Source organism: Notolepis coatsorum (genome assembly GCF_963971535.1).
Source record: "Notolepis coatsorum genome assembly, chromosome: 15".
NCBI lineage: Eukaryota > Metazoa > Chordata > Actinopteri > Aulopiformes > Paralepididae > Notolepis > Notolepis coatsorum.
Window position 1 is genome coordinate 58,668,086 of NC_140179.1, and position 72,089 is coordinate 58,740,174.

The window sequence follows — 72,089 nt, forward strand, 5'->3', positions numbered from 1 at the left end:
CAGGGAGAGGCAGTTCTCCTGACACCACTGTGACAGATTCTCTACCTCTTCCAGGTAGGCCCTCTCATCGTTGGCAGAGATCAGGCCCACCACTACTGTGTCATCAGCAAATTTGATGATTGTGTTGTTGTTCCGCTGTGCCACTAGCATTCTACTGTGAAAAGTCTTCAACTCATAAGAAATGCAGCTGCTAGAATCATTATCAAAACCACACAGTCCATAACACACACACACACGCACACACACACACACACACAGTGTGTGAGAGGGCATGCCCAGTTTTGAGGCATACTCGCAATTACCTGTATTTCGAAGAAAGCTGATTATTGTCTGCAGTACAGGCTCTGACACCGATTCAGCGTCAGGTGGTGATGGCGGCGGTACACCCCCCTATTTGGGTATGTACTAACTGCATTCATGTATGTAAATGTATTACTATTGTGTTTTATGAGACTGACTGACTGACTGACTGACTGACTGACTGACTGACTGACTGACTGACTGACTGACTGACTGACTGACTGACTGAATGAATTCAATTCAGATTCTGGAGCAGAGAGTGATGATGGCCCACACGACAGAGCGTCACCTACTCCTGCAGGTGAGTGTACATAATATAACACATAATGCTATATATATATATCATGTAAATAAAAGGACAATACATTGCAATATTGTAATGTATTACATCATGTGATTCTAGAACCGGATGATAGTCAGCACATTCTGGAACCCGTTGCAGGGCGGAAGCGCACATCTAAGAGTGGTAAGTTGGCCTCACTCTGCACACCACTTCCAGCTCTGACCTCTGACCCCCACACCACGTCCAGCTCTGACATCTGAACCCCACACACACTCACTCATTCACAGTTTGTAACTACGTGGTATATGAATGTTTGTCTACAGTAGGGGTGTTATGATAATTGTATATTTGTATAATTGACAGGTCACGGGGTGCGACGAGGAGCGAAGAGCAGGTCGGCGGCGAGCCATCAGGACCAGGAGAATGCCTGGTCTATGAGGGCTGGGTGTCTCGTAGGCTCCCCTTCACATCCCAACCGGGGCTGCGCCAGGACGCCGCGGCACTGAATTCTCCCCGGCCTGCAGCATGGCTAGATCTGTTCCTCACAGACGACTTTCTCAACGCCATTGTTGCCCAGACCAACTTGTACGCTGATCAATCCATTGCCCGGCTGGATCCCACGCTAACCAGTAGCAGGGCACTGGTTTGGAAGGCCCTCACATTGAAGGAGCTCAAGCAGTTCCTTGGCCTGATCTTCCTAAGCAGTGTCCTTTGGAAGCCTCGCTTGGACATGTTTTGGACCACGGATACGACGATCCTCACACCGTTCTTCTCAGCCACCATGCCACGCAACCGTTACAAGTTGATCTGGTGCTTCCTCCACTTCGCAGACAACACATCCCTAGATGTGAGAGACAAACTCTGTAAGGTGCGCACTGTGGTTGATCACGTGAATGTTCGGTGCAAGGAACTGTACCAGCCCGGCCGTGAGATCGCCATTGATGAGGGGATGATGGCATGGCGAGGCCGCCTGGCTTTCAGGGTCTACAACCCCAACAAGCCAACCCGGTATGGCATCAAGTCATACTTCCTGTGCGAATCACGCACAGGATATTGCTTCGCCTTCAAGCCATATTGCCGGGATGGCGCGATGCTGGGGGACACGTCGTCGCTCTGCTTGGACAATTTCTACAATTCCGTTAGTATGTCCGCCAGGCTCCGACAGTTGAGGACCGACGTCTGTGGTACCCTCAGGAAGCACTGGGGTGAGCCAGCCATCATCAAGAACCTGACCAATGCTGACATCGGTGTGGGGGAGCGCATTGCTGTCAACAACAAGCAGGTCATGATCGTGGCATGGCGGGATAAGAGGATCGTGAAGACGATCACCAGCTTCCATGAGGACACCATGGAAATGGCAAAAGTGTGGCAGAAACAGAAGAAGGGCAAAGCAGTGAGGGTGGAGATGCTCAAGCCGTCATCCATCATGTGTTATAATAAATATATGAAAGGAGTTGACCAGATGGATCAGAATGTATCGTACTATCCGTGTACACGTAAGACTGGAAAGTGGACTAAAAGGTTTGTGCTGTATCTGATCCAAATATGTATGTTCAACTCTTTTGTCTTGTACAGAACCAGGCACCCCCGAGGGTATTATCACAACCTCCTCCGGTACACCATGGCTGTGGGGCGGACCTACACAGGGGCTGAGGAGTTGAAAATTCCTGGGGTGGCAGAGGAGGAGGAGGAGGAGGGCGGCGGTGGGGGTGAGGAGGAGGCAGGGGCTGAGCAGGTGGGGCGTGGTAGGCAGCGCGACCCTAGGGCCCCACCGGGGGACCCGCAGAGAAGATTAGTGGGTGGCTTTGGGAAACATGTCATGGTGGCGTACAAAGCCACCCCCAAGCAAAAGCTACCGTGTAGGAAATGTCGGGTCTGCAGTAGGCGTGGCCTCAGAAGTGAGACCAGAGATTTTTGCACATCGTGCAAAGTCCCCCTGCATCGTGAAAAATGCTTCACTCTGTATCACACAAAGAAGGATTTTTCTAAATAGTTTCTTTATTAGTTGTCATACAGAAGTACAGACTACTTCTAAATAATCCGGCATACAGAAGTACAGAGTACTTCTAAATAATCCATCATTGTGTGATACAGACAGAACCATGTGTACCACTCCGGTAGATAGTATAGCTAGCTGAGAGTAGTATAGTATAGTATAGTATATGGGTAGTTGCACTGTTTTCTGTACAAGACAAATGCATTGAACACATGTATTTGGGCCACTGTTGTACATATTGCATAGGCATGTTTGGACCACTTGCAGATGAGACGTTATGTTAGTAATCTAGCTTTGTCAACTCCATTCATCATTTGCATTGTGTGTGTATATAGTTTCTTTTTTTTATTTATCTTTTTCCCCCCTCATTTTTACCGTTTGCACAGAACCAATGGTTGCTGACAGTCACCCAGTTTATAAAAGTATATACTGTAGGTAACGTACCACGCTTTTCTAATGCAGTCCATTGGCCTCTTATTTATATACTTTGGAAGCCTGTATTGGATATTTTTTGGTCCACAGATCATCTGGCGCTTCATCCATTTATCAATGGACAATGCAGTCATCGATGCGAGAGACCAACTGTAAGATACGCCCTGTAGTTGATCATGTGACGTGCCTGTACTGTGAATGTTACCAGCATACTTCTAAATGCACAGAAACAATGGTTGGTTCTCACCCAGTGTACACTTTTTATAAAGTATTGTGTTGGTAAATTACCATAATCCTATACTGTGAATGTTACCAGCATACTTCTAAATGCACAGAAACAATGGTTGGTTCTCACCCAGTGTACACTTTTTATAAAGTATTGTGTTGGTAAATTACCATAATTCTATACTGTGAATGTTACCAGCATACTTCTAAATGCACAGAAACAATGGTTGGTTTTCACCCAGTGTACACTTTTTATAAAGTATTGTGTTGGTAAATTACCATAATTGTATACTGTGAATGTTACCAGCATATGTGTCTAATGCACAGCAACAATGGTTGGTACTGATGACAGTCACCCAGTTTATTGAACATATTCTGAAATAAAAATGTGTTTCACTTCATCAAAGTTTCAAGTTTTCTGCATTGTAAAGTATTCTGTATTTTATAATAATGTTTTCTGGACCTACATCAGTAGTTATAACTTACTTGTTCGTTAGCGCCAGGCATGGTGGTTGATAAGGTAGTAGTATTTCCAGGTGAAACTAATTGATATATTATCAATACAAGATATTATTACTTTATGAATGTGTTTATCATGTATGGACGAATAAATTGGAAAACAGGTAGGTACAGAGCAACACAGTGTCTACAACACGGGAGCAGATTATACACAGTACATGAATGAGAAACAGTCGAAATGTATTTTTTTTAGTTTATTTCATGCACATGATCTGTAATACCTGATCGGTACAATATCTACTAACCTGATCAATACAATATATTCCCACCTGATCGATATAATAGTATTACTGCATTTCAAGTTTGTCAGTCAGTCAGTCAGTCAATCAATCAATCAATCAATCAATCAATCAATCAATCAATCAATCAATCAATCAATCAATCAATCAATCCATCCACCCATCCATCCATCCATCCATCCATCCATCCATCCCAGTCTAAATTGCTTTATAACACGTTCGGTAACTATTATCACCCCCCCCCCATGTTGGTTTTCATAAAGGCAGTATTGTCTCGTCTGTTTCAGGCAGCAGCAACGAGGAATTGCGCAGCTCGCATAAAAAGGCTTGTAACTTTTTTTCTAGAGAATCCGCCTGGATTTTCCCCTCTATTTACCTTTTTTAACTTGTAATTGTGAACGAACGAAGACATGCAGAAACAAACGGTTTCTTTCATAGTGTACATCAACTCGTCGTCGTCAAATGAGCCAAACCATTTCCCCATAGTTATAATATAAAATATAGAAATAGCTCCGCTAAGATCATGAGATATCGCCAAAATTGCCCAAAAATCCTGGCCAGGGGCTGTCATTTCTGAATTTCTGGCTGGCAGTGAAAGTGTTAAATAGTTATTAGTGAAATATCAGTTTAGGAAATGCATTCATAAACAAGCGAATATCGACGGAAATAAATGCGAGCCGCCATTTTGTTTATAGTCATTATGATGAAGGACAGACAGGGCTTTCAATGAGTGTTGGAATTTCGAAAAACGACACTACCCAGCTCAAGCCAGCTCCTGTCAATCCAATTAGACTTGTGGATGAACTTTTTTTATTTATCTTATTTTTCGGGATTATCTACCACAAAACTGAACGTTATTGGCAAAAATTCAGTTAGTATATACCTTTCTGTGAACGTTTTTTTTTTATCAATTTTTTTTATTATTATTACTTACATGAAAACAAGACAACACAATAACCACAATAACAATACACAGAACTTCACAGGGAGATAACAGAAACAATAATAATACAGAAATAACAAATTATATAAAAAAAAAAAAAAAAAAAACAGAGTACAACATTTTAAATTTAAAGGGGTACTATCTCATAAATGGCCTTTCCCAGTATTCAGCACCGTTTCCCGGCCGTGTGGCCCTATATTAATAAAACTTATGTCTCTAATTCTCAAAAAGGCGTATTCTTCCAATTCACCTCACAACATTCACCCTCACCGAACTGAGTCATCTCAAAATGTGCATATCAGTGATGTCAGAGATTTCCCAGCTGCATAACAATGTGGCAGTTGCCACCGGGCCACACAGTGGTTGGAGCCCAGCCTCAAAACGGCCTAAGGTCCTGAGGTAGAAAAACGCTGCTTTTGAGTACCCGAATAGAAATACAAAACAATGAACCTTCTTGAAAAACAAAAACCTACAGAGGTGTTCCATAGACTCACAGGAACCGTGTAAAAGTGCCCAAATAGTGAAGAAATAGCAAAATAGCTCCCCCCCAATACCTTTCTGTGAACGTTTAGCAAAAATCCGTGTTGCAATCCGATAAAAAATGGCGGACCAGTTTCCATAATAAAAAAGTAACTGTATTTACAGTAGATTTCATTCACGGTTCTTGCTGCATGCCTGGTAAAAGAGCTACATCCAAATTGAACTCTGCCATTGGAAAGAGAAGATTTTGCCCGATCCATAGATATGTGAGTTGGCTATAATAAAGGTAATTTATAGACCTGATATTCTATATTCTCTAATAATATTTCAAATTGCATGTGTCCGGATGGCAGAATTCAGTACTGTATCTACAAAACATTCTGTTTAATCATCTTCCCTTTATTTTTTCTAAATAATGGCTTGGGCTTAAGAGGTTAAGAACATTGTCCAATTATCTAGCAGTCACCGTCAATGTGTCAACTAGACCTCCCCATTGGAAGGGTGCAGGCGATCAACTGTTTTATACCGGACCAAAGGAAACAATTCAGACTCTTGCTTGAACGTTATTTATTTAGGATATCCGATCCAAACGCTCGAATACTCCACTGTCATTGACAAACAGCCAACAGATGGTCAATTTAGACAGCTAGTAGCTGGTAGCATTAGTCATTAGTTAGCAGCATACAGTCAGTAGCATTTAGCAGCTGTCAGTAGTAGTGGCACTTAGCCAGTTGTAGTAGCACTTAGCCGGCAGTAGTAGCATTTAACCAGTAGTAGTAGCACTTAGCCAGTTGTAGTAGCACTTAGCCAGCAGTAGTAGCATTTAGCCAGTAGTAGTAGCACTTAGCCAGCAGTCAGTAGCAACAGTTAGTAGAGTCGATACAGATAACAGTGTGTTGATAGTCAGGTTACAGTTAGTAACTGTCAGCATTTAGCATCGGTCAGTAGATTATTTACCTATACAAAACAGGAAACAAAATGGCATCCATTAGCCACATGTGCTATGCATACATAAATGATAGTGTGGTAACATTGACTGGAAATTGTGCATTTAATAACAAATATGTCTGTGTATAGGAACTATATGCAAAAGCCTTGTGTAGAAGCAGAGTGGTTTTCAGCTGCTGAAAAGGTTCATTTTGGGAGACAGTTGGTGACACAGGGGCAGGTCATAAAAGCCCCCATTATGCTAAACTGTTTGTGACACATTCAAGGAGAGTCTTGAAGACAGTTGGGTAACCACAGGAAACCTACCCCCCACGAGACAACTGTAACACCACATTCAAGGGGTGTGAGCATTGAACCAAGGAGCAATAAGCTAAATGGAACTAATATGCCTCTGTGGAACAGGATATTAATGTGTTTAAATCCATACAATTACAGAATAAGAGACAACCAGACTGTTAGATCATCACTGAAACTGCAAATATCTGTTATAATAGTTAATTCAAATAATGCCTTAAGTACATATAACAGGGGTGGCCAACCAGTCAGAGACTAAGAGCCACACAAATTACTGTGGTACCACAAAGAGCCACACCATATACCAGCGTTTCTCAACCTCAAGGTTTTTTTTTCAAAAAAGAAATTCATTGTTTTGGATTTCTAATCAAGTACTCAAAAACTGCATTTTTCTACCTCAAGATCTTAAGCCGTTTTGAGGCTGGGCTCCAACCACTGTGTGGCCTGGTGCCAACTGCCACATCAACTGCCACATTATTATGCAGCTGAGAAATCTCTGACATCACAGATATGCACATTTTCAGATGACTCAGTTCAGTGAGGGTGAATATTGTGAGAGGAGAATTGGAAGAATGCGCCAATATGAGAATTAGAGACATAGATCCTATTAATATAAGTCCACATAGCTAAGAAACAATGGTAAACACTGAAAAAGGTCATTTATAAGATAGTTCCCCTTTAAGCACATGTATAGTCAATTGGTCCTGTTGTTCAGCCTCACAATGCTATTTGATAGTAAATGTGTTTATATGTCCCACCCTCTTATCAGTGAGCTGGATACAATCCTACCTGGAGGGGAGAGAACAGATGGTGGAGGTAAACGGTACCCTACCCCCCCCCCCCTCACAGTGAACTGTGGTGTTCCACAAGGAAGTATACTAGGACCGCTACTGTTCCTAATTTATGCAAATTACATGTCGTCAGCTTGTGACTGCAACTTGTTCCTGTTTGCGGACGACTCAGCCCTGCTGGTCTCTGACAAGAACAAGTTACAGGTTGAAAAAACCCTCAGCTCGGAACTAGGCAAAATCTGCATATGGCTCGCCGACAACAAACTATCATTACACATGGGCAAAACAGAGTCCATTCTCTTCGGTTCAAATAACAAACTCAGCAAGACCAACGGCTTCTCAGTTACAGTGGGTGACAATATTGTCACAAGGAAAGATGAAATTACCTACCTGGGTTCCATCCTAGAGGCTAATCTTTCCTGTGACAAAATGGCATCCAATGTAATAAAAAAAGTCAACCAACAAACTCTATTCTTGTACCGGATCTCCTCTCTGGTAAACAAGAATACCCTGAAGACTCTGGCAGGAGCACTCATTCAAGGGTACTACGACTATGCTTACACCTCATGGTACCAAAGCACCTCAAAGGCACTAAAAACCAAATTACAAACATCTCAAGACAAACTAGTCAGACTACTGCTTGACCTGACTCCTAGAACCCACCTCACCCCTGCCCACTTTGACAACCTAGGATGGCTTAGAGTAGACGACAGAGTACAGCAACTTGCAATGGGCCTGGTCTACAAGATACACTACACGACCAAGGTACCCATGTACATGTCAAAATACTTCCCAAAGGTCAGTGTATACCACGATCACAACACCAGAGGGAGCTCCACAAATCATGTGAAACCCAGATTCGGCTCAAACAAGGGACTAAACACGTTTCGCAATTATGCCACATCAATGTGGAACGCCCTACCCAAAGCTGTAAATTAATGTGAATCACTACCCACTTTCAAAAACACTCTCAAAGAACACCTACGGGAGACTGCAATTCGAAACTGGCCCCTACAAATGTCCTAACCCAGTTGTACAGTAAAGACCAAGTATGGCTTTGTCAGTATTCCAAATTTCCAATGTACAGTGTGTCCCCCCTCCCTACCCAACCCCCCCCCCCCCCCCCCCAATGTACAGCCCCACCCAACCCCACCCAACCTACCCAACCTCCTCCAATGTACAGTTGCTATGTCAAATGTATGTCAGTATTCCAATGTACAGTGTATAGTGTGTCCCCCCTACCCAACCCCCCCCCCACCTCCAATGTACAGCCCCAGCCAACCCCACCCCACCTACCCAACCTCCTCCAATGTACAGTTTCTATGTCAAATGTATATACACTCTTTTTCTGGATTATTTTGTATCACAAACAGTACTGTATTTGCAAATCTGGTATGTCATAAATGTATAGATGTAGCAGTACTGTCTATCTGTATGTCGTGTGTGTCATGATGAATTGAAAATTGGGGACCCTGATGTAAACAAGACGAAAGTGTTTCTCTGGTCTGCAACCCCTTAACAATTGTATGTATTGAGCTGTACTGTACTGTACCAATTCTGTAATCTGTTAATAAACTTTTCAATCAATCAATCAAAAACGCTGGCCTCTGAAGTTGCTAATGTCTTTTTAATTTGGGCCTCACAGTAACCTCTTAAGTCCGAGATATACAGTAAAAGTGTATATTTTCAGCATTACGTTTGTTTACCAATTATTTTAACTGTTATTAGTGAAATATAAGATTATAGAAATCTCAGGGCATTGAGGCGGAAACCGGCGCATATTGACAGGAGGAAGTGGCACATCAAAAGTGAGTGTAGTCTTTTGAAGGAAGAGACTCAGGGCTTTCAAATTTCGAAAAACTTCCCTACCCAGCTCACACCAGCCCCTGTCAATCATCTGACTTCTGGATTTACTTTTTTATTTCTCTTATTTTTTGGGATTATCTCCCACAAACCTGAATGTTATTGCCATAAAACAGAACGCAGTTAGTTTCTCTACCTTTCTGTGAACGTCTTGCAAAAAACGGTGTTGCAATATGATGAAGAATGGTGGAGAAATTTACATTATAAAAAAGATGGCAGAATTCAGTACTGTATCTACAAAACCTTCTGTTTAATCATCTTCCCTTTATTCATTTGCTTAGATTTTTCAGGCCTGGTCAATTTTAGCATGGTGTTATTCACAGTCAAAGATCATTTTTAAATAGAATTGATATTCTCCTTTGGTTCATTACAATTTACTCAAGCCTAGTATGACTGGTATGACTGTGTATGACTGTGTAACCTAGTATAACCTAGTATGACCGGTATGACTGTGTATGAATGAATAATGGACTCTGTAAGCGCTCTGGGGTCACTGGGGTGTCATGAAGAGCACTATATAAATCCAATCCATTATTATTATTATTATTTCTGACACTGATCCATATATGTCCCTAGATTCAGATACCAAGAACATGCAAATGGACCATTTAAAAAGAATTGTAAATGTTTATTCTACGTCCTTATGGAATGATATAATAATTATATATATAATATATATAATTTTTATTTAATTTTTTATGGATGGAAGAGCCGCACATTGACGGGCAAAGAGCCGCATGCGGCTCGTGAGCCGCGGGTTGGCCACCCCTGACATATAGGATACTTGAATGATTAGATCTTTCCACGCTCAGTGTGGGGACCTCTGTTTGACTGTAAATTCTCAGGATAACAGGACAATGATGTTAATGTGGTCACAGCAGGCCACACCTGACTGTGAACAGATTACAGCAGAGAACAGTTGGTCTGACCAAAGACCCCTGACTTGCCTTTGAGAATAGCTCAAGTTTCATGGAAATTGTCACACAACAATATCACAGTAATCTATCTGACTTATTAGATAAAAGGATATTTGAATGTCATTAGAATGTAAACTGTTTATAAAAGATAATAGAATATGTAATTTCACTCCTTTTGTAAATCTATATAGAATGTAAGTCTCAGTAACAATAAGGTGAATACAGGTATCATGTTATCCTTAACCACTGTCTGGTATCAAAATATAGACAAAAAGTACACTGTGATAATGCTGGAAATATATAATTAATTTACACTGAAGATAAATCTTAGAAATGTTTAAAGATTCAACTGCCCATACAAGAAAGGACTTTTGAGGAATTAGCTCTCTGCCACAGCACACCAGGGGCCACAGACCCCCCCTGGGCTGCAGGAACCAGCCCACATAAGGACAGGGGAGATATTTGGGGCAGACAGCCCCAACAGCAAGCCTCCTGTTTTTAGAATCAAGAAACCTGATTGGACCAACTCCATATTTGAATGTAACTATGATTGGTTGATGCCATAGTATAAAAACCAGAACCCATTGTTAGACAGATAGGCCAGAACTCACCCCAGGGTCTGGTCTCCACCGCGCCCACCAGAGAAATGTGCCTGGCAAATATACGTGAGTAAATCATGGAAACCACTGTTGTTTGGTATTTTATAGTGTAAAATGTAAAGATCCCTATCTTAGACCAGGTTTAACTATGTGTATTGCTCAGTACATTCTCTTTTCATTGACATAACATGACTACTATTTTGTGTACAGACTTGTTTGATGTGTAAGCATCAATAACCATGTATTCATGTTTAATGTAATATGATAATAATCCCTGTATGTAAATAACCTGCTTTATTCACCTTTTGGGCCCGCGGCAATAAATCATCTGAATTTGAATTAGAACCTTGTTGTCTGACTGCACGTTTATTCCTTGCTGGCTAAGCCAGAGGGTGGGACTATTCTATCCTTCTATCTATCTTTCTTTCATCCAGTTAGCAAACCTGTATACTGTAACTAACCCAATGTATTGACTTAAGTTACGACAATAGTTATGAACAGAGTCAGTGCATACAAGAGATAATACAATGCAACGTACCGTTAGCCAGTTAGATCGCCCACAGGGCTTTTCTCATTACATGGCTACGTGTGTCTCTTAAATAGTGTGTCACACAGACGCTGAATCAGCCTCACCTGTCCACATCTCAGTCTCCTGGCGTCCCACAGTCTGCAGTAAACTCCCACTAGGTGGCACCAGATGATAAATAATACTTGTATAATAAGTGCCGATAATAATGATAAAATAATAATATCTCTGTAGGAAGGGCGCTGGATAATTCTCCAAACATATTTACTGTAACAAGGAGGGCAGTTACCAACAAAAGACTGTAGATGTACCGGGTAGCTCACCTGGTGCGAATGTGTGGAACTAAACTCACTGAGCAAAATATGTCCCAAAGTAAATAAAGGTTGTTGTTTTGTTTTGTCTATAATTGGGTGGCATTTCCCTTTATGGTAGAAGGAGAGATGCAGAACAGAGCAGAAACCACAGCAGCAACTTTGTGCTAAATCTATATTCTGACAGAATGTCATTATCCTCTTCTCTAAGGTGCAAAAAAAGATCTCTCCACAAGCCATTAACTATGACAGGGCAGGGCAATGGATGGATTTGAAAATGTAATGGCCGCTTATCTGTGCATCTGCTGGCAGCACACACCAGGCCACGTGAGCGGATCGGCGCAGGCGAGAAATCCGCTCTTCGCTCTTAAAGCTTGGTCCGCTCCGCTAATCGCTCATGTTGACCCCGCCCCCAAGTCGTTCTCCGCTCGCTCACCGCTCACTTTGAATAGAGCGCTCCCCGCTCCCCGCGCCACATCGCTCGGCAGATTTTTTTTTTTGGAGCATGGTGTAAATTAGCTCAAACTACAACAGTCTACACCCCCTGGGCCCCTTAACAATTGTTTGTATTGAGCCGCATTGTAATTGTACCCATTCTGCAATGTTAAATAACGTTGTTTATCCATTCACTAGCTCTATTAAGCGATGATAGCTAGCCTAGCCACAATGCTATTGTCGCTGCCATTAACGTTAGCATGTAAGCTAACGACAACAACAATGGCGTCAAAACTTTTTCTAACAGGATGTGAGTGACAAAGCCTGAACAGGATATCACAGGTTCACCCTTCTCATTGGTTGAAAATGGCCTTCATGTTTGTACATCGCCATCTGTTGCTTTGGCATTGTACTACATACTGTATATTACATCAGTGTTAAACCACTGTGAGCGGCCTGGAGTGGATTGGAGCGGAGGAGAACTCTCGCTCCGGACGTCGCACCGACCCATTTTAAAACCCACTCCTCGCTCACGTCAAAACCGCCCGCTCCGCTCCCCGCGCCGCTCACGCGCTGCGCCGCTCACGTGCACTGGCACACACACAGTAAGGTTATCTCTCTCACCAACTCCCTCTCTGCCTCTCTCTATCTCTCCCCGGTCTGTATCCCCCTCTTTCTCCCTCTCTGCCTCTCTCTATCTCTCCCCTGTCTGTATCACCCTCTTTCTCTCTCTCTGCCTCTCTCTATCTCTCCCCTGTCTGTATCCCCCTCTTTCTCTCTCTCTGCCTCTCTCTATCTCTCCCCTGTCTGTATCCCCCTCTTTCTCTCTCTCTGCCTCTCTCTATCTCTCCCCTGTATGTATCCCCCTCTTTCTCTCTATCTGCTTCTCTCTATCTCTCTCCTGTCTGTATCCCCCTCTTTCTCTCTCTCTCCCCAACTCCCTCTGCCTCTCTGTATCTCTCTCCCTCTCTGTGTGTATCTCTATCTCTCTTTAACTCCCTCTGCCTCTCTCTCTGTGTATCTCTCTGTGTATCTCTCTCTCTCTCTCTCTCTCTCGCTCTCTCTCTCTCTCTCTCTCTCTCTCTCTCTCTCTCTCTCTCTCTCTCTCTCTCTCTCTCTCTCTCTCTCTCTCTCTCTCCCTCTTTCTGTGTATCTCTATCTATCTGCCTCTCCCTCTCTCTGTATCTCTATATCTCTGTATCTCTCTATGTATCTCTTCCTCCCTCTGTGTATCTCTCTCTCACTCTGACTCCCTCTCCCCATCTGTCTTCTATTATACACATGCGCTGACAGGCACGATGGATAGACCTATGAAAACAAGATTAATGAAAAATGTAAGTAGAATAAAAAAAATAAAAAAAACAATGTCACAAATTGCCTGTAAATGGACCCAACGTCAACCCCCACCCCCCACAGAGAAGCTGTCAAATTCTCTGTTGGTCACAATCCCCACAAGTGGACTGCAAACTGTTTGGCCTTGTCACAATCTATTTTCACAAGGTAAACTGACAGATCTGTTGAAGAGGACTGAATGTATGTAGTCTAAAGAAATCCTTAGTTAATAATAATGATAATAATACATTAGATCAGATACAATACGCGTATCTGATGTTGAAATGACTGAGGACTTTGTCGACTAACCTATTCGTTGTTTTAATAATCAACAAAGCTGTAAATATCTCCCGATCTACCAAAGTCAGCCCATCAGGGGCGACAATGGCTTGTCTGGCAATCCGGAGGTTCGTGCCCGGTTCGATTCCCGCTCCTCCCAGGCAGCGTGTCGATGTGTCCTTGAGCAAGACACTTAACCCCTAATTGCTCCCGATGAGCAGGTTGGCACCTTGCATGGTTGCCTCCGCCGTTGGTGTGTGAATGTGTGAGTGAATGGGTAAAATGTGAGGAACAAATTGTAAAGCGCTTTGGATAAAAGCGCTATATAAAAAAGCAGCCATTTACCATTTACCATCGTCACCCCACTTCTCAGAGAGCAAATCCACTTCAAGATCCTTGACCTGACATTCCGTTGCAACAAGGGGAACGGCTCCCTCCTACCTCCAGTCAAGGGTTTTTTTTAGACTATTTGATAACTATGAAGTGGAAATGATACCCAATGCATCAGATCACTGTTATTTACTCCTAAAAGGAACATTTGGTATACTATCTTCCCGAGCCCCAAGATGGCGATTTAACTCGATGCTGCTTAATAACAAGGAATTCATTACACAACTCAAAGAAGCTCTTATAGTATTCCTACGGGAGAATGCAAACTCGGTGCAAGACCCCAGAATAATATGGATGTCGGTAAAGGGAATGATCAAAGATTTCACTGATAGCTTTTCCTCCAAAATGCGCAAGAATCGATGCATAAAACTGGCTGAGCTGGAAACGCTTTACTCAACGTTATTTAATTCTTTAAAATACAACAACTCAACTCGACTAGAAAATCAAGTTAAGGTACTAAAAAAAGAGATCAATGCCATATACAGACAACAATCGGAAATACAAATACGTAGCACAAGACAACAGCAGTACTCCCAAGGTTCTAAACCCAGTCACCTATTAGCCATGCGATTAAGAATTAATGCAAAATTTGCAGATATAACTACCATTAGAGCACAACAAGTACTTGAAACAGACCCTGTAAAAATAAATGATACATTCAAAGAATTCTACTCCGACTTATATAAATCAGAAACGACCTTCGATCAAAACAAAATGGACACATATCTTAATCAAATTATTCTCCCTAAACTTTCAGAGGATGACGCTAAACAGTTAGAAACACCGATCACACCATATCTGAAATGCAAAGTGGTAGGGCTCCTGGAAGAGACGGTATCCCACCAGAAATGTACCTCTCTTGTTGGGACATAATTGGACCCTTATTACTAAATATGATTTTATACTCAGTTAAGGAGGGGAACTTCCATAAGAATGACAATATTGCACTCATAACAGTCCTCCTTAAAAAAGACAAAGACCCCACCGAGTGCGGTAGTTATAGACCTTTAAGCCTCCTCGGAACCGATATCAAACTGTACTCTAAGGTATTAGCCATCAGACTACAAAAGCATATGACATCTTTAATTCACCCGGACCAAACTGGCTTCATAAGAGGTCGCTTGATCACCGATAACATAAGACGATTACTACACGTACTAGATGCCAACAAGGAAGACAACACACCTAAGGCGATACTGTCCCTGGATGCAATGAAAGCTTTTGACAGGTTGGAATGGTCGTATCTATGGGCAGTATTAGAAAGGATGGGGTTAGGAAAAGGATTCATTGATATGATTAAAGTATTATACAAAGACCCATCGGCCATGATTACAACAGGTACAATCATCTCCAAAATCTTTCCGGTATCACGCTCAGCCAGACAGGGTTGCCCTCTTAGTCCCGGACTATTCGATCTATCATTAGAGCCTTTAGCACAATATATAAGACAATCCCAATCCATAGAACCAATCAAAATCAAGGGCACACAACACAAAATTAGTTTATATGCGGACGACGTAATACTGTTCATGCAAAACCCCAACACAGCATTGCCTCATCTTCTAAAGCTGATTGAGGACTTTGGAGATCTATCGGGATTTAGGATAAATTGGCCGAAGTCGGCCTTCCTCCCACTTAACGCCCCTGCAAAAAGAAATATAACCCTCCCAAAAGAGATACAGATGGTAAAACAATTTAGATGTTTGGGAGTTGAGATATTCCCCACCATAAGCCAAACGGTGAAGCACAATTACATAATAATCCAAAACAAAATCAAATACGACCTTGTCAGGTGGTCGAAACTTAAAAACTCAGTACAGGCACGTATATCAATAATCAAGATGGACGTCCTACCTAGAATCAACTTCTTCAGCTCAATGCTACCATTACCCCCTCCAAAGGGTTACTGGAAAGAATTACACTCCTCCACATACAAATTTATTTGGAATAACAAACCACCACGTATAAAAAGATCCACCGCATTAGTATCCTGGAGAAATTTAGAAGAAAATATAGTAGCTCCACATAAGCTGAAGGGCATAGTATACACCAAATTACCAATTAAGCAATGCGAACGGAAATTTGGCCCCATAATCACTCATGCGATCCGGATATGGCGCGAAACACAAAACAAATATTCTACCCTACATAAATGGCATAATCATACTCCCTTATTCAATAACAATGCACTCTGGATAGGAAAACAACCTATAAGATTCCCTAGATGGGAAAAGCAAGGCATACACTCATTAGGAGACATCTTCAATAAACAGGGTTTTTGTAGTTTCAATGAAATAAGCAAAAAATGTAATCTCACCAAGTCCACATATTACTTTTACGCACAGTTATTGGCATGTTTGAAGGCTCACGGTGTTCCATTAAATATACCAATTGTACACCACAGATACCACAAATTCTTCTATGAAAGAGAGACATCAAGAGGTTTTGTTTCAGATTTTTATCATCAATTACTAACGTCCTCATATGAAACCCTCCACCTAGACTCCGTCTGGAGGAGGGATATACCAGACCTGGAAAGTGATTTTGATTGGCAAGAAGCCTGGGCAAATATTCGATTCACATCAAGGAACCCGGACCATTAACAAATCAATCTTAACTATATTCACAGGACATACTTGACTCCTATAAGACTGAAAAAAATGGGTCTTATACAAGACTCCAAATGCTCCTTATGTACAAATGGGGACGAGGGGACATTTATGCACATGTACTGGGACTGCCCACCAGTTAAGATATTCTGGAAAGAGGTGACCCAGCAACTATCAAATCTCTTAACTTGGAATATACCTGTACACCCCTCTGTACTACTGCTGAATGATGATTTTGAGTGTGCAGTACATCCACAGCTAAAGAGATTGGTTTTATCGGGTATCACAGTGGCTAAAAAGCTGATAGCATCACGATGGTTCCAACCGGAAAAAATGTGCCGAAAGGTCTGGATTATTACATATCTCGATGTGATCTATCAAGAAATATCTACAGCAAGAATTTTGGGTCTCAATGAATCCAAAATGACATTGTGGTTAGAAGTGGTGGAGAAAATAAAAGCTAGCATATAATGGTAATGTCTGGTTAGGAGCGAGGGAAAATGGATGGATTATCCAATGGGGGGTCCGGAAGGGGGGGGGTACGAGCTGGAGCATATGTGTGTAGGTTTTTAGATAACAGGTATTAAGGGTATATCCTATATAAGACAATTAACTAAAATGTGATCTCATTGCTTGTATATCTTATCGTGTGTTGTCATGTTTGTTTATGTGTTTGTTTAAAAAATTATAAAAAAAATAAAATACAAAAAAAGCGCTTTGGATAAAAGCGCTATATAAAAAAGCAGCCATTTACCATTTACCATCGTCACCCCACTTCTCAGAGAGCAAATCCACTTCAAGATCCTTGACCTGACATTCCGTTGCAACAAGGGGAATGGCTCCCTCCTACCTCCAGTCAAGGGTCTCAAGACTCCTACGCTCTGCATCTTCCGGGCGTCGCTGTTCACACCGGCATTTTCACAGAAATACACTCAATATCTGCATTATTGCCACACATATAGATGTTGTTCAACCAGCTAATGTGTCTGTATCTTTCCCAATACGAATAAACTGTTGTGAAGGGCCAGATTAAACCGAATATATATATTTATTTATATATATATATTTAATTGTATTTGTATATTCTCTAATATTCCCTGATATCCCTTGTATATTCCTTGTACAATATGCATTGAATATCCATTCTAGCCTACTGAACATCCCATAATAGTCTCCATTCTACTATTGGTCGAGACCTTGGTGCCAGGCTGCCATACCCCTCAGACCCAGTTCAAACGTACCGCTCGACATGTACGAACAAGTCCTAGTTCCGCGTAGGAATTTGGCTACCGCACCACTAATGGGACTATTTGTTCATAGTGCGTATATATACTGCGCTACTAAAGTAGGACTTTCCTTTCAGTCCAGTTTCTTACCCTCCAATAGAGTCACAGACGTAAAGCCTCCCCGCGATGCCACGTGTGGGAGTAAGGCCAAGTTCTGCCTACCATCGGTATTGAGACATCGTGTATATTAATATTTGAATAGTCATATTTGGCACTATATCGTCGAGTTGGACGTAGTCTATTAAGCTAATAATAGTCTGTTAATATATAGTGCTTCGTGCGGTGAGAATACTACCGTAGTCAGTATCCCATCGTTTCGGGCAGAGAACTGGCTGCTCACCCAGGGTGGTTGACCCTATGTGAAGCTGCACCCGAGGAGCCCCAGAGCCGACGAGCGAGTGGACCTGTATACCGGATTATTCTACCGACGACAGCCCGCCTTCCCAGGCACGGATTATGCTTTGGATACTTTGATTATTCTATGGATAAAGACTCCCGACACTACCGTGTGTTGGAACCCCCCCCCCTGGAGAGGACGCAAGGTGGGGAGACGCTCTGCAAGACGAGGTCTCTCCACGTCTCTCCCCCGTGGACCGGAGAGAGCCGGCCCACAGGGAGTCCACCTGCTTTCATCTGTGGTCCAAGGATCGCCGGCGCATTGAACGGCACTACAGTGGGTTCTCCTGGGATACCCTTGGCCGGACGAGGCAGCTGGATTCTACCCCCCCCCCCCCTCCTACTCCTGTCGGCTTACAAGCGACCGGATTAACCCCCCTCTAGTGTATCCAGCCTATAATCATTGAAGTATCATTGCTGTTATTCCTTAACTATTCCAGGTCGTATATTTACCACCTGCGCCTTCAGAGATTGGACATTATCTATTGATATACCGACGAATACTCCTTGCCATAAAAGTGCATACTATTTCAATTCATAAATGTAATTAAGTGATTAAGTGCTTATTCTACACACCATCGCTGTGTAGGAAATAAAGACCTGTTTCTAATTCGTACATTTGTGTTGGATCCGTTTCATCTACGTGAGAGTGTTCATGATAATATATTTATGCCGTGTACTGGGTGGCCGAATATTAAGTACAAAGGTAGTGGTAGTAAGTATCATATCTAGTAATACAGTCAGGGAATTGTACCCCTCAGTTACAATTGGTCCTTCGAGCCGGATGGTAATTAGTGTAATATTAATATAGTGTTATTAATATTGAAATGGCCTATGATGAACACTCCACGAAACGATCCTCCTAACCAACGCCCGCAGCGCGAACGACGGCTCCCTCAGTACTTAGAGGCTTACGCTGTCAGTCAACAACCTAGTCTTCTACTAACAGTAAACGCGGTAAAACTAGAAAGTAAAAGTATGTATAACCCCAACGCCCAGACTACCCCGACCATAGAGGCCCCTACGGGCTCTAATGTAACTGACCAAGTTCACGGTGGGGACCAGTGGGAACCAGACATGACTTCACACCCCGCCAGTACTGAAGAAGTAGTCCCCGATGAGTCCCGGGAGGAATACAACGCTACCGAGAGAGAACTCGGCACGGAAGAAGACGGGGAGAGCACCGTGGAGATAGAGCTCCAAGGCTCCGCAAGGAGTACCCCGAGGGAAGGCTCCCCTATACAACCGCCTTCTCCCAGCGAGGCAGAGAGGACCCTACAGCAGGCCTTCCTCATCAGCCTGAACGCCGCTGCTGAACGCGACCGACTGCAGATCCAGCAGCGGAGCGAAGAAGAGCATATACGTCTAGAAATAAGACGCATTCAGATGGAAGAGAATGTGGCCCGAGACCGAGCAGACAGCCAGCGAGCAGCTGCTGGTGCTCAACGGGACGCAGCGCGCGACAGACAGCAAGCGCAACTAATAGAACAGCTGATCAGACGGACAACACCCTCTCCCTCCGCCAGAGGCTCCAGGAACTCGTCTAGACACACCTCCAGGGCGGCATCCCCTAGCCGAGTAAACAACCCTGAACTTGACCAACAGACGAGGTCTATACCCCCCACAGACCACCTCCCCCCACCGGTCCAAGCGAGACCTAGCAACCGGGAAGGAGCAGCATATCCTGTGGAGAGGCTAAACCAGAGACTACAAGCACTGGATGACCTAACTGAAGACGAAGAGGAAGAGGAGGAGAACCACGCCCGAAGACAGCACAGTACTCTACCGGACCAGGAGGTCCGGTACAGCCCAGGCTATACTCCCGCGGAGCTGCGCTACAGACCCCCGACTCTATACACGGGTGAGCACGACGCACGACCCGCACCGAGGAACAGCACCTGGACAAGCGGGCCATGGTACACTGCCGGTACCAGCCCATACCAAGGAGCGGGAGGAGACTCGCCTAGGAGGCCTCTCCCCCAACGCTCGCCGATGTATCCACAGTCAGCGTCATACATTGGCACGCCTATGGTACCCGACTTCACCCAAGAGAACCGGGCCCAGTATACAGAACTCCGCATGTGTCTGGAGACCATGTTGGTGGATGTATTGGATGAACGCCACAAATACGCCATCCTACTGCAGCACTTAAAGGTGCCCCGCGCACATAATATAGCGCTCGCCTACGCGACTTCCACCACCCCATACACAGCAGCGCTGGTAGCATTGGACCAGAGGTATGGGCGCATATGGGATTACGTGATCCAGGAGATCCGACACATCGACCGCTTACCCCCAGCAATAGACAATCGAGCACTGGACGACCTGTCCATCAGAGTGCAGTCCCTGGTAGGGATGTTGGGAGCGCAAAGAGAGAAGGGGAAGTATGAACTTTACGCCAACTCAAATGTGGAAAGGATCCTGGAGAAGCTGCCGCCCGCTCGTCAGGAGCGCTTTAGGCGGCAGAGGGACCACAGAGACCCGAATGGCCCCGAACCGAACCTCCTCGATCTAGCCGACTTCCTGGCGAGAGAAGTCAGCAGCCTACGGCTAGATACATTCGGACGGAGCACCCCTGGCTCCAGAGAAGGAACCAGACGACTAAATGATGGAAGAAGATCGGTGACTGTGATGCACCAATCGGAGTCAGTACCGAGCAGCAGGAGCCACAGTACCCCCTCCAGAACGGAGAAGTGGAAGATAGTGTGCCCCTACTGTGAGAAAGAACACTGGCTAGCGCAATGTGACTCCTTCCCCAAGCTGAGCGCGGAGGAAGCAGGTCAATGGATAAAGTCCAACAAGCGCTGTTTTCGCTGTGCGCGCTCACACATGGCAGCCGAATGCCGCTTAAAGAAAAGGTGCACCAAGTGCGATGGAGCCCATCTGGACATACTTCACGACAGTAACAGACGGCGCCCTTCACCTGCACCATCCAGCCGCAAAGCGAGCGTCATGTACATCGATCCCGCCAGCAGCAGTGGAGCCCGAGTACTCCTAAAAGTAGTGCGTGTGACACTAAGCTACCAGAATAAAGTCCTGGACACTTACGCCGTCCTCGATGACGGGTCAGAGAAGACCCTGCTGCTCGCCTCCGCTGCGGCCCAGCTAGGGCTGCGGGGAAGCGAAACCCAAATGACAATTCGGACAATAAGATGAGATTTGAAGACGATAAAGGGCGAGAATGTCTCATTCTCTATCGCAGCAAGCGGCCAGCCTGAGCGACGGTACCAGATTGCAGACGCTTTCACCAGCCAAGAAATAGGACTGTCGCGGTACACATACCCCGTCGCCAAGCTGATGGAGAAATATGCACATCTGCGCAAGTTACCGATCCCGCTCATAGACAATGCTATGCCGACCCTGTTGATAGGCTCCGACCATGCAGACCTCATTGTCCCGATAGACCGGGTTCATACCGGACCCCGAGGCTGTCCTGCAGCAGTCGAGACCCGTTTGGGATGGACTCTCCAAGGCCCGCTCGCCAAATCTCTCAACCGAAGTACAGCCACTAGATGTCTCCACTCCCGAGTCACAGAGGGAGAAACCGCACTCCTGCAACACGTAGAGCGGCTATGGAGCTTGGAACAAATGCCCTTTAAGAATGGAAAGAAAGACATTCGCTCTAAAGATGACATTTACGCCATTCACCTCCTCGAGACAGGGACCAAGAGAGTCCCGGTCAACGGCGTGTTGAGATACGCCACGCCACTCCTGCGGCGAGAAGGAATGCCTACTTTCCACGCCAAGACAGACGCCATAGAACGGTACCTGCTGAACACGGAGCGGCGCTTAGCCAAGAACCCCGCCCAAGAGAGTGTATACCGCGCTGAGATTGAGAAGCTCATCACAGCGGGACACGTCACAAAGATGGACATTAAAGAGGCTGACCAGACCACTGAATCGTGGTACGTGCCCCACCACAAGGTCCATCACAACGGTAAAGACCGCATAGTATTTAACTGCAGCTACCAGATCGGATCCCAAAATCTGAATAAAGAGTTACTGCCCGGTCCCACACTCGGCCCCTCCCTACTCGGCGTTCTACTCCGCTTCCGCCAGGAAAAGGTGGCCATCAGCGGGGACATTAAAGGAATGTTCCTGCAGGTGAGATTAGTAGAGGCGGACAAGCCCCTGTTACGGTTCCTATGGAGAGAGAAGCCAGGAGATGAGCACCCAGCCATCTACCAATGGGAAGTCCTCCCCTTCGGAACGACGTGCAGCCCCTGCTGTGCGACATTTGCACTACAGAAACATGTAGCAGAGGACCCAGCAGCGGACGAAGAGGTCCGACACAGCGTAAAGAACAGCTTCTACGTAGACAACTGTCTACAAAGCCTTTCAACCCAGGAAGAAGCCGAGGCTCTCCTGATTAAACTCCGCGCCTCATTGATCAAAGGCGGCTTTGATCTCAGGCAGTGGGCCAGCAGCGATCCGCAAGTACTGCGCAGCCTCTCCTCCGAGGACAAGGCAGCCAGCAGCGAGACCTGGATGGCTACAATCCCGGGAGAAGCCCAGGAGATGACCCTGGGATTGGTGTGGCGATTCAAAACAGATTCGCTTCACTACAGACACAAGCCCCTGACTACGGAGCAGGGAAGGCCGGCGGCGGCGCCGACCACCAGACGGAGTGTGTACACAACACTCGCCCGACAATATGACCCGCTAGGATGTATTCTACCGTACACCACCAGGGCAAAAATTATTGTACGAGCATTGTGGGACAAGGACCAGGGCTGGGACGACCCCATTCCCGCACACCTTGCATCCACCTGGAGAGAGTGGGAGATGGAGCTCCACTCACTCCCAGGCGTTAATATGCGCCGAAGCTACTTCCCACCCACGGTGAGGCCAGAGACATGTAAAATGGACTTACACGTCTTCAGTGGCGCCTCAGAGGTCGCATACGGATCAGTAGCCTACTTGCGGGCCCAAGACCAGGGGGGAGAGATCTACACAGCATTTGTCCTCGCCCGCTCGAGAGTAGCCCCACGCAAGCAACAATCTATCCCACGTCTAGAGCTCTGCGCAGCCCTAGCCGGAGCGCACCTAGCCACGCTCATCCAACGTGAGCTCACCATACCGGTGTCTAGAACAATCCTGTGGTCAGATTCCACGACGGTACTCGCCTGGATCAAATCGGACTCATGCAAGTACAAAGTCTTCGTGGGAGTCAGAGTCACCAAGATTCAAGACTTAACCGAAGAGTTAACCGGAGAAACAGAGTGGCGCTACGTTGATACAAAACAGAACCCAGCTGACGTCATCACCCGGGGGATGCCCCTGGATGACCTCACCCGTCGCAATGTCTACAGTGACGGCCCCGCATTCCTAAGACTCCCGGAAGGACAGTGGCCCATGCCTATCCCGAGGGAAGCAAGTCCAGAGGAGGTGGAAATTAAGAAGTCTGTGTTCTGTGGATTGAGCACCGTAGCCTCCACCGACCCTAACATAAACGATTGCACGTCCATAGAGAGTGCACAACAAAGAACATTCCTGCGGTACCACCCGGAGTGCAAGTCCCCCGCTGATATGTCAGCAGCTAACTACGAGGAAGCAGAATTGCTTCTACTGCAGCGAGCCCAGAGAGACTCGTTCCCCGATGAATTGGCCTGTCTACAGGGAGGAAAGCCCGTCCCATCCGACAGCAGATTAATTCACCTGGCCCCCGAGAGCGACGCTCACACCCTCATCAGAGTGGGTGGTCGCCTACGCAGAGCCCCCAATCTACCGGATGACATTAAATACCCGATCGTATTGAACAGCCGACACAAGGTCACAAAGCTGATTATAAAGAAATACGATGAGGATGTACATCACGCAGGAGCAGAAACAGTCCTCACGGAGATTGAGGGAGTACTTAACTCGAAGCCCCTCGGATATGTCTCCAGTGATGTGGCGGATATCGACCCAGTTACCCCCAACACACTCCTGATGGGGCGGCTAGATCCCACATTACCCCAGACAATGTACCGGCCTGAAGAAGCGAACGGCCGACGAATGTGGAGGTACAGCCAAGTATTAGCCGACAAGTTTTGGAACAGTTTCCTACTGCACTACCTACCGTCTCTACAGACCCGCCAGAAGTGGGTAAAGGAGAGAGACAATTTGACAGAAGGAACAGTCGTCATGATTATTGATCAATCACTGCCCAGAGCTATGTGGCCGGCCGGCCGCGTAAGCAAAGTGATCACCGGTGCCGACGGCAAGGTCCGAGCAGCTGAAGTGCTCGTCCAGGGTCGCACTTACACCCGTCCCGTGGCAAGGCTCATAGAACTGCCTCGACTCCCAGACACAATCGATGATGACCATGACCCTACAACCCTATGACTTTGTGAAGTTGACTGACCCCTACAGCAAACCCTTATGTGTAAATAGACAACGCGATTAATCTGTCTCCGTTTAACTGATTAGATCTGGGACCTATTCAGGGGGTGGCTGTTGTGAAGGGCCAGATTAAACCGAATATATATATTTATTTATATATATATATTTAATTGTATTTGTATATTCTCTAATATTCCCTGATATCCCTTGTATATTCCTTGTACAATATGCATTGAATATCCATTCTAGCCTACTGAACATCCCATAATAGTCTCCATTCTACTATTGGTCGAGACCTTGGTGCCAGGCTGCCATACCCCTCAGACCCAGTTCAAACGTACCGCTCGACATGTACGAACAAGTCCTAGTTCCGCGTAGGAATTTGGCTACCGCACCACTAATGGGACTATTTGTTCATAGTGCGTATATATACTGCGCTACTAAAGTAGGACTTTCCTTTCAGTCCAGTTTCTTACCCTCCAATAGAGTCACAGACGTAAAGCCTCCCCGCAATGCCACGTGTGGGAGTAAGGCCAAGTTCTGCCTACCATCGGTATTGAGACATCGTGTATATTAATATTTGAATAGTCATATTTGGCACTATATCGTCGAGTTGGACGTAGTCTATTAAGCTAATAATAGTCTGTTAATATATAGTGCTTCGTGCGGTGAGAATACTACCGTAGTCAGTATCCCATCGTTTCGGGCAGAGAACTGGCTGCTCACCCAGGGTGGTTGACCCTATGTGAAGCTGCACCCGAGGAGCCCCAGAGCCGACGAGCGAGTGGACCTGTATACCGGATTATTCTACCGACGACAGCCCGCCTTCCCAGGCACGGATTATGCTTTGGATACTTTGATTATTCTATGGATAAAGACCCCCGACACTACCGTGTGTTGGAACCCCCCCCCCTGGAGAGGACGCAATGTGGGGAGACGCTCTGCAAGACGAGGTCTCTCCACGTCTCTCCCCCGTGGACCGGAGAGAGCCGGCCCACAGGGAGTCCACCTGCTTTCATCTGTGGTCCAAGGATCGCCGGCGCATTGAACGGCACTACAGTGGGTTCTCCTGGGATACCCTTGGCCGGACGAGGCAGCTGGATTCTACCCCCCCCCCCCCTCCTACTCCTGTCGGCTTACAAGCGACCGGATTAACCCCCCTCTAGTGTATCCAGCCTATAATCATTGAAGTATCATTGCTGTTATTCCTTAACTATTCCAGGTCGTATATTTACCACCTGCGCCTTCAGAGATTGGACATTATCTATTGATATACCGACGAATACTCCTTGCCATAAAAGTGCATACTATTTCAATTCATAAATGTAATTAAGTGATTAAGTGCTTATTCTACACACCATCGCTGTGTAGGAAATAAAGACCTGTTTCTAATTCGTACATTTGTGTTGGATCCGTTTCATCTACGTGAGAGTGTTCATGATAATATATTTATGCCGTGTACTGGGTGGCCGAATATTAAGTACAAAGGTAGTGGTAGTAAGTATCATATCTAGTAATACAGTCAGGGAATTGTACCCCTCAGTTACATAAACCATACTATACTTTTTCAGGAGCACAGTCACACTGATCATCATTCTAAAATGAATTCTAACATTCTAATTAATTAGATAATAACTGGTTATAGATGCAAAATGGACAGTAGAACACTGGACCTAGAAATCTTTTTTTTAAATCTTCAAACAGGGACTGACTTTGCATATATTAATACATTTAGTCATTTAGCTGAACGCTTCTATCCAAAGCAACTTGCTGTAACGTTTGGGGTTTCTATCCTCTCTCAGGAGTGGAAACCCTACTGCCATTCTGGAGTACTTCACCCTGTTCTCTGCAATTAGCTCTGATTGATTGTCACCTGTGATTTGTTGTCACTAATTACTGCGTGTGGGTTGCTGGGTATCTTGCCTTTATAGTAATCCTTTGTTCTCCTGTCTGTTGTCGGATCTTCAACAGAAGTACTGGGAGCAGTCGGCCGCGTGCAGAAGTGGGACATCTGGTCCGAATTTGTTATTATGTTTTGTTAAAACTTTTGCTCCGTCGTGAGAACGGTTTTCTCTTTCCTTAATTATATCTCAGTTGTACCTGGCTACATTATGCTTTCTCGTTCCAGTATCTTGCTCTAGTGTTTCTGATAATAAAGGAACACTTATTTTGAGAAGAGCAACCCCATCTCCGCCTCCTTCTTCCTTTCTACTATTGGACTCAACATTCCTACCTTGAATCATAACACTTGCAAGTTCTGTACAACAAGTCAGCAGGAAGGGTACAACTCTTAGAACTGAGCAGCAATGTTCATCAAACAGTGCTGAAACTTGGGTGCTGCAGTGTTGAGTGCGCAGTAGTATAAAGACATATCAGTATAGTAGGCAGAGTGGACTGGCCAGCATTGAACTTTGGGTCTCAGCAGCCGAGAAAGTAAAGGCCACAATCTAGCGGCGGAGCGGGGGGTCAGGGTGTTGGTCCTCGGGAGTCCGGGGGTCCTGGGTTTGGAGTGGGGAAGAACATTTATTTTGTGGTGTCTATTGTGGTGTCTGTAATAGTATAAGTAGATTTTTTTTATGTTTTTATGTTCTGTATGTATTATTATAATTGTTTTCATTATTGTTATGTAACTGAGGGGTTACAAAACCCTGACTGTATTAAAGATTGTGATATATTAAACCACTACTAGTTATGTACTTTAATTACTGGCCATACAGTACATGAATATATATGGTGAACACCCACACAAGAATACGGCATTGACACATAAATTATATTGGAGGGTTATTAATTATTATTAAGCAACGTTAGGTTACAGATTGAGAATTAGGCTTGCGCTTGTATGGCGAAGAACATACGTAAAGTCAGTCAAGAGCATAAGTCAATGAGAATAGTAGGAATACTATGATGGGTCTAAGCTGACGCCACCTGTGGTATAGCAATTATATGGGCCACACCGGTACCAACTGGAGACACTGGGTTCCCTCCGGGGTGTAAGGCCGGGAGGGGTAGAGGAATGTTCGGGTACACAGTCTGAGTCAACGAGGAATAAAGAGGCTCCAAATACAGGAGCCGGTGCATGTACTCCCTTGATCAGCAGACAAAGCAATAGTTGTAATCCAAGATGCTCGATAGCATTGACGACTTCCAAGAGGCGGGCCCAAGTGGTGATCCTCACGAGGTTAAATCCCAAACGACAGTGGAATCAACGGTGCTCTTCTCCGGTGGTCACGGTCCCAAAGCAATATAATCCAACCAGAAATGGTTCTGCAATCGCCGGTGTAGATTCTCCTGTGTACATATCCAACGGTTCTCGCCTAGGACTCCTCGGGTGTGGGCACGGATTTAGGCCGCACAGCCTGGATAAGTGCACTAGCTAAATACACGACGAACCGATGGTAATGCTGGTCACTGAAGAACTGTAGCCGCACGATACACAATAAATGATCGACTATTACTTCACATTAGATTAAGTCGAACTCAACGTTACTGCGTTAAACTCTGACACTTTAACATTCTATTCGCACGCGGTTCTCAATGCTCTATTTAGATGCAAGGTTGCTCACTTCACTGCACGTTGACTCGTGGTGAAGGCTTGGACATTGAACTTGAACTACTGCTGTTTACACCTGCGCCGTATTTATACGTAAGGTGAATATCTAGTCCCAACCTCAGTTCTTGTCTCGTATTACTACGCAGACTCTGGGCATGTACCGACATGCCCGGAGTTGCCTTTGAACTTGCCGTTGGGGGCTTGGTCGTTGGCGCCTGGGGTCGCTGTCCAATAGGAGAGCGAATATTACTCTGGTTTGTACGCAGGTAAAGGGATATTCCGTGTATATATACAAATAATATACAAGGTATATCAAACGATACATATATATATTCAGTTTAATCTGGCCCTTCACAACAGTTATTATTATTGTGGTACTGTGAGGTATTGTTATTATTATTACTGTATTGTGTTTGTCTTGTTTTTTGTAGAAAAAGATAAAGAAATAAAAATAATAATAGATAATAATAGTAATAATAAATAATAATAATAATAATAATAATAACTTTATTTGTATAGCACTTTTCATACAGAAATTGCAGTTCAAAGTACTTCACAACAGTAAAAAATACAGGCATAAGCAAGCATAAAAATGAAATAAAAAAAGATAGAGAGGTAGCAAGGTAGGTAAAGTTTTTCAGTAATACAAATAATAAAATAGAATAGATTAGATAGAGTAAAAAAGTGCGGTTTGATTCAGTTTAAAAATAGGCAAAAATTATAAAATAGAACGGACAGTAAAAAGTGTGATAAAATTTTTCAATAAAAAATATATAACAACAGAGCAGTGTATCGCTCTTAATTAATTAATTCACTGCTAACGACGAGTATACTCGTTATTGGGCGCCAATCGTTGAACACCAACAACGAGTATACGCGTTATTTGATCGTTATTTATTTTATTCGATATTTCTATTCATTACAGGCACACGGACTCTGAGTTAAGTTTCAAGTTCAAGTTTCTTTAATAGTTGTCATACAGAAGTACAGAATACTTTCATACAAAATGCTTCTTACTGTTACGCTCCAGAGACTGTGCTAGACAAGATAGTATCAAATAACATAGTATAGCATGTAATTTAGAAGAAGAAAATGAGGTCACAGTGTTCGGTATAGACATATGTACAATGTTCTGAGTTACCATATAATATACAATACTATGCAGTGTACTAATGATGGGGAATCATCATGAGAATGTAAAAGTGCAATACCGGCCGCATCACGCTAGACGGCGGTATTGAGCACCCTTTATACCCTTGTATCGTTCTCTGTGGGATGGCCACATGTCTCCGGTTTCATGTTTCCTTGTCGGGCGAGGGCAGCCGTTCTGACGGTTCCATCGAAGTGCGTCAAATATCTCCGATCCATATGTTGTGGTGGATTATGCCGTCGACCAAATGGACATTGGATATACCAGATGGCGATCAAACAATTGGAATATTATTTTTGGATTACTCCTGATCACAGGTAAGGACGCTTTGACGTAAATTTTTGCTTGATCCTGCAATGCTTTCATACCGATCGGGCTGATAACCGTTTTTAGTGTTCAATGCGAATGCCGTTACTGACAATCAAATAATCAGAAACTACCCCCCCCCCCCCCCCCTTTCATGCATTCATGATGGAACATAATAGCTATGATATAGATTTGATTTCGGGGTAATAGTGTATACAGGCAAGAAATGACAATGTCTATAGTGGAATTGACGTATAGGGCTTTAACTCAGGATTTCATGAATTACCCTAGACCGCTCTAAAACCATACTTATATTCACCACGGTATAACACAGGAACGTATGGATGGAAAAATGTATTCTTTCTCACATATTGAACGATAGATAGGTGATGTCAATTGGGCCATAGTATTGTATCCATAGCTAGAATATAGAATATAGTTATAGCTCTACAAACAAGTTGACTCAGTCCTATATTTTAAAGCGTGGCAATGCGACCACAGGGCCATGGCTAATCCCCGGCGCTGAATGAGTTAATACTTTGAGTTTCTTTAAAAAGTTCTAACATACAACAGAGCATCGCTCTAACATACAACAGAGCAGTGCATCGCTCTTAATACTTTGAGTTTCTTTACAAAGTACAGTTATAAATTACCTTATAGACATAAAAAGGTAGAGTGCATGATAGTATAAGACAGTGAGAAGGTTAGTTTGCCAACTGACGTGAGCGGATAAGCGTGGCTTCGCTCCGGGCGGCGCCAACACATTCTGCTGGAGTTGAAAACATCTCAACTTGTGAACGTGTACACCAAAGGTTCCCTGTGTGAACCTCACAACACTGAGCCCCTCCGCTCCACAGGTCTGTATATAGGACGGTGTCGGGGGGATGGCGGCGCGGAGTGCAGTGCCTCTCCCCGCGGCTCCGGGCTCCCGTGACACGCACGCTGACCTGTGGAGGTATGAGTGGGCGTAGGAACATCGATGCTCCATCAGATGTAGGTGTCCTGGGCTCCCGGTTCCAGCCAATTACAGCGCGGCATCGACTGATGTTTCGATCGCCGGGTGACTCAGACGATGAACCCTGTGGGTGCGGAGGGCTAACATGAAAGTGTGTGTGTGTGTGTGTGTGTGTGTGTGTGTGTGTGTGTGTGTGTGTGTGTGTGTGTGTGTGTGTGTGCGTGTGTGTGTGTGTGTGTGTGTGTGTGTGTGTGTGTGTGTGTGAGTGTCTGTGTGTGTGTGTCTGTGTGTGTGAATGTGTGAATGTGTGCTGTACACACGTATAGGGCAATGTACTGTACACACAAATTAGATTAATTAATTACACAGCAAATTATCGCATTATGAAAATTAACTCAAAATTAATAAAAATAATAATAATAATAATAATATTTTTTTATATAATTTTTTTGTTATCTCAATCATTCCATAAGAACGTAGAATACACATTTACAGGCGGTCAGGTGGCGTAGCGGAGATTGCGCTCGTCACCAATGCAAGAGGCTGCGGTCTCGACTCCCGGAGTCAGCATTGCTTGGGGCTCGGAGCTGATCGCTATACTAACCCGTTTGGCTGGGTTAGGGGGAGGGCGAGTCACGGGTGGGAATCTGGCATTGTGGACAGCGATGCCTACAGGTCAGGTCTGGGCGCTTGCTCAGCGAGAAACAGGACTTGATGGAGGCAGCATGCCCTCCCACGCGTTACACTTCACCAATGAGAGTCCTCGCTGCCAGGTGAAAAAAGCGTCACTGGCTGTCGCCGCGCGTATTGGAGGAAGCGTGCGATTTACTTCAGGATTCCCTTGTACCGACCAGTAGGAGAACATGCGCATAACAAACAGGTAGGGGAGGGGGGGAATTGGCAGAACGACAAAAAATTGGGACGGGGAGAAAACAGAGAAAATTTGGAGAAAGAGAGGATTAAAAAAAAATTAAATAAAATAATACACATTTACAGACTTTTTTTTTATATGGTCCATTTGCATGTTCTTGGTATCTGATTCTAGGGACATCTATGGATCTCAGGGAATGTATTCCCAGTGTCAGAAATACTGTGCCTGTTACTAGGTTTGAGTAAATTGTAATGAACCAAATGAGAATATCAATTGAATAATTTTTATCTTTGACTGTGACTAACACTATGCTCAAATTGACCAGACCTGAAAAATCTAAGCAAATGAATAACGGGAAGATGATTAAACAGAACGTTTTGTAGATACAGTAGTGAATTCTGCCATCCGGATACATGCAATTTGAAATATGATTATAGAATATAGAATATCAGGCATAAAATGGTTATGCGATTAAAATGCGATTAATCTTAAGAGTAAGATAAAATAGACACAACATGAATCGTCGTTTACTATAGTGTGCACTGTGCACGCATGGATGTGCATGTATTTGTATACTGTGTGTGAGTGAGTGAGTGAGTGAGTGAGTGAGTGAGTGAGTGAGTGAGTGAGTGAGTGAGTGAGTGAGTGAGTGAGTGAGTGAGTGAGTGAGTGAGTGAGTGAGTGCGTGCGTGCGTGCATGCGTGCGTGCGTGCGTGCATGTGTGTGTGTGTGAGAGTCTGCATGTGTGTTCATTCATATTTGTGTGTGTGTGTTTGAGTATGATCATATATTTGGGGGTGTAGGTATAAATGGATTTTAGGCCTAAAAAAATTTGGGTTGGCAACTGTTTCCCAGCTGATATAGGCTCACAGTACACATGAATGAGACATATGTGAGGCTTTCATTAGGCCTACAAAACAAGACAAATGTGGACCGAACTAATGAACAAGAAACTACTTGTAAGGTAAATAACAGCCGTATAGGTCATTAGGACAGAAGACTCGGTTGACAAAACGTACCTTTTTACACTAGCTTTTAAATTAATTAATATCTTTATAGTCTTATTTTTCTTTATTTCTATTATTTTTACTTTTACTTTTACTATTTTATTATCGTTTTTATAATTCTTTTTTTATGTTATTATTTTTTTGTCTTGTTGTTTACTGTCTAATTTTGCTATTTGTATTATCCTTTTGGTTAAATCTTTTTGTGTTGCAATCTGTATGAATGGTGCTATATAAATAAAGTTGTTATTATTATTATTATTATTATTATTATTATTATTATTATTATTATTATTATTATTATTATTATTATTATTATTATTATTATTATTATTATAACCCCTTTATAACACATGCTCCATGACACCTGAACATAGCCTGGTCCAACCACTACATAAACCATGACACCTGGACATAGCCTGGTCCAACAGCAACATAAACCATCTAACCTGAACATAGAAACTCCAGAATCCTCTTTTCCACTATTAATGTACTACTCAACACTGCCCCTACACCTCCTCAGTCATCAACGGTTAAGTGTGAAGAACTTGCACTATTCTTTAACAACAAAATAACCTTGATCAGGGCCAGCATTACTCATGATGGAAATAAAGTTGATTGCGGCAAACCGTGCAATGTAACCATGAGAAGTTTCACATGCATCACATTAGATGTACTCTGCAAAACTGTCTCAGAATGTAACTCCTCCACCTCAGACATTGACCCTATACCTACAGCTTTCTTCAAACGGGTATTTAATAGTGTTTCAAGCCCTGTGCTAGATATCATAAACACTTCCCTTAGGACTGGTATTTTCCCGGATGCCTTTAAAACAGCAGTTGTAAAGCCATTACTAAAAAAACCTAACTTGGATAGTAATGAAATGGCAAATTATCGTCCAATATCCAACCTACCATTCATTAGTAAAGTACTTGAAAAGATAGTTTCAGTTCAAATAAATTCCTTTCTTGAAGAAAACAACATCTTAGAAGAATTTCAGTCAGGATTCAGAAAATATCACAGCACTGAAACTGCCCTCACCAAAATAATCAGTGACCTCAGACTAAACTCTGACGAGAATAAGATCTCCATCCTTATCCTGTTGGATCTCAGTGCAGCATTTGATACAATCGATCACGATATTCTAATCGATCGTCTTGAAAACCATGTCGGTTTCTCAGACCATGTGCTGGGCTGGTTTAAAACATACATCAGAGGGAGGAAATTCTATGTTAAACTAGGAGATCACATGTCTGATATATACGACAACAACTATGGAGTTGCACAAGGGAGTTGCTTAGGTCCTTTACTCTTCTCCCTTTACATGTTACCGCTGGGTGATATCATCAGAGAACATAATGTAGATTTCCATAGCTATGCGGATGATACACAACTGTACATATCTGCTGAACCAAATGATACAGCGATTAGCTCCATTACAGACTGCTTACTGTCAATAAATAAATGGATGAGTAAGAACTTCCTGAAACTAAACGAGAACAAAACTGAAATTCTAATTATCGGCTCCAAAACTAAAAAAGAAACATTAATAAAGAACCTGGGGGGACTAACCCCTTGGATCAAATCTGAGGTCACTAGTCTTGGGGTTATCATAGATTCAGAACTGAACTTCAATTCTCATATTAGCAAAGTGACGAAAACATCGTTCTTCCATCTCAGAAATATAGCAAAAGTACGACCATTTATTAATCAGAACGATGCTGAGAAGCTAATTCATGCATTCATATCTAGCCGGTTAGACTACTGTAATGCACTTTTCACAGGTCTCCCTAAGAAAACCACAGAGAGGCTTCAGCTAATCCAAAACTCTGCAGCCCGACTGCTAACTAGAACCAAAAGGAGAGAGCACATTAGTCCAGTCCTAGCCGCTTTACACTGGCTTCCTGTAACATTTAGAATTGACTTTAAGGTCCTTCTCCTTACATACAAAGCTCTAAATGGACAGGGACCTAGCTACATCGCCAACACTCTAATAAATTACACACCAACAAGAACACTGCGATCATCAGCTGCTGGACTACTAGAGGCTCCCAGAAGCAGTCAAAAGAGGATCGGTAATGCAGCCTTTATCAACTATGCCCCAAAACTATGGAACAAACTACCCCAAAACATCAGGGAAGCCAACTCGCTAGACATCTTTAAAAGACAGCTTAAAACCTATCTCTTTGCTCAGGCATTTCACTGATAGATATCTGCTACCACCTAGTGGCAAGAGGAAACATCAGGGATATCCTGACACAACTTGTATTTATTCTTACCCTGCCTACTCTTTTACACTGCCTATCAAATTCATGTGTCGGTTATTGCACTTTTTACTTCTTACTGATGACTATTTTTAAACTGAATCATTTTAAACTATTCTTATTTATTGCTAGATCCAAATGTGAAACACTGCGGGTTGTGACGCACACACACACAGTCACACACACACAGTCACACACACACACACACACAATCACACACAAACACACACACACACCGACATACACACATACACACACACACACACACAGACACACACACCGACATACACACACACACACACACACACACACACACACACAGTCACACACAGACACACACACACCGAGTTGTAGTAGCGTTGTAGTTGTAGATCTAGGTTAACTGTGTCCTGGTAGATCTAGGTTAACTGTGTCCTGGGGTAGAGTAGTAGTAGATCTAGGTTAACTGTGTCCTGGAGTGGTAGTTGTAGAGTAGATCTAGGTTAACTGTGTCCTGGAGTAGAGTAGTAGTAGTTGTAGCGTTGTAGTTGTAGATCTAGGTTAACTGTGTCCTGGTAGATCTAGGTTAACTGTGTCCTGGAGTAGTAGTTGTAGAGTAGTAGTAGATCTAGGTTAACTGTGTCCTGGAGTAGTAGTTGTAGAGTAGTAGTAGCTGTAGTAGTAGTAGATCTAGGTTAACTGTGTCCTGGAGTGGTAGTTGTAGAGTAGCGTTGTAGTTGTAGATCTAGGTTAACTGTGTCCTGGAGTAGATCTAGGTTAACTGTGTCCTAGAGTGGTAGTTGTAGAGTAGTAGTAGCTGAAGTACAACCACACACACACACACACAACACAATAAACACACATACACACTAAACAACAATGCATACAGGATTATTTATGACTATTTTTAAACTGAATCATTTTATTCTTATTATTTGCTAGATCCAAATGTGAAACACTGTGATTATTTGTTCATGAACTACAGGAGTATTACTGAATAGAGAGCCTATTAGGATGCTAGATCCTAATGTGAAACACTGTGATTTGCCATATCTTGCTATGCTCGCTCATGCCTGTATTTTTTATGTCCGTTCTATTTTATAATTTTTTGACTATTTTTAAACTGAATCATTTTAAACTATTTTTACTATTTGTGTTACTGAAAACTGTAAGCGGAGAGCCTATTGGGATGCTAGATCCTAATGTGAAACACTGTGATTCTACCCGTCTATCTTTTTATGCTCGCTTATGCCTGTATTTTTTACTGTTGTGAAGCACTTTGAACTGCAACCTCTGTATGAAAAGTGCTATACAAATAAAGTTATTATTATTATTATTATTATTATAGCTAGTACAACAGCAACATAAACCATGACACCTGAACATAGCCTGGTCCATCTGACACATAAACCATGACACCAGAACATAGCCTGGTCCAGCAGCTACATAAACCATGACACCAGAACATAGCCTGGTCCGACAGCTACATAAACCATGACACCTGAACATAGCCTGGTCCAGCAGCTACATAAACCATGCCACCAGAACATAGCCTGGTCCATCTGACACGTAAACCATGACACCTGGACATAGTACAGCAGCTACATAAACCATGACACCTGGACATAGCCTGATCCAGCAGCTACATAAACTATGACACCAGAACATAGCCTGGTACAACACCAACATAATCCATGACACCTGGACATAGCCTGGTCCAGCAGCTACATAAACCATGACACCAGAACATAGCCTGGTACAGCAGCAACATAAACCACACACACATACAATTACAGACGCAGCAACAGCAGCATAAAATCCAATGTCACATTCAACAAAAAAACGATAAGTTACCAATAAACAACAACATTGAAATAGACAATACTAGTCAGAAATAGTAAATTAGTATACTTTTGATGGATTTCAGCAGGGGATATTTTTGTGACCGCGTCCAGCGCTTGTATCAAATCACACAAATCACACCAAAAGTATATTTTTTTGTGTGTGTTTTTAGTTTTTTTCTTCATATTTTTTTCACAGTTTGAATGTTTAAGAACATATTTACTGTTTTAGGCTGTTTTTCTCATTGCGTGGGGGCGGAGTTACATTTGCAAGTGCTTTCGTTGGCCACCGGCGTGTCCTCTGAGTTTCGAGCGACGGCCATAAATAAACACATGACTCTATTTTGTTGAACTGCTTGTCACGATGGACGGCCCAGACACTCGCCACAGCTCTGAACAGACTTTCGGCTTCTGGAACAGCAACTGATCCATCGGATTTAATGAATGAGTACATATTGGCTGCCCTTGGGGGGGAATGACAACAGGACCATGGGATGGGTCAAGCGCAGAGAGGACATTTCAACCGCGACCAAAAATAATTTGTGTGTGTGTCCTATGTGGCACCCATTTCACATGTGTGTGTGTTCACTGGAACAGGTTACGAATATGTTATGTAACGCGATGATGGAGACCGGGAGGTTGAGAGAGGCACTCATGAATAAAGCTTCTGGAGAGACAAGAAGCTTTCGGTGTGTATGATTCAAATCAGGTTGCACTAACTAATTCAGTAATAAGTTGGGCACACAGCAATTAGCACAATGGTTTACACCTGTAAAGAAGAAAATGGCTGCTTTTCTGGGCGCACGTTATGTGGTTACATTTGGGATATTGCAACCACTACAGAAAAATGTGAGTACAAGTTCAACTCAAGTTCAGACCTGTTACTCTATTTCCTTAGCACTAAAAGTGATTTTCCTTTTTTGCATTATGTTTTTTGCATTATATAAAGCTGTGATATGTTGCTAGCTTAGCGTAGCGGCTACTTATAAAGCTGTGATATGTAGCTGGATCAGCGTAGCATTAGCTACTTATAAAGCTGTGATATGTAGCTGGATCAGCGTAGCATTAGCTACTTATAAAGCTGTGATATGTAGCTGGATCAGCGTAGCATTAGCTACTTATAAAGCTGTGATATGTAGCTAGCTTAGCGTAGCTTTACACACACAGCTGGGGACCAGCAAGGTGGTGCATTGATGAAGGAGAGTCAGACAGTGTCAGTTATCCAGTCTCACTGCCGAGGCTCCAGGGAGTAGACCGGGACACGCGGAGTGACAGATCGCATCACTGAGGTGGGCTTATAGTACACAATCCAATCGGGTCTAAAATAAGATGCTCAATTGCAGCTCTGAGACGGATTTGTATTCATTTTCCCCTGCCACTTATAAAAGTGAAGGAGGCTTCTGAATTTATGTGGGAGCTGTGTCTCAGAGACCCAGGTGCACTGTCACTCTGCTGCATGTGTTTGTTTGCTTGTGTACCTGTGTACCTGTGTGTGTGTGTGTGTGTGTGTGTGTGTGTGTGTGTGTGTGTGTGTGTGTGTGTGTGTGTGTGTGTGTGTGTGTGTGTGTGTGTGTGTGTGTGTGTGTGTGTGTGTGTGTGTGTGTGTGTGTGTGTCCACCCTAATATGCATGTATACTATAGGCGGCACGGTGGTGTAGTGGTTAACACTGTCGCCTCACAGCTAGAAGGTCACAGGGTTCGATTCCCGCTTGGGGACCAGGTTTCCACGTTGCCAGGTACCCAGGTGGGGTATCTCCCGGGCCTTTCTGTGTGGAGTTTGCATGTTCTCCCCGTGCTCGCAAGGATTTCCCCTCCCGATAAGATAAACCCAATGGGAAAACATGCACAACAGATCCCTGACGAAGACGGACAGGATCACTTGGATTGGTCCCCGGGGCACGGCCCCACGCCGCAGCCCCTATCTGCTCCCGGCTGCCCTTGGGGCGAAGGACGACGGCATGGGTCAAGCGCAGAGACTTAATTTCATCGGCGACCCAAAAATTGCATGTGTGTTTTCCTGTGTGTGCCGCCCATCGCATGTGTGTCACTGCATGATGAATAAAGACTTCACTCCACTTCTACAAGTCCATTTAGCATGTTCCTGGTATCTAAGGACATCTATGGACCTGAGGGAATGTATTCCCAGTGTCAGAAATATTGTGTCTGTTAGGTTTGAGTAAATTGTAATGAACCAAAGGAGAATATAAATTATTTGTATTATTATAATTTTTTTCATCTTTGACGGTGAATAACACCATGCTAACATTGACCAGACGTGAAGAATTGCCACTGAGCTCTTTCAGCAACTTCTTGAAATCAAGTGTACAATAAAAATGCTGTCCATGCAGGGCAGCGGCTGTTAATTCATCTTCCCCTGTGATCCACCACTCCCGGCTTTTGGAACCGGCCATCAGCTGGGTGAGGGGGGGACCGAAAGATTTCCAGGTCTTAACTTGCACAGTTGCCATGAGGTTTTAGCGGCTCATACATTTATAGTACTCTATTTCGGCGATACACAGGCAAGGTCATTTGTTGGGTGAACTGCTCAAGGATCGCCGTAAAAGCTCACATAATCGCTTCCCCTCTGAGCTGTCGGAGAAATGTATGGTTGGCATTCCCAAAGCAATTTCAGGGACAGTGGCCCATTGGGCAGTGAGTTGTATCTACTGTGTAAACGCTTATATTAAAGGGATAGTTCAGAATGTTAGACCCCTTTGTCCTGTTTCCTACATACCCTCGATCGGTATGAGTACGGATCAGAGTCCTTTCTCAGCCTTGGAACTAATGTAAATGTTTAAATGGACTGCATTTTAATTTTTTTTAACTTAACTTTAACTTTAACCAACATTACAACATTACAATTGACAGACAAAATTATAAGAAAATAACATCTAAATCAAGTAAAAAAAGACATAAATAATAAATAAAAGTAAACATATAGTGGCATGGGGTCATCGGTCCATTCATAGTTTATTTACATTTCAATTTCTTTTTTTTGTTTCCTTTTCATTCTTCTGTGATGTCGTTTCTTTTTTTTCTATATTCCTCCCATTTCTCCCATTTTGATTCAAATTTCTCATCTTACTCTGTACCACAGTTTAGTCAAGGCTTTATTGGCTGCTACTAATAGTATCTTAATCAAGTATTTGTCTTCCCCCTGAATTCCTTCCTGTGATAGGTTCCCCAGATACAATACTTGGCCTGTCTGGGGTATTTCGTATATTTTATTTATTATCTCTCCTATCTTTTCCCAATAGTTTCTTATTTTCTGTCATCGCCAGAATGTGTGTGTGTGGTTCGCTACTTCTTGTCCACATTTTCTCCAACATGGTTTCTGTGCTGGTGTGTACTTGCCCTGTATTTCTGATGTTATAAAGAATCTAATTATGTTTTTCCACCCAAACTCCCTCCATATCCTTGACCCTGTGGTTGAGTGTTGTATCTTGCATGTGTTATACCATTCTTCCTCTGTTATCTCCGTTTCTAATTCCTTCTCCCACTTTTCCTTTATATAATGGTTGTGATGTCCTTGCTGTCCATTATTGCCTGATATAATGCTGATATAACCCTCCCCTTCCTTCCTTCCTTCGTATGCTTTTACCATTATCCTAATTATCCCATTCTGTTCTTTGTCTTTGTCTTGTTTTATTTCCTTGTTGTAATAGTCTCTAATCTGTAAATATCTAAAATGGTCTTTATTCTCTAGGCCGAATCTTTCTTTACATTTTTGTAGAGTCTGCATCTCCCCTCCTTCTATCATTGTACATATTGCTGTTATACCCCCCCCCCCCTCCCCCCCTCTCCCATCTTTTGAACCCGTGATCTTCTATCCCTGGTTTGAATTTGTTGTCATGTGTTATCCATCACAGTATCTTGGATTATTTTTCTAGCTTTTATTTCTTTACTATCGTGTTCCATATATTTATAGTGAATTTGATAATTGGGTCTATTAGTTGTTCCTTTCTTCTGAACAGTTCCCTATCGTTAGGTTATGGCTATAACCAAGTTCTGTTAGTTAGGGGTGACGCTTGGCATCACACTGCACTCCCTCGCGTACGTGCATGCGCACTGAATAAATTCCACAAAAATTTACCTTTAATACCAGTATTAGTCTGACCACACCCCTCATCAGCTTACCTTCATAAGCAGGTGTGTGGTCACCTGCTCTCCTCCTTCCCAAGCTTTCACCACAAGGTGAGGTCAAGGGCTGCAGCGGCCGTCTGATGCCAAGCGTCACCCCTAACTAACAGAACTTGGTTATAGCCATAACCTAACGTTCTGTTCCGTTAGGGGCTCTGCTTGGCATCACACTGCACAATGGGAGGCCAAGCGGAGCCGCTGGCTGACAAATACACCCCGCTGACAGCCCCCCACAACCATCAGAACAGGGAGGGCCGAGCCCCCCCGACCCCCCCTAATGGAGGGCATCCCCCCTATTAGGGGCTTCACGGGAGGGCGACGGACCCGACCGTGCGAAGAGGCACTCAAGCAACTCAACGCACAGGGTGAGCAGACCGTGGCTTGACCCCACGACTACACACACGCACAACCCGCATGCCACCCGGGAACGAACGGAGGAACAACCTCGTTACTGCTCCCAGAATCACGGGGTCAAGGGCAAACCCAACCCCGTGGCAAGGCCGTAGCAGCGGAGCGCGAAGGAAGACCCAGACCCACCAAAAGGACTGGACTCCCTGGAATGGGGGCCCGGAGAAGTCCATGATGCCAGCATCAAGACCCCACCAGGTGGGCACGTAGTGCCCCGCCCCCCACATCGCCAGCGTATTCGGACAAAGGCCCCTCAGTTACTGCACCTGGTATTCCCAGGCGGTATCCCATCCAAGTACTAACCAGGCCAGAACCTGCTTAGCTTCCGAGATCGGACGAGATCGGGCGTGTTCAGGTTGGTATGGCCGTAAGCCGAGCGGGCCCTGTCCCCCCAATAGTACACCGCCTGGCACACTGACCCTGCAGAACAGGCAGTCAGCATGGCCGTAAGCACACAAAAAAGGTTAACCAACGGAAGCAGGCAGCGCACCGGGGAAAAAACCAGGCAACAGGCTGTTAACCCTAGCCTGGAGACTGCGGACGAGACAGGCGCCAGAGGGGACAGCTGAACACAGCCGCCCCGGCAGAAGGGGCGTATGCTGGCGTTGTTGAATGACCAAGCCTCCATTTAAAAACCCCCACCCAGAGGGGTTGAGGCAGAGAAGGCTGACACGATTGGCAGACGTCATGAACGTGCAGGGGCACCCTCAACCGGTGAACCCGAGAGTTGACACTGCTCCAACACACCAGGGAATCAACCACCTTGGCGTTACCCAATGCGGTGGTTGTTCCTATAACCCCTCAAGAAAAAACTCCAAAACACACCTGCGGGTATACACCGGCTATACCGCAGTACAAGTGTCTCAGTTTTCAAAAAAGGGTTAACCCAGGCCTACGGGTCGACGAACATTACCTCGGACCGGGCCTGGCGATACGGGAAGCACAGGGTCACCAGAGGAGGTCAAAGACCACCCCAACAGGCCCCTCTTCGCCATGCGCGAGAGAGGAGCGAAAAAGAATGGAGAACAAGCCCCTAAGCACACCGCACCTGGCCTTCCCAGGCGGTCTCCCAACCAAGTACCAACCAGGACCAACCTGTGTAGCGGCCGAGATCCGACGAGATCGAGCGTGTACAGGTTGGCATGGCCGCAAGCCATTACGACAGTGCTGAGTAAAAACGTACCCAACCAGGGTCCCCATAGCGCTTAACCCCGTGACACCCGGACCGACCTGGCATTTTCCCCCCTGAAAAAAGCCCAAGTCCCTCAGGGTACCAGAACAGCAGATCTGCATCCCCGGCGGACAACGGGTTCAACTGATCCGGACCAGCGTGACCAGAACCAGTCCCGTGCCCTAACCACGCCGACATGCCTACTCCAGGAGAAAGGGCAGATATGCGTGTCGATCTTAACATGAAAAGAAGGCGCCACCCAGACGTTCGGGCGAACCGCGCCTGGTGGCCCACCCCAAGGGCGTGAGACCCCTCTACATATGTTCAGATCCATTCTGTCATCATCCCCCAGACATGAACGAGAATCTGTCGAAAAACCAACCCAGGTCGTGGGATTTGGTCGTCGGAAGAGGAAAAACCCCCATCTCAGTTGCTTTATAAAAACGCTGTATCAACCACAAGCAACCAAGGCGTGCCAGTCAGTCGCCTGTTTACAGCGAGCTAGCACTATACGTGCGTCGGGACACACCCCCATCAATGAACAGGCTATTTAGACCTGTCATTGAATCCCCAAGGCGCCCAGGGGAACGACAAGAGGGGTGTGACACTTCCTAACTCCAACACTTTTTGAATAGAAAAGAAGGAAGCATCAACAGTATGTATCCCAGTCTACACAGCCAGGGGTAAACATTTTTCACATTTTTACATCCCACCACCCTCCCATAGGAAGGAGACGGGGATCCCCAGAGAGACTTCACACGCGAGCTGTACAGATTGAAAAGAATATATTGCACCTTGAGCCATGTAAAAAATTGGTTTTAGGGCTCTCCGGGGAAGAGGCACTGAACCCATACACACTCAACAATCGAATTGAATCGAATACATATACAATAGAATAGGACACCTTCTAGAGGGTCCACTCACTTTGACAATCTGAGGAGGAAGGCTCTGTACTCTGATGGAGGCTTCCTCCCATGGAAGAAGGAGTCCGAACTCACAAAAGGCCTGAATAGGCGCTTCGTAACGTGCCGAACCGCCACGTGACGGGAACCTTGAAGGACAGGGGGTGTACCCCTGACCGACAGAAACAAGGGGGAGAGGAAAGGTTACCAGTTCACCCCTTTACGACCCCACACCCATGATACGATGTAATGACAAAAAGAGAATATGACACAGTCATAGTCAGCTCTATGAAGCGTTTGACAGCTCCACACAGCGCATGAGCTAACCTGCTATCTGATTTTTACTAAGGAAAAAACACAGAATAGAGAGGGCTCTAAGAGCCCCGGTCCAACATACACATGTGCTTCTGTGGCCAGTCCAACCCAGTTGCAGGTCACATGACACACACAACCCATCATCACCTACAAAAAATGGCAAAAAACACTCTACAGAGGAACGCCGTTTTTCACAATGAGAGAATACATAATTCTCGATTAGTATCGGCCACAGGCCTTGCTAAGCACACACGACAGCGACCAAACCATCTTTTCTTTTAGGAAAATAAAGTTTCTCCAGCAGTTTTAGCACAACCTCAGCAATCAAGCTAAGGGTTACATCGCATCCCTACCACACAAAAGACACAATTCTAGTGCACAACATGTCTGATAGGAGGATGAAAAAGTCCCCAGGGAACCGGGGGGAAACACAATCCTCTTATTTTACCCTCAATACGGCCAGTTAAAACAGGAAAACCTGTTAATATGTGAACACACTGTTCATTGTCATCACAGGCTGAGAAAAGAACATTCTTTTACTCACTTGTCACCAAGCATAGCTTCATAGGTTAGTTACCTTAGTTGTGAGTACACGGTACATATAAACACCATGATGTTTCTCACACAACAACCAGATCATTTTCACATCTGTAACAACAACCCGATTTGCACGGAGAAGCTAACTGCCAGTGACAAAAACAGTACACACATAACTCGCGTCGTATCCTAAATGCATTGCAGCAACACACGTTTGGGAAAACATCGTTATCCACAAAACATTTAGAAAAGTAAAACCAGAAGACGTGTTATAAGGTCTGGTCAAACCTTGTCCTACCCGGAACGTAGATCAGCGAAGTGCAGTCACAGACACCGTAGGAACACAGCCGCTCCTGTGTTGTTCGAACTGGGCAGCGTCGCCGCTCCAACCCGCACTACAGTCCTCTTTGTTGACGCAACCTTGCCGTCCTGGCTCAGGGCAGGGTCGACGAAACATCCCCTGTCAAGGATGACGTCGTAGTCAAGAGTGTAAAACATGTTAAAATCAAAGCACGTTCAACAGAGTAGCATTAAGCTAACGGCCGCTCCAACCGTTCGGGCGCTACTGCCCCTGCTCGCGAGACGGCGAGCTAACGGCGCACGCGACCAGAAGCGCTTGCGGCGGCGCGCGAGGAGCTAAAGCTACCCCGCGCCAGGCCTTGGCCTACAGCAGCAAGCTAACGTTACCTAGTGATCACGACATGCTAGCGCCGCAGCTAACAACTGACTGGCTAACAGTAGGCCCACCTAAGTAGGCCATGCAGCGATCCCAGCAGGCTAACGCAGCAGCTAACAGCTGACTGGCTAACCGTAAGCTAAGCAGCTATCACCTGAACCTGTATACAATGACATAACACTCACCCAGACAGGCCGCCGTTCTGAACCTCTCCTCACTTTTAAGAGAAAAGAGAAACAAGATGTCAACACTGCTTTACAACGGTGATTTTACCAACACCCGACGGAATCAGCACAATACCAAACTGGCCTGTGTAGCTGACTTGAACATGGATCTGCCGCTATCGCACATCCATGCACATATCTCCTCGTGAAGGAACACTCTCATTTGGATATGAAAGAAGGGGCTTAACACGGGACAGAGAGAATCCACTCGTCCAGAACACACAGGGATCACCAGTGTTAATGGTCGCGGCCCACTAGTTAAAACTACAATGGTCTTCAGACCAAGGCCTTCTGTCGCCTAGGTGGCTGAACAAAGGACCCTAGCCTGGGGCCGGTTTCCATAAACATTGTCAAGTAGCCCCCATAGCACTAACAGACAAGTGAAGCCCGCCAGCAACAGTACTCACCCAACCTGAAACCCACCGCTTCTCACAACAGCGGCGTGTCCGACAGTACAGCTGTGGCCTGACAGGTTTCACCCCAACAAACACAGCAAGGAACTGCAGTTGAGAAGCATGCAGCGGCGTGCTCCCAATACGAAAACCGGTGGAGGGTTTTTAGAATGATCATCATCTTCCAGACACTCCAGTACGAAGACAATATCGCCGTATTTTCTCGAAAATAGTGAGAGAGAAAATAAAGATATGATGTCAACGTATCTCCTTCCTTGTAAACAATATTTTTCTCCACGTCAACTAACAACACGTCAAGTGGGGTACTACCGAGGCACTTCCTTGTGGTGAAAGCGAGAAGGAGGAGAGCAGGTGACCACACACCTGCTTATGAAGGTAAGCTGATGAGGGGTGTGGTCAGACTAATACTGGTATTAAAGGTACATTTTTGTGGAATTTATTCAGTGCGCGTGCACGTACGCGAGGGAGTGCAGTGTGATGCCAAGCAGAGCCCCTAACGGAACAGAACTCCTATTATTGCCTGCACTTTGAGTCCCTCTCTTTTATGGACTGCATTTTATAAATATCTTTTATCCAAAGCACTTTACAACTTGTGCAAGATGCTCGACCTGCTTGTTTGGATTAGTCAGGGGTTAAGTGAGGAGACGGAATCGGGGCTGTCCGATTACCAGACGACCGTTCTACTTCCTGAGACATTGGTCCTCATTATCGAACGGATTTACGAAAAAGTTACAAACCCATTTCTTCGTAACTCCACTTGTGAACTTCTCGGGCCGATTTTGGCATTCACAAACAGTTTCTTATCTGGGATCCGGATAATGAACCCCGTAAAAGCAGTCGTAGATAGGCCAGATTGGTATACGTCAGTGTTCTTGACCTCTTAAGCCCTAGCCATATTTTCTGAAAATCCACCTAAAAGTACATACCCAAATAAATGAAAGACCTTCATGGGTAGGGAGGTGAGTGCGACTGGACGGTTGTCGTTCAGGCAGCTGATGGAGTTCTTCTTCGGGACCGGGATTATTATGGAGGTTTTCAGGCAGGGTGGGATTATAGCCTGGGACAGGGACTGGATGAAGATCTTAGTGAAGACCCATGTCAGCTGGTCGGCGCAGTCTTTCAGCACCCGGCCCACGACACCGTCCGGCCCCGCTGCTTTCCTCGGGTTCACTCCCTTCAGTGTGCATCTCACCTCGTGCTCCGTGAGGGTGATTCTACTTCGGGCTGGTGAGTGTGGTGAGGCTGCTTTTGGCAGCACCACCTCTGGGGTGGCGTTGATTAGTCAATGTTTAGTTGAATTATTCATGATTCAACAAGGCATCATGATGTCCAAAAATAAATAGAAGCACCACACAAACACTGCACAAATTACAGTGAATAAACAAATAAGAACTAAACTCAATCGTGGATATATAGCCATGAAATAGAATGGACACATCTACATTCTGCTCTCAGCACATCCCATTTCTTTCATGTAGGCTATATATCTGCCTTTTGGTATTCATATTCATATACCATCTTATTCTCTATTGTTATTGTCCATTAGGAGTGGAATAGATGATTTTGATTACATGGAATGTGTCAACAGTTTCAGTATCTTGTTGAAACCACATGATGAGCGGTGGGGTAATTCCACCTTTCTCTTCCACTCATCATATTAAATATAAAGGCGTGAGCGGCGGTTGAGGTATTCCCTTGAATCCCTTGAAATCAACAAGGATTCCTTTGAATTGTGAGGTGCAAAATTATCTATCTGTCCTAGTTTAACAACTGGATTGTTAAGCAGTTGTAATTTGATCAACTGGACTGTTAAGCAGTAGTCATTTTTAGAAGAGGAAGGTGCAACTGATGAATGATACTGTACATGTATTTTATTTACACGTACATGAAAGAACATAATAGGCCTGTCACGATAACACATTTTGTTGGACAATATATTGTCTCAGAAATAATTGCGATAAACAATATTGTTAACGCCTGTGGATTGCATACCCAAAGTAATGTGCAATTTATTATACTTTACATGAATGAGTCTGGTCTCTTTTGAAAGGTAACATTCTGATGTTTCTTACACAGTAAAGAAAAATCACGTTGAGTGTTAACTCATTCGGTGCCAGCTATTAGTTAGGGCCCGCTGTAGCTAGGCTGCGCTTTAAACGATAGGACTGAGTCACCTTGTTTGTAGAGCTATAACTATATTCTATATTATAGCTATGGATACTATTGCCCTTTTGACATCACCTATCTATCGTTCAATATGTGAAAAAGAATACATGTTTCCATCCATACGTTCCCGTGTTATACCGTGGTGAATATAAGTGTAACGGATGGTATCGTGAAGCGCAGTCAAGAAGGGCTGGGGTGAGTAGCGGTGCTATCGGTTAAAAAACTCCCTCTCACATCCTCAAAGACAGATAGACACGTTGCAAAGTAGTGAATTCACCTCTTGGTATAGCGGTCTGTGTTGTTGCCTGCGACGTGGGAGACCGGGGTTCGACTCCCACTCGGGGCATCGAAGTTTTAGGTGACGTTGTCACAACCGTTACATAAGTATGGTTTTAGAGCGGTCTAGGGTAATTCATGAAATGCTGAGTTAAAGCCCTATACGCCAATTCCACTATAGACGTTGCCATTTCTTGCCTGTATACGCTATTATCCCGAAATCAAATCTATATCATAGGTATTATGTTCCATCATGAATGCATGAAAGGGGGGGGGGGGGGGGGGTCGTTTCTAATTATTTGATTGTCAGTAACAGCATTCGCATTGAACACTAAATACGCTTATCAGCCCGATCGGTATAAAAGCATTGCAGGATCAAGCTAAAATTGACGTCAGATCATTCTTACCTGTGATCGGGAGTATTTCAAAAATAATATTCCAATTGTTTGATCGCCATCTGGTACATCCAATGTCCATTTGGCCCACGGCATAATCCACCACAACATATGGATCGGGGTTATTTGACGCGTTTCGATGGAACCGGCAGAACGGCTGCCCTCGCCCGACAAGGAAACCGGAGACGTTTGGCCGTCTCACAGGCGAAGATACAAGGGTACAAAGGGTGCTCGATACCGCCGTCTAGCGGGATGTGGCCAGTATTGCCGTTTGGCGACCTCAGACTCATTCCCTATATAACACAGAGGTCCGTGGATGAATAATGAATAAAAATATCGAATAAAGGAATAAACTACCAAAACCCAAGAAATCTCTGGTCTTGGCGCCCAACGCATGGCGAGTTAACCCAGGATATCTCTGGTCTGGCGCCGAATGTGTTAATGTAATAGAGAAACAGAGGTTTAAGGGGATGCAGACCAGAGAAAGACTTTCGTCTTGTTTACATCAGGGTCCCCCATTTTCAATTCATCATAACATATATGACATACATGACATACAGAGTACTGCTACATCTATTCATTTATGACATACCAGATGTACAAATACAGTACTGTTTGTGATACAAAAAGAAGACTAAAATAGAGAGTATATACATTTGACGAAGAAACTGTACATTGGAGGAGGTTGGGTCAGTCAAGTCAAGAGTTTTATTTGTCACGGCATACAAGTATACAATGAAATGCGGGTGGTCTTGCCCGCAACGATGTGCAATACAGTAGTACAACATATAATAGAATCCAATAAAACAACATTGTGCAATAAACAGGTAACATAGTGGGGCATCTCGGTATTTATACATAAGTTATTTACAGAGCATGGAGGACATGCTAGGTCCTTTGGTAGTGCAATACACTGTTACTGTTGCTATACTATTTTTAAAGTGACCTTTCCTTTGTGGCCATAAGTGTGGGCATGTGCAGCATGAGTGTGTGCTTGCTCATGTTAAAGTGGCTGCTAGTGTGCGAGCGTGTACAGCGTGCGTGTTGTGTGTGTGCTCATGTGTGCTTGTGTGTGGAGAGTTCAGTGTTCTGTGGCACTCAGTGTTCAGTGTTCAAGGCTCTGATGGCCTGGGGGAAGAAGCTGAGCCGAAGCCTCTCTGTCCTAGTAGCTGGGGTTCGCAGGCGTCTGCCTGACCTCAGCAGCTGGAACAGGCTGTTGTTGGGGTGGTGAGGGTCTTTCATTATTCTGCAGGCTCTGGATTTGCACCTCTTGTTGTATAGAACCTGCAGGGGAGGTAGTGCAATACCCGTGGTACGCTCGGCTGAGTAGGTAGTGTGGAGGGGGGGTTGGGTAGGGGTGGGGTGGGGGGGGGGGGGGGACTGTACATTGGAGGTGGTTGGGGGGGGGGTTGGGTAGGCGGGGTGGGGTAACTGTACATTGGATTATCGACGAAACCTTACTTGGTCCCAAAAAGAGGGTCTCGTGTATTATTGGGTTAGGACATTTACTGTACATTGGAGGGGGTTGTGTTAGGACATTTAGAGGGGCCAGTTTCGAATTGCAGTCTCCCGTAGGTGCTCTTTGAGAGTGGTTTTGAAAGTGGGTAGTACATTCCTTTACAGCTGTGGGTAGGGCGTTCCACATTGATGTGGCATAATTGCGAAACGTGTTTTGTCCCTTGTTTGAGCCGAATCTGGGTTTCACATGATTTGTGGAGCTCCCTCTGGTGTTGTTTTTTGTTTATTTGTTTATTAGCAAAGGATCCCCATTAGCTGACGCCAAGATGTCGACTAGTCTTCCTGGGGTCCGAGACAACATTAAAACATTACAACATATACATTGCAATTAAAACATAATACAATTAAAACATAGCAAGACATACCAACCAAGGAAACACAACATAGCAAGACGTACTGTACCAACCGAGGAAACACAACAACATTAACACACAAACAAATTATATATATACATCAACGGTAACATGCATAACTCAACATTATCAATATTGGCTCACATGTAAGATTTTAATTTATTTTTTAAGCTTGCTACACCTCTTATGTCACTTGGAAGATACTTCCATGCCCTGATAGCCCTATATAAAACTGTTCTTCGCATACTGTTAGTATTTGCATGGGGTAGAATAATCTGCCCTCTACTTGCCCCTCTGGTCAAATGCATGTGCAGATTTGAGCTGTAAATTATTTTATCCGTGATATATTTAGGACTGTGGGTTGTGATCACTTTATGAAAACAAATTAATAAGTTGGCAGAAAGTCTTTTCTCAACACTCCGCCAACTAAGACGTTCATGCATTTGAACAACACTAGTCCTATATGAACAACCAAGAACGAGTCTTGCTGCCTTATTTTGTACCACTTGTAACCTATTTAGCAACTGTTTTGAAGCAGAAGCCCACACTACAGAACAGTAATCCAAGTGGCACAAAACCAAAACACAAACAATCTGATTAAACAATGCAAATGGAAGGAATGGTGCACATTTCCTGGCAGTAGCAACAGCTCTACCCATTTTAAAAACAGTTTTGTTTATGTGATCAGACCATGATAAAGTACTATCAAGCCAAAGGCCTAGAAGCTTAGTTTTTTCAACCTGCTGTATAGGTTGACCTGCAATTTGTAGAACCAATGTAGGTTTACGTGCCAATCTTTGACTGGTCCCAAAAAGCATACAAACAGTTTTTGATATGTTAACACTTTCAGAGCCGTTGCTTAACCTTGATTTACCCGTTGAATGCCACCATCCACTTCAATGTTAGTTTAAAAACGCCTAATCTATGTTTTAAATCATGGCTATGTGTCTAATCTGCCCGTCGCTTTATCAATGACTCGTTTGCAGTCAACATTGTCGAAGCGGATTGTTTTTTTATCGGTTAATTTTCGTTTCATAGCATTTTGAAAAGCCCTCGTTTTCAAGAAAAATATAAAGATTCCATGATAAAAGACATTTACTGGAATATTCTAGAATACACAAAAACATTGTCATTTTTCGGCCTGTTTATGAATCGTTTTCAAATAAACGCTAGATTATCGATAGTATAAGTGTACGTATGCACGCTATGGACGCAAGCCGAAAAATCTATTCTCTTATTTCCTCATCAGCGATCGCGCACACACAGACACATCACACATAGGGCAAACGCTGAGATCTCAGCGAATACAACTCTGATTATCCCAAGACTGGTAAAATAGATTCCTTACCTCAGATCAGGTGTTCTCCAAAAAGATCATTCCAATTCCTGATCGCCATTCCAAATATCGATCACGCTTATTGATTGAGTATTGGCTGCTGTGAATATATATTCCAGGCTGATTCCCGTCCCGCGATGACTTTCATGTTGATCAGACTTCTTGCCAGCACAAGGAACCAGCTGGCTCCGCCTCTAGATATCTACAGATCCCAGGTCAGTCTAAGCGACTGACCTGCAGTTACACAAGGATAGACGATAGGGGGCGCTTTTTTCCATTCTGAGCTCCTGTAGGAGCTGGTGTACCAACGGGAGACTCGGTTGATGAAATATGATTTCAGATCGCTAATAAAACAATAAAACGATATTTGTCGTCATCTGCACTCAGTGGGGGGGCTAATAAAACGAGATATGTCGTCCGTGGCACTGAAAGGGTTAAGCACCAGCTTATTTGTTTTTATCCAGTCATATAAAATGTCCAATTCACCAGCCAAAACCTGATTAAGCTCAGAGTTTGTAGCTGCAGCATAATAAAGGGTTGAATCATCACCATATAAAGTCAGACTAGCCTGATGAATAGAAAAAGCCATATCATTAGTAAAAATAGAGAATAAGAGGGGCCCCAGGCAACTCCCCTGTGGGACACCACATTCTAACCCTCTGCTGCCTGACAAAGCACCATTAAAATAGACCCTCTGAGACCTCGAGGACAAATAACTCCTGAAAAATTAAATTGCTGAGTTATTAAAACCATAGCAGATGAGTTTTTGTATTAAAATATTGTGATCGATCACATCAAATGTGGCACTGAAGTCTAACATAATAGCACCCACCAGCATTGAACTATCGATAGCTGAAAGCCAACTATCAGACATTTGTGTCAAAGCAGTACTGGTCGAATGACCGGCCCTGTATGCATGTTGGTGTACAGTTGTTATGTCATTAGCTGAAAAGTAGGCCTGGACTTGCTCAGACACAATCTTTTCCAGTAGTTTACTGAGAACAGGTAAAATGCTAATAGGCCTACTGTTGGGACCTCCAAAAGGTAATTTAGCATATTTAGGAAGTGGAATGATCTTTCCCTCCTTCCATAACAAAGGACACATGCCACTGATTAAACACCTATTAAAAATGTGACAGATTGGTGCAGAGATATGAGACGAAGCTATTCTCAACAATTTGCTCTCCATTACCAGTGGATTTAGAGACTGGTAGAGAGCACAATAGCCTATCCACAGTCACAATATCCACCTGTTGGAATTCTCAAATAGAGAAGGCATGTGTCAGTGGAGTGGGATGTTCTGAAGCCAGATTGGAATTCGTAGATTTTTTTCCGTGAGGTACTTTTCGACCTGTTCGTATACAATCTTTTCCATGACTTTCGAGATGGAGGTAAGAATAGGGCAGTAGTTGCCTGGGTCTAGTTTGCTGCCCTTTTTGTGCAGGGGGGTTATTCTCGCAATTTTGAAGTCTTTGGGTACGTGTCCCTGTTTTATGGAGAGGTTTTATGTGTGTGATGACTGGGGTGATGGCGGCTGCTGAGTCTCTGAGGAATTTGGAGGGGATATTGTCATGGCCAGTGGCCTTGTTTGGTTGGAGGGCGCTCAGTTTTTTGAGTACCTCAGCTGTTGTTACCATTTCAAGTTTGAAGTCGTCTTTGCGGACCCCTAGGTTTTTGTAGTATGCTACTATGTGTTCTACCCCATAATGCCAGCGTTGTGGCTATGTTTGTAAAGAATATGTTTAGGTATTTGGCCACATCCATTTTGTCTGTGATGAGCGTGTTTTCTGTCTTTATGTTTATGTTTGTGGACAATGGACTTCTTCGTCTTCTTGTGTCGCCTTCCCCCACTCTCAGCACTCGTCTGAGATCGCTTTCAGAGCAGACGCTCCTTGGCTACAACAGTGGTCAATAATTTTCGCCATCAGCTGTGAAATCAAATGACGCTCGCCGGATATTTCGCCTTGTAACTCGAGACCTGAAGCACACAATTGGTTGAGTGAGGTGGCGACCGAAATGCGGCAAATTCAACTTTCCAACAATGTATTGAATGACAGGAAGAAACGCAGCCCGGAGCCGGCAGATGTGTGTTTGTGTGTGGAGGGGGAGGGTAAATGAAAGAATAATCACCTCTTTTGTCATTGTCAGCTCTTTGTTGTATGTTTTTACAGTGTATTTTTTATTTTTTATTTTTTTAATGTGTGATACATGTGATACAATAACAAAGCCATGTCTGCTCCCTGAAGCTCACCTGGAGAAGGTGTTAGGTGTGTTCCAAAGGCCTGTGGGTAAAGTAATTCTGCATGCATCGTTAACTCAATCAGTGCCACCCACGGAATATTACATCATTGCCCGACAACCGTTGGGTGCCAGACCACGTAATATTACGTGTTTGGCTCATTTTTATTTATTTTTTTATTTTAATATCCTATTTAATGGCAGGGACCCGTATGTTCCCGTTAGAAGCCCTACTGCGACGCCGAGGGTACAGTACCGGCCAGATTCTCCCAGGTGGCGGTATCGAGCTGCAGTAAACCTTGGTCCAGACCCTTGTGTTACACTGTAAGGTCTCCGGGCGCAGATTTTTACTACACGGCAAGGCTATGGGTTCAATCGGTTGCATCAAAACGTCTACGGGACATCCGATGCATATGCTGTGATTGATTATGCTGTGGCCCTAATCGACATTGGATGTACCAGATGGTGATCAAACAATTGGAATATTATTTTTGGAATACTCCCGGCCACAGGTAAGGACTATCTGACGTAAATTCTGGCTTAATCATGCAATGTTTTCATACCGATCGGGCTGCTAAGCGTTTTTAGCATTCAATACTAATGCTACTAATGATTAATCAATAATCAGAAACGACTTCCCCCCCCCCCCCCCCCTTTCATGCATTCATGATGGAACATGATACCGATCAAATGCATTTGGATTTTTAACTCTAGCTTGTGTAGGGCCGAAAACGCCAATCGATTTAACGTTATTAGCTTAGCACCTTATAACTAGCTTTGCAGGAATTATCCCAGACCATTCCGATATAACGCTCATTACGGTATAAAACGGGAACGTATTTGTTGAAGTTATGTGTTATGTATGATTGCATGTAACTGCTTAACTGTTTCCACAAGAGGGCACTATAGGCGTAGCTATTTAAGCTGACGCCAGGTAAGAGGTATAAAAGGAGATGTTACCTCCCCATCTGTCTCTTCCTCCGTCGCCTCTCATAAGGAGAAGGTCTCGTGTACTGTTGGGTGCAATAAACCACGCCAAAGGCTAAAGAGAGAAACCTTGTCGTCATGAACCTATTATTGTCGCTCCACAGCTGACTCTGTCAACAGGTTATGGGCCCAGATCACGCAGGGACGAAATAATAAGGGTAGCAAGTTTAGCTGAAGTATAGGCCAGTTTAGCACCAGGAACACCACATGGCTAAGGCTAGGCTAACGGGAGCTAAAGCTACGCCTACTATCAAAAGAGGATGGCGACCAAAGGAAGGAGCAAATGGCCCTCGTTCAACGGAAGAGCAGAGGACTATGAGCTCTGGGAAGAACGAATGTTGTGCTGTATGCACGGAGTGGGGCTGAAGAAATCCATCTTGATGGCCCCCACGGGAGAAGTAAGGGCGGCCGCGCAAGCCCTAGACACCAAGCAAAATGCTGACTAAGGCAAGTTAGCACCACTGCTAGACGACACAAGCTTGGGGCTGATATTCCGCGACACTAAGGACAAAGGCCGAGAGAGCCTGAAAGTGTTGAGAGAACACTATATCGGAAGGGGAAGACCCCGAATCGTATCCCTCTACATCAGTGATTCCCAACCTGGGGTCCGCGGACCCCTGGGGGTCCGCCAGGGGGCGCAGGGGGTCCGCCAGACCACAGATGATTTGAGGTCCTTTTTTTTTTTTTTATCATCAGAAGCATGAATAGTCTCTCCACTACAATAAAAAATAATGATAAATAAATAAACATCTAGACATGATTTTTGAATGTTAACAGTAGGCTACCGGGTAGCCGCTAAAACGCGAATCAGTTGACTGTATCACTTTCTGTAGCTAGCCTAGCACGCTAGTTAACTTTCTCGGCTCGTCTGCAGTCAGCCGCCAGAGGCGAAAATGTGTGACAAACGAAAAGGAGATGATGGCAGCTCATCTGCAAAAAAAGTTAGGACCTACAGCAATCGCGAAAATTACATCACCATGGGCTTCACTGAGGGACCAGACAAACGACCTGAGTGTGTGATTTGTGGAGAAAAGTTGGCAAACTCGAGCCTGAAGCCCAGCAAGCTGAAGAGACATCAGGCGTCTAAGCACCCAGAAACCGTTGGGAAGGATCCAGACTTTTTTCGGAGGAAAGAACAGTCTCTCAAGGCGAACAAGCCTGTTGATGTTAGAGTAGCGTGGAGCAGGGGTGGCAGTGATTTACAGAAGGCTACCGAAGCCTCCTTTGAGTGTTCGCTTTTAATTGCAAAAGCAAAGAAACCGCACAATATTGGCGAGCAGCTCATCAAACCAGCCTGCATCAAAATGGTTTAGAAACTGTGCGGCCCACAGGTGGCGGATAAACTAAAATCAGTACCACTCTCGAACAATGTAGTGAAATACCGAATTGATAAGATGTCAAGTGATTGCGAGCAGCAGCTGTCAGAAAAGCTTAGAAAGGGTCCATTTGCCATACAACTTGATGAAACTACAACTGTCGCAGACGAGGCTGTGCTCATCGTTTATGTGCAATATATTGAAAATGAGGATCTGAAGCAGGACATTCTCATGTCAGTCAACCTTACTACCACCACTCGAGGTGAGGATATTTTTACTGCAGTGGATTCTTACTTCATTCAACATAAATGCAAACCGTTCACCATTAGGGCCTGATTTGAGAGGATGAATACAGGATTTGAATATTGGCCAAAATTTTGAAATACATAAGGTGCAAGATTAGATTTGTTGATTGAAGGCACAAGTCAAAGAAGCATAGTGGGTCTAATTATGATGCATATGCCTGTGTATAAGCAGTTTGTTATTAAAATGACAAAAAAAAGGTATTAAACCCAGCTAGGACAGATTCTCTCTGCTACTGATTGGAATTTCCTGTCTCATATTTAGTTTAATTTGTTGCATTGATTTGTTCCATAAATGCAAACCGTTCACCATTAGGGACTGATTTGAGAGGATGAATACAGGATTTGAATATTGGCCAAACATTTTGAAATGCATATGGTGCAAGATGAGATTTGTTGATTGAAGGCACAAGTTAAAGAAGCATAGTGGGTCTAATTGTGATGCATATGCCTGTGTATAAGCAGTTTGTTATTAAAATGACAAAAAAAAGGTATTAAACCCAGCTAGGACAGATTCTCTCTGCTACTGATTGGAATTTCCTGTCTCATATTTAGTTTAATTTGTTGCATTGATTTGTTCCATAAATGCAAACCGTTCACCATTAGGGCCTGATTTGAGAGGATGAATACAGCATTTGAATATTGGCCAAACATTTTGAAATGCATATGGTGCAAGATGAGATTTGTTGATTGAAGGCACAAGTCAAAGAAGCATAGTGGGTCTAATTGTGATGCATATGCCTGTGTATAAGCAGTTTGTTATTAAAATGAAAAAAAAAAAAGTATTTTATGGTATCTTATTAGGAGGGGGTCCGCGAATTTCATCAGAGATGTTTGGGGGTCCCTGGGGGGAAAAAGGTTGGGAACCACTGCTCTACATAACACTAACCTCGCTGAAGAAAGCGCACACCGAGACTGTGACCGAATACGTCATCAGAGCTGAACAGATCATTACGGCGCTTAAGAGTGCAGGAGAAGCACAGAGCGACGGACTAATGAAGGCGATGGTTATGAGAGGACTACCGGAGCTGTACAAACCGTTCACACTACTGGTGACACACGGTTCAGCGGACATGTCGCTGGGAAAGTTCAAGGCCAAGTTGCGGAACTTTGAGGCCTCAGAAGACACACACCCAGTTGCCGCAGAGGCGGGAGAGAGGGTGCTGAAGGCCCGGGCGGCACAGAGAGAGAAGACCAGACCCCCGACGGAGCTGGCGTGTTGGCGATGCGGAGAAAAGGGGCACCGGAAAGATAACTGCACAAAGACTGTTTGGTGTAGCTTCTGTAAGTAAGTAAGTAAGTAAGTAAGTAAGTAAGTAAGTAAGTAAGTAAGTAAGTAAGTAAGTAAGTAAGTAAGTAAGTAAGTAAGTAAGTAAGTAAGTAAGTAAGTAAGTAAGTAAGTAAGTAAGTAAGTAAGTAAGTAAGTAAGTAAGTAAGTAAGTATTTATAAAGCACCTTTCATACATGTCATGTAGCTCAAAGTGCTGTACACAAATATAGGCATATATAACGATAAAAGCAATAAAGTCACAGTGATCAGTTAAGATCAATGTTTAAAAAAAAATTATAATAATAATAATAATAATAATAATAATAATAATAATAGTAACGTAAAAATGAAAATAACGTAAAAACAGTCATTTGCTTACCAGTTTGGGAGAACAGGTCCGCACAAACATGTCCGCTCAGTAGCAACCGGAAGTGCACTAAACCAATGCACTTGTATGGTAGGTAGCAATGTTTAGCTCTTATAACGCTAGTGTAGTTACGTTTTTATCAGTGGTCATAGTTGGGTCCATAGTGCTTTACCAAGTCCCATGGATCCATCAGTGGCCGTGTATTGTGTGCGTATGTACCCGTTCCCTCATGTGGTCAGTGGCCAGAGTTGGGTCCACAGGACTTATCCAAGCCCCATGGACCCATCAGTGGCCGCGTCTTGTGTGCGTATGTACCCGTTCCCTCATCTAAAGAGTTGGGTCCACAAGACTTTTCCAAGCCCTACGGATCCATCAGTGGTCGTGTATTGTGTGCGTATGTACCCGTTCCTTCATCTAAAAAGTTGGGCCACAAGGCTTATCCTAGCCTCATGGATCCATCAGGTTTTTCCAAGCCATAACTATTTGTAAGCTAGACTGTATAGGTACGTTTTTAATTTTCCTTTAAAAATGTGTATGGAGCTGGCGTTTCTGATGTGTGTTGGTAGTGTGTTCCATAGTTTTGGGGCATAGTTGGCAAATGCCATACTTCCTATCCTCTTTTGGTTTCTGGGCGTGTCTAGTAAACCTGTAGTGGATGACCGTAGCGTTCTTGAGGGCAGATAGCTAACTAGGGAATTTGCTATGTATTTTGGGCCTTGCTCATTAAGAGCTTTATATGTTAGGAAAAGGACCTTAAAATCAATTCTATGAGTTATTGGAAGCCAGTGCAGAGTGGCCAGGACTGGAGTGATATGTTCTCTTCTCCTTGTATGAGTTAGTAATCGAGCTGCAGAGTTTTGGATAAGCTGAAGCTTCCCAATGGTTGCTTTGGGAAGACCAGTGAACAGTGCATTACAATAGTCAAGCCGACTTGATACAAAAGCATGAATAAGTTTCTCTGCATCCTTTTTATTTACGAAAGGTCTTACTTTCGCTATGTTTCTTAGGTGGAAGAATGACGTTTTCATGGCCTTATTTATATGAGACTTAAAGGTCAGGTCTGAGTCCAAGATGACACCTAGGCTTGTAACCTCAGTCTTTACATAGGATGACAGACTCCCCAGGTTTTCACACAGCACTTCCCTTTTCGCTTTTGGGCCGATCAATAGGATTTCGGTCTTGCTTTCGTTTAATTTTAGGAAGTTATTGTTCATCCACTTGTTTATTGCTAACAGACAATTTGTAATGGACTGTATGGCTGTAGTGTTATTTGGTTCTGCGGAGATATATAGTTGTGTATCATCAGCATAACTATGGAAGCATACATTGTGGTCTCGAATGATGTCCCCGAGGGGCAGCATATATAGTGAGAAGAGTAATGGACCAAGGCAGCTTCCTTGTGCAACTCCAAAGCTGCTGTCATGTTCCTCGGATACATTGTCTCCAAGCTTAACATAGAACCTTCTCCCCTTAATGTATGTTATGAGCCAATTTAGTACATGATCGGAAAAGCCAACCAGTCTTTCAAGACGACTGATCAAGATATTATGGTCAATCGTATCGAACGCTGCACTAAGGTCCAATAGGACAAGAATTGAGACTTTGCCAGCATCGGAGTTTAGCCTGAGGTCGCTAACTATTTTGGTAAGGGCAGTTTCAGTGCTGTGATTTGTTCTGAAACCTGATTGTAATTCCTCCATGATGTTATTATCTTTGAGAAAGGAGTTTATTTGTACTGAGACTATCTTTTCTAATATCTTGCTGATAAATGGAAGGTTCGATATTGGCCTATAGCTTTTTAGTTCGTTTACATCTAAGTTTGTTTTCTTTAGTAGTGGTTTTACTACAGCCGTTTTAAATGCATCTGGAAAAGTGCCTGTTTGAAGAGACATATTTATGATTTCAAGGACATGATTTGAGACACTATCGAACACCCGCTTGAGAAATGCTGTTGGTATAGGATCGAGGCAGGAGGTGGCGGAATTACACTCAGAGACAATCTTACAGAGGTCAGGTAATGTAATACATGTGAATTCCCCCATAGTTATCTCAGGTGGGTTTTCACTCACAGCCAGATCTATATCAGCGGTAATGCTTGCTCTAATCAATGATATTTTTTCATTAAAGAAAACCGCGAACTCTTCACATTTTGTGGCTGATTGCTGCGGTATATGGGGGGGTAGTATGTTAATCAGCCGGTCGATGGTGGAAAAAAGTACCCTGGAGTTACCCATATTTTCTGAGATCATTTTGGAAAAATATTCCTTTCTCGCAAGTTGTATTGCCTTATTGTATGCGCCCATGGCGTCTTTGTATAAATTAAAGTGAGCTGTGAGTTTGAATTTCCTCCATTTTCGCTCGGCTATCCTACATTTTCTCTTGTTATCTTTAACATTGGTTTTATTTAACCATGGAGAGATTCTATCAGTTTTTACCTTTTTAACCTTCAGAGGGGCAACAGTATCTAACACTGTTGACAAGGTGCTGTGGAAGTTTTGCACTTTCTGATTTAAGGAGGATTCACTGCATTGGTCATATGATTTCATCATACTAGAGAATTTTGCTTCAGCTCTAGCGTCCAGAAGCCTTCTGTGAACTATGAATTCGCTTCTGGTCTTATGTAATATTAGGCTTGTACCATAGAACACACAATAATGGTCAGAAATTGGAATTTGTTTTACTGATATTCTCAATGTTTAGCCCTGTTGTTATTAGTAGGTCCAGAGTGTTGCCATGTTGGTGGGTGGCCTCGTGAACATGTTGCATCAGTCCAAAACTGTCCAGTAGGTTCAGAAACTCACAACCCCTGGGGTCATCCTTTTTGTTGATATGAATGTTTAGATCTCCATTAAGAATGATTCTATCATACCTGGTAATGCAGATCGATATGAGTTCTGAAAATTCCTGTATGAAGAGTGGCGAGTACCTTGGTGGTCGATACAATGTCACACATATTACTGGCATTTCTGTTTTCAATACAATAGCAAGGTATTCAAATGATAAAAATTTTCCCAGGTCAATATCATTGCACACAAATTGAGTGGAGATGATTGCTGCTATTCCGCCTCCCCTCCCACTCTGTCTGTTTGATTGATAGAATTTAAAATTGGAAGGGCAGGTCTCAATCAGTGTTGCTACACCAGTGATATTGTCTAACCATGTCTCTACTAAAAACATACAATGTACACCATGTTTTACTATGAGTTCATTTATCAGAAATTATTTTTGTTTCAGCGCTCTAACGTTGAACAGTGCTAGTTTTAGCTGTACGGGTTCTGTAGTGGGGTGTGAGATAGTCTGTGGTTGAACACTGATATTGATAAGGTTAGATTTACATATGGGACGTGATAATGAGTAATTGATTAGTCTTTTGGTGATCAGAATCGGGATGACACTCAACGTGTTTTTTTGTAGCTTAGGCTGCTTCTGTATATAGTCTACAGAGCTAGATATGGTTGGTTGTCAGGCCAGTGATGCTACACTTTGTATGACGTTATGTATTAGCATATTTACCCCTGATATGTTTGGATGGATGCCATCGGGTCTGTAATGGTCTTTCCTGGACCAGAGCAGATCAAAGTTATTTATATAGCAAAGTCCTATAGTAGTACAGTAGGTCTGTAGCCATTTGTGCAACCAGAACAGACGGCTAAATCGCTCAGATCCACGACCTATGGATGGAATGGGGCCAGACACAATGCATATTTTACCCAGGCTTTCAATAGTGAGTATTAGTGATTCAAAGTCAGATTGGAGTTTAACGGATTGTCTAGCCATTACGTCATTTGCTCCGATATGAATGATAACGGTGTGGGCGGACGGATATCTGTCGATGATTTCGGGAGTACACTCAAGTAAGTCAGTAACTTTTAAACCGGAAAAACAATACGTAATGCCGTGTGGTATTTGCAAAAACCTGGTGATGGAATCTCCGATGAGTAGGATCTCTGGCTGTTCATGGATGCATTCCCCGTCGTAGATGGCCAGGTTTCTATGGTGAAAAGCCGCAGGAGTAGCGTCTGCATTGTTGGCGGGGTTTGATGGTTGGTCGGGCAGCAGCGCCGTGTGGAGGGGCTCGTTCACAGCGGCATTTCCATCGATGACACTCGCCGTTTGAATGATCATACTGGCATGGGCTGCAGAGCACCGCAGACGAGGACGTTTAAACTTTGGGGAGTCGGACCCATCGCGTGAGTCTGGGGAGTTTGGCGATGCGAGAGCAAACAGGGCAGAGCGCTTTCTGCTCTGGGTTGCAGATATATTTCCATGGTTGAGTTGTGAGCTGGAGAGGGCCGCCGTCCTGGTAGCTTCGCTTGGAGCCTGGCTAGTAGCTAGGCTAGTAGCTAGCATCGGATAGTCTTTGAGCAAAGCTACATTACTAGCAGCAGGAGACGGAAACGAGGGAGAGCCTAGGAGGCTAGGATCATTACAAAGAGGATTGAATCGGTTTGATAGTTGAGGTGAATCAACGGGATCATATAGAGGAAGGGAGAGCTTCCTTCGGCCCCTCACCACTGTCGCCCAGGAGGGACTACTGGTGCAGCCTGCGTCCGCTTGTTCCATGCTAGCCAGCCTGGACATGAGCTCCGTTTGACGCTTGAGAAGATCCATTACTAGTATCTCGATGGTCTTCAGTTCCGTTCGCATTTCTGCGACATCTGACGTTGGAGCCATTTCCTCGGGGGAGTTTAGCACTGTGAGTACTGTAGCGTGTAGCTGTAGCTATGGCAACAACAAGTTCCGATAGCTTAGGTCACGTCCAGTAAAAAGTCACATAAAACCAATAAATCCAACAGCATAAACGATAAGAGCAAAAGTCACAGTGATCAGTTAAGATCACTGGTTAAAAAATGGTAGAAAGAAAGAAAACAGTCTAAAGTTTGAAAGTTTGGGAGGTCCGCAAAAACACGTCCGTTCAGTAGCAACCGGAAGTGTAGTGGATCCAACCAACTAACACACAGGAATGCAGGAGAGCGGGGCACACAGACAAAGTGTGTAAAAAGAAACGTGACCAGATCGCTCGGTACGCGCATGGACAAGATGGCGGCTGTGGACAAGATGGCGACAACGGTGGACGTGAGACGAGTCGAGACGACGCCCGGAGAGCAGCGGGACGAGAGGACTTCATCTTCGGGGCGCAGACAACGTACGTCACCCAGTCAACGCAGCAGCAGGTCCAAAGGAAGGGACTGATCGTGGACACAGGTGCGTCGTCCCACATCATCAACGACAGGAATCAATTCAAGAACTTTGACAACACCTTCGAGTTGGAGAGACACAGCATGGAGCTGGCAGACGGGAAGCGCACATTCGGTTTGGCGCAAGGGAGAGGTGACGCACAGGTATGCCTCATAGACAGTGAGGGGCGCCGGTGTACAGTGACGTTAAAGAATGCTCTCTACATACCCTCGTTCCCACAATAACTATTCTCTGTAAAATCTGCTACTGCGAACGGTGCCAAAGTGTTCTTCAATGAAGGTAAAGATGTTCTTGTAGAGCCTGACGGTACGCGATTTAGGTGTACAAGAGAATGTATTATCTACAAACAGAGTGTAATGATAACGATAAGTGTAATAATAATGATATGTGTAACGTGACTGTCAGTCACGATATTCAGACATGGCATGAGATCATGGGTCATTGTAATTACGAGGATTTACTGAAACTGCAAGCAGTGACAGAAGGCATGCACATTAACGGTGAAAAGCATAGACCGAACAAAGAATGTGAAGTGTGTATAAAGGGGAAGTTCACTCAATCGAGAAACAGAAGTCCCACAGAAAAAGTAAGGGTACCACTTGAGCTAGTTAACACAGATCTAGCCGGTCCAGTAAGCAACGAGTCCATAGGTGGCTTTAAATATGTACAGTCTTTTACAGATGTGTGTACAGGGGCAGTGTTTGTTTACTTTCTCAAAGCAAAGAGTGACACACTCCAGGCCACGGAGAAATTCCTTGCAGATGTAGCCCCTTATGGCCACATAAGATGCTTGAGGTCTGACAACGGAACTGAGTTCACAAATAGAGAGTTCCAATCACTGTTGAGAAGGAACAAGATAAGACACGAGACGTCATGTCCTTACTCCCCGCACCAGAACGGGGTGGCAGAGAGGGAAGGACGTACTCTTTTCTAAATGGCTAGGTGTAAGCTAATAGATGGTAACTTACCTAAGAGTCTATGGCATTATGCGGTACAAGAAGCCGCTTACACCAGAAACAGGTGTTTTAATAAGCACACGGGCACCACCCCGTATACAGCACTGACAGGGAAAAAGTGTAATCTAGCTAGAATGCACAAATTTGGATCAGTGTGTTATGCTTACCAGCAGGACAGAGGAAAGCTCGAGTCCAGATGTGAAAAAGGACTCTTTGTAGGGCACGACAAAGGAAGCCCTGCTTTTCTAGTCTATTATCCTGGTAAAGGGAGTGCAAAAACACAGGCTAGTCAAATTTGTCACAAAGACAACATGTGAGAACGAGACACAGACAGAGGAGCCAGAGCTGGACTCCAGAGTAAGGTGTGAAGAAACAGAGACACCTCAGCCCTGTGTACTTAGCACAGTCGTGCAGACGTCACGTGCCTCATGCAGTGGGAGGTATCCCTCACGGGAACACAAACCCCCAAAGTATCTGAAAGACTATGACCAGAGAGAAAGTGACGAGGATGACAGTACACTTACCAGCATTGATTACTGCTACAGAGTAGTGAGTGGAGTACCTCAGACCTTTAAAGAGGCGATGGTGTCCCCTGAATCAAGAAAATGGGAGAGAGCAATGGATGAGGAGATGAGGTCCCTAGAGGACAACCACACCTTTACTCTAACCAAGTTACCAGAGGGCAGACAGACAGTGGGAGGAAAATGGGTGTACTCAATCAAGGAGGGTATTGAAGGCCACAACAAGTACAAAGACAGATTTGTAGCTAAAGGTTACAGTCAGAGGGAGGGGATAGACTACGGTGAGACATTCTCCCCCACAGCCAATCTGACCAGTGATGCAGAAAGCAGCTGAGGACAGTTTGATTTTTACACCAGATGGATGTGAATACAGCCTACCTGCACGCACCCATAGATAGGGAGATATATATGGAACAACCTGAAGGTTACGAGAAGAAAGGAGAGAAGCTAGTGTGTAAGCTAGAAAAATCCATTTACGGCCTGAAACAGTCTGGGCGAAATTGGAATGAGATGCTTCATACATGTCTCATTGAAGATCACTTCCTACAGAACCCAGTAGACCCCTGTGTTTACTCAAGGGAGTCAAAAGAGTCAGGAAAAGTGATAATTGTAATTTGGGCATCGCAGCGGGCATCGCAGCGGGCATCGCAGCGGACAACACTAGAAACCTAGAGCAGGTGAAAAGTATGCTCTCCACCAGATTCAAAATGAAAGACTATTGCCTGTTATGTAATATTGACTGCCATATCCTTTATGATGTTCTGAACTGTATTATTTTCTTTGAAAGATGTTTTTGGAAAAGTTGTACAGTATACAAGACAACCATAAGTGGGAGTGTTGAAGTTATGTGTTATGTATGATTGCATGTAACTGCTTAACTGTTTCCACAAGAGGGCGCTATAGGCGTAGCTATTGAAGCTGACGCCAGGTAAGAGGTATAAAAGGAGATGTTACCTCCCCCTCTGTCTCTTCCTCCGTCGCCTCTCATAAGGAGAAGGTCTCGTGTACTGTTGGGTGCAATGTGAATAATAAACCACGCCAAAGGCTAAAGAGAGAAACCTTGTCGTCATGAACCTATTATTGTCGCTCCACAGCTGACTCTGTCAACAGTATTGATGAAAAAAATATTTCTTTATGGCATATTGAAGGGAAGCTTCATACTGTCAATTGACAATGACATTGGACCCATAGCTATAATATAAAATATAGATTTAGCTCTACAAACAAGATGACACACTCCTATCTTTTAAAGCGTGGCCTAGCTAGAACAGGATGAGGCCAATAGCTGGCACTGATTGAGTTAAGAAACAGTTCCAAGCCTTTGAAGCTCTGTGGCTCAAAACAAGCTATTGTATTATCATCTTGGTTAATAAGACATAGATTGTAAAATATCCACCCGATTTGTACAAGTGATGGCTTATTTTGAAGGTATGAACCTGTACTTGCATATCATGTAAAAACAACATTTTCTTTTTGATTGCTCAACCCCACAACAAGACCCACATTTTATGACACTGATATAATGATAGTATAATAGCATAATAATGCAAGTACACCAATGAGTAATTCTTTTAAAACGTTTAATTCTTAATGTTACAAAGGGTCAGATTAAACCGAATATATATATTTATTGATTGATATATATTGCATAATATTTGTATATCGTTTGATATCCCTTGTATATTCTTTGTACATATACACTGAATATCCCTTTAGTCTACTACAGCCCATAATAGTTCATTCTCTCATTGGACAAGAACCTGGCGCCAGCAGACAGGCCCCTTGAGTCAAGTTCAATAGTGCCAACGAACATGTCCCAACTAGCCCCGGTTCCGCGTAGGAATACGGCTACCGAAATACGAATGGTACTATTTGTTCACTGTGCATATAAATAGGGCGCAAGAAATGTAGAATTCCTCTTAGTCCCTTGTCCCGTTCAGTCTCGTTCAGTTCCAGTTATCCAATTGACGTCTCTCCCCACTACGCAACGTGGGCAGAGTAGGGCTCGCATCGCCCCAAGATAGAGTCTCGTGTTATCCTACTACGTTTGTTTAACGTATCGTTCGCTCCCTACTAGTAAAAGCCTTCATTACGAGTCAAAGACCACGTGAAGTGGGTAATTGTGTGTCTACATAGAGCACTTATTGCCGCGTGCTAATAAGGATAGTAACGTCAAGTGAACTACCGTGCACCACGGAGGATACCTACACCGGTGATTGCAGAGCCACCTTCCGGCAGGATTATTGCTTTGACTGTGGCTGCTGGAGCAGAGAACCGCCTACCCCGCTGCTACTGTGGGATCTACACAGGCCCGTGAGGACATCACTCGAGCCCGTCTCTGTCGGAGCAGAGACTCCACGGCTTCATCTGCGGCGCGCACCCTAGGATTACAGCTGCTGCTTTCCTCGCTGACACAGGGGTGATATCGCCTCCGTGGACCCTTGACTTTGTATAGAGCATTGCCTCCCCCTGCTGGCTTACAACCGGTAGTACCCCCCTTTCAGTATTTCCAGTATCTCTCCTGAGTACCATAGATAATTACTAATATTCATTATTGATTTGCCTATGCACATTCTATTTGCCTTATAAGCGCAATTAAAGTAATGTAATAATACCCTTTTGATGTAATAAATATTCTAAACAAGTATTTGTGTGGAAACCGTGTTATTGTGGAGAAGTTCTCATCATATACTTGTGTACAGTAAGGCCAGTAATGTACATAATACGGTAGTGGTTTAATGATACCAATACTTGATTAATACAGTCAGGGAATTGTACCCCTCAGTTAAAATTGGTCCTTCGAGCCGGAGATAATAATTAGCGTAATATTAATATAATATTAATATTGACATGGCCGATGACGAACACTCCACAAACGGTTCTCCTAAGCTAGATCGCCCGCAGCGCAGACGGCAGCCACCTCCCTATCTAGAGGCATACGCTGTCAGTCCAATACCTAGCTTTAAAGGGAACTTAAATACGGATAAAATAACTAAAGCGGATAGTAAAATTATGTCCGACCCTGCCAACCAGGCTACCCCGCCAACAGAGGCCCTAGTGGGTTCTAATGTAACTGACCAAACTCACAGTGGGGACCAGGAGGGAACTGACACGACTTTATCCCCAGACAACGCCGACGAGGTAGTCCCCGGAGCGCTCCAGGATAAAGAAAGCCCTCCCGGGATGGAACCCGACCCACCACAAGAAGAGACGCGCACCCAGGAGATGGATCTCCTCGGTACGCAACAGGAGAACGGATCTCCAACAAGTACTGCCGGGAGCCGATCGCCCCGAACGGCGTCTTCCCCCAGCGCGGCGGACAAGATGCTAGCGCAAGCACTCATCGCCACCCTGGCAGCCTCCACCGAACGCGATCGACTTCAAGCGCAACAGACGCGCGAGCGCGAACAGTTTGCAGGCGAGCGAGAGCGCTTCCAGGCGCAACAAAGGAGTGAAGACGACCGCATAAGACTGGAGACCAGATGCCTCCAGACAGAAGAGAACATTGAGAGAAGCCGCGCCGATGCACAGCACGCCGCCGCCAATGCACAGCGCGACGTCGCACATGCCCAGCGCGACGCCGCCAACGCACAGCGCGACGCTGCCCAGGCCAGCGCCAATGCGCAGCGCGACGTTGCCAATGCCCAGCGCGAAGCAGCGCGCGACGCAGCCCATGCCCAGCGCGAGGCAGAGCGCGACCGGCTGCAGGCGGAGCTGATGGACAAACTGGTTGCCATGGCGACACCCCCTCACTCCACACGGAGCTCTCAGAGATCGTCAAGACATGGGTCTAGGACACATTCCCCTACCCGACGAAGCGACCCGGGACCCCGCCAACAGGAGGATCCTGTCCACGTCTCCGAACCCCCTCCCCAGCCGGTCCATACGAGACCCAGCAACCGGGAAGAACCGGACCACGCCGAGAGACTGAACAGAAGACTCCAGGTCCTAGCAGAGGAAGAGGAGGAGGAAGAGGAGGAATGTCAAGCCGACCAGCAGCAACGTACTCTGGCCCAGGAGGCCCAGTACAGCCCCGACCAGCAGCAACGTACTCTGGACCAGGAGGTCCAGTACAGCCCAGAAGTCAGCCCCGAGGCCCTGCGCTACAAACCCCCGACTCAACTCACGGGTGAGTTTGACGCACCGCCAGCCCCGAGGGACAGCACCTGGGTACCCGACCTTCGGTACCCACCAAGTACCAGCCCAAGACGACACGCACGGGGAGACTCGCCTAGGAGGCCTCTTCCCCAACGCTCACCGATGTGCCAGTCATCCATGGCATCGTACCTTGGCGCACCGACGTTTCCAGACTTCACCCATGAGAACCGAGCACAGTACACGGAGCTACGGATGTGCTTAGAGACAATGATGGTTGATGTAGCTGATGAACGCCACAAGTATGCTACCCTATTGAAGCACCTCAAGGTGCCCCGAGCGCACAATATAGCGCTGGCCTATGCCAACTCTACTACCCCATACACAGCGGCTCTAGCAGCACTCGACCAACGGTATGGACGCGTATGGGACTACGTGATACAGGAGATAAGAGACATTGACCGTCTCCCCCCAGCCAGAGACAACAGAGCATTAGATGACCTGTCGATCAAGGTACAGTCCCTGGTAGGGATGCTGGGGTCCCAGAAGGAAAAGGGTATCTACGAACTGTACGCTAACTCTAACGTAGAGAGGATATTAGAGAAGCTCCCTCCCGCCCGACAAGAGCGCTTCAGGCGGCAGAGAGACTACCGCGACCCCAACGGTCCAGAGGCATCCCTCCTAGACCTATCTGAGTTCCTCGCCAGGGAGGTCAGTAGCCTACGACTCGACACGTTCGTATGGAGTGGACCAAGCCCAAGACTCGGACCTCGGGGACAAACGGATAACCGCCGGTTGGTGACCGTTATGCACCAAGCCGAATCAGTACCACACAAGAACCACAACACCCCCTCGACGAAAGAGGACCAGTGGAAGATTGAGTGCCAGTACTGTGAGGGAGAACATCGGCTGTATCAGTGCGAAGATTTCAAGAAGCTGACCACGGATGATGTGAGTCAGTGGGTCAAGGACCACCGCCGCTGCTTCCGCTGCGCGCGCAGCCACCTAGCAGCTGAGTGCCGCTTGAAGAAGAAGTGCAGCAGGTGCGGTGGCACCCACTTGGAGGTCCTGCATGACATCAACAGGCGTCAGCCAGGACAACAGAGTGGGCCCGTCGCGGTGATGTACCATGCCGAGGCGGTGGCACCAGTACCGAAGAGCCACCAGACCGCTCCCTACTGTACCTACTGCGACGGCGGACACTGGCTGGCACAGTGCGCCGAATATAAGACACTGAACCCCGTCCAAGTGGACAAGTGGCGTGAGGCGGCCCAGGCGGGCGCCGCTTACCACGCAGGGGCGGCCCAGGCGGGCGCCGCTTACCGCGCAGCACTGTGCGGAGCCCACCAGAAGGTCCAAGGCAACCAACCAACAGGAGTGCTCCATATTGACCAGCATAGCGGGACCCCCCGTGTGCTCCTCAAAGTGGTCAGAGTGCTCCTGAGCTACGAGGACAAGGTCCTGGACACTTACGCCGTCCTGGACGATGGGTCTGAAAAGACTCTCCTCCTCGCTTCCGCAGCAGCCCAGTTGGGCCTGCGAGGTGTCAAAGATACAATGACCATACGCACCATCAGAAGGGACCAGAAGACCATAAAGGGTGAAAGGGTCTCCTTCAAGATAGCAGCGGTGGACCAGCCCGAGAAGCAGTATAGTATAACTAACGTCTTCACCAGCCACGACATAGGCCTGTCTCAGTACACCTACCCCATCCCACAGCTGATGGCTAAGTATGTGCACCTACGTCAACTACCCATACCGCTTATCGACGGCGCCACACCGACCCTGCTCATCGGTTCCGACCACGCGGACCTCATTCTCCCAATTGAGGCGGCCCACGTCGGACCCAAAGGATGCCCAGTCGCGGTTCAGACCCGACTGGGATGGACGCTCCAGGGCTCCCTCTACGGACTTGACAGTCAACCCACGTCTACACGCTGCCTACACACAGAGGCGAGCGACACCGGCCTCTCCCCCGTACAGCAGAGGCTATTGACATTAAGTGAGAGGCCCGTGAGAGAACCGTGGGTACCAGAGGGAGTTCGGAACTCCACCCCCCTCAGCTGCGCTTCAGACGTAGCTGACCTCGAACTCAGCACCCCAAGCGACTCCTTGACGGGGCGGCCGGGACCGGCCCCTCCTCAGATGGGGTACAGAGCAAACAAGAGAAACAGACGGAGGAGGAGAAAGCACAGCCAAGCACAGATCAAAGCAGTCTCAGGCCCGCTTCCTCCTAAGCCCCCCTTCATCCCGTCCAGTCGTCATGACCATAGACCAGTCACTACCCCGAGCTGCGTGGCCGGCCGGCCGCGTAAGCAAAGTGACCACTGGTGCCGACGGAAAGGTCAGAGTGGCAGAAGTGCTCGGCCAAGGGCGGACCTACAACCGACCCGTGACGAGGCTGATCGAGTCGCCAAGGCTCCCCGACTCGCTTAATGACGACCATGACCCATGACTTTGTGAACTGACCGACCCCTCACAACGGACATTGAGTAGTGGACAGTGCGGTTAATCTGTCTCTGCTTAGCTAATTAGGTGGGACTAATTAGGGGGCGGCTGTTACAAAGGGTCAGATTAAACCGAATATATATATTTATTGATTGATATATATTGCATAATATTTGTATATCGTTTGATATCCCTTGTATATTCTTTGTACATATACACTGAATATCCCTTTAGTCTACTACAGCCCATAATAGTTCATTCTCTCATTGGACAAGAACCTGGCGCCAGCAGACAGGCCCCTTGAGTCAAGTTCAATAGTGCCGACGAACATGTCCCAACTAGCCCCGGTTCCGCGTAGGAATACGGCTACCGAAATACGAATGGTACTATTTGTTCACTGTGCATATAAATAGGGCGCAAGAAATGTAGAATTCCTCTTAGTCCCTTGTCCCGTTCAGTCTCGTTCAGTTCCAGTTATCCAAGTGACGTCTCTCCCCACTACGCAACGTGGGCAGAGTAGGGCTCGCATCGCCCCAAGATAGAGTCTCGTGTTATCCTACTACGTTTGTTTAACGTATCGTTCGCTCCCTACTAGTAAAAGCCTTCATTACGAGTCAAAGACCACGTGAAGTGGGTAATTGTGTGTCTACATAGAGCACTTATTGCCGCATGCTAATAAGGATAGTAACGTCAAGTTCAACTGTGAACTACCGTGCACCACGGAGGATACCTACACCGGTGATTGCAGAGCCACCTTCCGGCAGGATTATTGCTTTGACTGTGGCTGCTGGAGCAGAGAACCGCCTACCCCGCTGCTACTGTGGGATCTACACAGGCCCGTGAGGACATCACTCGAGCCCGTCTCTGTCGGAGCAGAGACTCCACGGCTTCATCTGCGGCGCGCACCCTAGGATTACAGC